The sequence below is a fragment of the Leptidea sinapis genome, chromosome 13 (assembly GCF_905404315.1).
Source record: "Leptidea sinapis chromosome 13, ilLepSina1.1, whole genome shotgun sequence".
NCBI lineage: Eukaryota > Metazoa > Arthropoda > Insecta > Lepidoptera > Pieridae > Leptidea > Leptidea sinapis.
In genome coordinates, this window is record NC_066277.1 from 6,975,599 (window position 1) to 7,045,461 (window position 69,863).

Here is a 69,863-nt window from a genome sequence, read left to right on the forward strand (position 1 = left end):
GTAATTGTCATAGTTGAATATGATGATCAATGGAAGTCCTTAACGACTAAGGTAAAGGTGCGATCTGTGGCAGAATTTCTAACCGTCTGTAATCAAATTGCAAAGCGCTTACGTTCATTACTGCATTGAATAATTTAGTATATCTGCACATATTTAGACAAATTGTAAGTTAGTGTACTTCAAATTTACAAAAAAATAACAAAAATAACAAACGACTTCAAAAACACTATTCCAAAACAATAGATATTGGTATAGGTATTCACGGGCTACTTTCCGCAACTCGACGTCTGCTGTGCGCTTATTTTGCGTCATAGGGTTGGGTTGCTAATCTTGCTATCCCAACTCCTCAATGAAGTTACTCAAACTTCTGATGTCACCCATGACTTCGGGGAGAGTCCTCGGTGACCCCCGGTGTTTGGCCCGGTATGTGGCCACACTACGGCACTCCAGGATAAGATGTGTGGCCGTTTCTTCTGTCTCCATGCAAGCCCTATATTAAACAGATGCTTGTTAAAGGGGCCGTGACCCGTTATTACATGAGTTACCTTACGTAATCTTGATCGTGTGAGTTTCACCAGCATGCGAGAGAGCCTCTGATCTTTTATCTAAGGTAGAGCCTCTTTTGTCTGTCTGCATCCACTCATCTCCGTCCAGTATTTATTATGTAGCTCCTTGGTGTGCTGCCATGCTCCTTGTTATGACTGGTGCAGGCCAACCAGAGGGGAGGGAACCTATTGGTTCCGGTCCAATGGCTATCATATCTGAGCCCCTCCTTGCTAATTGGTCAGCGGCATCATTACCGGTCGTGTCATCAGTCGGTGACATCCAAGATAGATTTGTAACTACATACGGAGGCGAGAGGCGAGAGCGGGACGCGGCGGAAGGACACTGATTCCAAAAATAACAATTATCGTAACTAAAATTAGATTAATTAATTAGCTTGTATAAAAATACGCAATTCTTTTAATACTTTTAAGTGCATGTTATATCTATTGTTTTGGAATAGTGTTTTTGAAGTCGGTTGTTTTTTTTTTATTTTTCAAGGGATTAAAATGCGTGTAATTGTTAGTGCACTTTTTATATAACATACATAATTTTTAGAGGTCCAGGTCCTCCTGAAATCGTGCTTCTGCAAAGATCACGAAATGTCGAGTTAAATAATTAAATTATAAAAAATTTTAACCGTTTTAATCATTATAATAAAATTTGTAACACTCGCGTTAATCAAATAAATCACGTATAAATAAAGAGAAGAAATTTTGAAGAAATATCATAATACTGTAAAAGAAAATATTTTTCAAATTCGTTTTCAAATATTATATGAGATTTTGGATTAAATAGTAGTAAAATATTTTAAAAACGCAAAGCTATTTAGCTCATTGTGAACTTCTTAACACTTGACCTAATTGCTTATTCTAAGTAATGAAGTCTCTTATAGCAAATAGAGATTTCTACCGTTTTTCTCCACACTTTTCTTTCACTTACCATTTACTGTAGCATCGTTGTCACGTAGGTGAATCAAATCAAAATTTACTTTACTCATGTAGTATTAATGACATTTATGAATTTACCTCCACTTCGTAAAGGGTTGAGCTAATGAGAAGAAGTGGCAAGAAACTCTATGCAATTCAAGATTTGTATGTGGCTTTGTCCATTGTGCGAGTACAGGGACTAAAGGTTAACACGCGAGATGAATATGAAAATCGTTTCGTATCTGACTCATTTAAAAAAATACATGATAAAAACAACGCTTTTAGTGAAAAGCGAAGGGTTACCTTTTTAACCATCAAAGGATTTATTATACAACATCGCGGTGTAAAATAATTCTGAGTATCAATCACGGATTTGTCGTTTGATATTTGAAACACGTAAGCGGATTGTGTGTCTCGCCACACAAATGACTTTGAAATTTGGATCAAATATATATTTTTTTGTGTGTCTTTGGTTTTTAGTCTTAAATAGAGATAAAATCTGAAAATAATCTGGGGCTAGAAATTAACAAAAATGAATGTTAAAATATAATTTTCAGATAAATGGCCAGATTATCTCATCCCTCGAATAAAACAATGTAGGTTTGACTTTGCAAAATAGTTGTTTAACTGTAAGGCATCTAACTGAGAGGCCATTAATTGAACTATTAAAGGAAGCTGAGAATCTTTACATCTGCACACACATGCACGTATAATATTTGATTAATTTTCAATAGATGTTACAATTATGAAACAAACCTTTATAAAAGTTATGCCGAAAACAATCCTTTATCATTTGACAACCGTTCTTTAGGTGTGAATAAAAAAAACTTATATTATTTACACGTCTAAATAGACTATGACAGCTGTGAAAACGTAGATAAAAATTTATGTATTTAGAACTAACCTCTATTTTGAGCTATTCACGCACACTAACACAAAGTGTCATACAAATCGGGAGTATAAGACGTAGCTTTTCACGACTTAAATTATCTAAGAACAATGTAAATATGTTATTATTCAAGAAAAAATGTTTTTGTACTGAGGCACAAACAAAAATATTTAACGCTCACCAAAAGTCTGTTAACGGACTGACTTGTGTCTGACTGTTTACGATCAATCAAAATCCATTACAATATCAATACATTCGCTTTCCTTTTCCATCTTGCTGTATCTCCGTTACACATGTTCTCCCCTCCCATGGTTTGTTTGTCCATACGCTAGTATATTGTAAAACTATAGTATCAACCGAGAAGATATTAATGCTTACGAGGGCGGCACTGAAAATTTCGGGAATCAAGGAAGTGACAACATTACTTTTTAAAAATGTATTTATTGCTTTTAGAAGTATTCTCCGCGAAATTTGACAAAATTTTTCCATACGATGGAACCAATCATTGAAGCAACCATTCCATTCGGAAGTTGGGGTCTCCAAAATGGCTGTTTTGTAGGAGTCCACAGCTTTTTCAGGTGATCAAAATCTCTGACCACGCAATTTATTCTTTATTTTAGGGAAAGTATAGAAATCATTAGGGCTTAGGTCGGGGCTGTACGGCGGATGGACGGCATTGTCGTGATGGAGGATGATGCGGCAGTTGCAGTTCTCTTTACGGAGTTCAGAAACGACCTGTGGCAAACAAATGCTAGCATACCATTCTGTATTAAACGTTCTATGTCCCTCAAGAGGAATAGTCGCAATATGGCCGGTTTTGGAGATAAACGTGGCCACCATTTTTATTGCAACACTCCGTGAACGAACAATTTTTGTTGGCTTTAGCTCATTTTCGAACACCCAAACTCGTGACTGGTTTTTTGTTTCGGGTTCGTACGCGTATATCCAGGATTCGTCACCTGATACGATGTTATATAAAGCATTTGAGGATCCTGGGTGGAATCTTTCGAGAGTTCTGACGCACCTAGTAACGCGAGCCACTTTTTGCTCTTCACAGAGCAAATGCCGTATCCATCGGGAAAACAACTTTTTTACACCTAATTGTTCATGCAAGATTATTTGTATTTGACTCATGCCAATGTCTAAAGTTGCCTGAATTTCGCGGTATGTCACTTGTCGATTTTCCTCAATTAGCTTACGCACAGCATCAACGTTTTCTTTGGTGACTGCAGTTTTTGGATGACCTTGACGGGGATCATCACTGAGCTTGGCACGTCATCGTTGAAATTCAGCAAACCAGCGATAAATTGTGGTTTTGGATCGGGCTTCATCACCAAATGCAGTAATCATCCGGTCAACACACTGTTTTTGTCTTAAACCACTTCGAAAGTCATAATAAATCATCGTTCTAGAATTTTCTCGAGTCAATTTCATTTTCTCAACGACTAAACAAGTTTAACAAGACCTTGTGACAAGACCGAGAATGTTTTTTGAAATAAATAAATGATATTCGATTTTTAAAACCAAGGAGTTTTCAATTAAAAAGATTTTAATATGACAGGAACAGTAGAAATATTCCATTCCCGATACTTTTAGTGCAGCCTATGTATTAATGTTAAGGTACATAATAGCCATGATATTGTATTGTTTGCTGATGATACTGCACTTTTTTTAAAGTGAAGCGACGTGCAGATATTGATGACGAGGTAAACAATGCATTCTCAAGGATAGTGCGTTGGTTTGAGACGAATAATTTGCACTTAAACAATAAAAAAAAACAAATTGTTTACTGTTAATTACACCAAACACAACGGAGGTACCAACCAACGTACTTTAAAATGACCAGAGATTGGAACTTGTGGACACTACTGTCTTCTTGTGTATCACGTTAGATAAAAAGCTTCAGTAGGCTCCCCAACTTGCAGATAGACTCAGCTCTGCGCCGTATGAAAACGGCGAATGCCGCAGAGCCGAGCAGATTAAAGAGTACACGAATATTGCGACTGCTAGATTAGTGTACTTCAGTTATTTTCATAGCATCATGACGTACGGTATATTGCTGTGGGGCAAAGACTATGTCAATGTCAGTTTCTGCTGACATTGATAATATAGTGTTTGCTCTGCAAAAGAGTTAAGCTCTGCAAAAGGCTATTCGTGCTATATATCAGCTTGGTAATAGTCAGTGACTCAAAGAAAAATTTAAAGACATAAATATTAAGACTGTTCATTGTCAGTGCATTTATGAAAATTTTATATACGTTCACAAAAATCGGCACCTTTTTGTTCCTAATAGTGATTAACTTTATCATAACACTAGAAATAAAGGATTGCTTAGTTAGGGATATATTATATGTATGTATATGTATTTGAACGAAAGAGAATGTGTCTCTATGTATGTGTTTTTATAACAAGAGCGTGTTAAAAATTACCTACTCATGTCAAATTAGTTACTCGAAGAACAGATTTTGATATTTTCGATAGTAATGATCATTCCAGTTGGCCCTCACAAAAGAATGTTTGTGTCAAAAGTATTTTTATAAGTCCCAAAAGTTAGCGTCATGAAACTTCAATATTGGATTCCTTTTGTCAAAATGACCAATTTTATCTGTAAGCAACGTGCAGGGTTACTCTTTAAGAATGCCGGAACTTCCTTGGATTCTCTTAACTTTGTCTTTTTCAAACAATAATCGAAGATTCTGTACTATGTTATTGGCTTAGGTAAACGTGGACCTTCGTTTCTTAGGATAATTTAGAATATTATAAAGAAGGAACAATTAAGGTTCATTTTTCACATTTTAAATTTAACTAAGCAGGTGTATATATGCTTATAAGTCACAGAAGAATTTAATGTTCTCACTCCAAAGCATTAAGTTAGAAGGATGCGGCCATTATGCACCTATTATAATATTTTCTTTTATTTAAATGAATTTTAATTCAATGTGTACTTAACTTTTTGTGATAATTTGAAAATTGAAAAAGCTTTTAGCCCACCCTGTCTACAAGTACAATAGAAATAGAAATAGAAACACTTTATTAGCATACAAAAAACACTCACACAAAAACACAACAATTTACAATATTAATTAAAATCTTAAAATACTAAACTAAATACCGTAACACTATTATAAAGATTAAAAATAAAGTATTAAAAATAACAGTGTGAGCGTGATTCCCTGCTAAAAGGAGCTGTCTCAGTATATTGTTGGTCAGTGCAGAAGACACCAACACAACACTGGTTTTCAGCAGCCCCTCGTGACATTTGGAGTAGACAGTTGCATTAGTCTTTCCATTGTTATTCATTTGTGAAGGTATCAAAGGGATTAACTAAATATTATATATTCTTTTTCGTGTTTCTTAATTTATAGTGTAATAAAATAAAAATAAATAAATAATTGTAATAATAATAAATATAAAATCATAGTATAATCTGTACGTAACTGTATATAATATAATAAAGATGGCATTAGGTACTTACTATAAATGAGATATATATTACTATATATTGGTGAATATTAAATATACATAATAAAATACAGAATTGTGTTAATTAATAAGATACATTGCATATCAAGGATAATTATTATATAATGATTCTAAAATAGTTTTTTTATATATATGGCGGTAAATTATTCCAGCACTTAGTAGCGCTGTAACGAAAACTGCCCCTGAACGCTGTTGAATGATGCCGGGGTACTACTAATATCTGCGAGGCAGATCTGGTTTTTATGTTATTAGCACTGCGTTGCCCTAGCCATTCAAGTTTATAATACAAGTAAAGAGGTGTTTTAGTATGTATGATACCGAAAAGCAATACAATGTGTAACAACTAAAACTGTAGCTAAGATGTAATATATAACGCTAAGGCGCAAATTATTTATAAATTTGCACATACTAGTTGTGCCTCGCTATGTAAAGCAAGCGATTAAGCGCATATTGTATATAACAATGCACTATTTGTAGTGGATGAGACGTCTACAGGATTTGCCTTGCTATCTTCAGCAACTATTAAATGTGTATTGTATATAACAATGCACTATTTGTAGTGGATGAGACGTCTACAGGATTTGCCTTGCTATCTTCAGCAACTATTAAATGCGTACTGTATATAACTATGCACTATTTGTAGTGGATGAGACGTCTACAGGATTTGTCTTGCTATCTTCAGCAACTATTAAATGTGTATTGGATATAACAATGCACTATTTGTAGTGGATGAGACGTCTACAGGATTTGCCTTGCTATCTTCAGCAACTATTAAATGCGTACTGTATATAACTATGCACTATTTGTAGTGGATGAGACGTCTACAGGATTTGCGTTGCTATCTTCAGCAACTATTAAATGTGTATTGGATATAACAATGCACTATTTGTAGTGGATGAGACGTCTACAGGATTTGCCTTGCTATCTTCAGAAACTATTAAATGCGTACTGTATATAACTATGCACTATTTGTAGTAGATGAGACGTCTACAGGATTTGCCTTGCTATCTTCAGCAACTATTAAATGCGTACTGTATATAACTATGCACTATTTGTAGTGGATGAGACGTCTACAGGATTTGTCTTGCTATCTTCAGCAACTATTAAATGTGTATTGGATATAACAATGCACTATTTGTAGTGGATGAGACGTCTACAGGATTTGCCTTGCTATCTTCAGCAACTATTAAATGCGTACTGTATATAACTATGCACTATTTGTAGTGGATGAGACGTCTACAGGATTTGCGTTGCTATCTTCAGCAACTATTAAATGTGTATTGGATATAACAATGCACTATTTGTAGTGGATGAGACGTCTACAGGATTTGCCTTGCTATCTTCAGAAACTATTAAATGCGTACTGTATATAACTATGCACTATTTGTAGTAGATGAGACGTCTACAGGATTTGCGTTGCTATCTTCAGCAACTATTAAATGTGTATTGGATATAACAATGCACTATTTGTAGTGGATGAGACGTCTACAGGATTTGCCTTGCTATCTTCAGCAACTATTAAATGCGTACTGTATATAACTATGCACTATTTGGAGTGAATGTGACGTCTACAGATTTGTCTTGCTGTCAGTAACAACGATTAGGGTCATTTTGTGTATAATTATACACTATTTTAGTGGATGTAACGCCTACAGGATTTGTCTTACTATTTACAGCAAGTAGTAAAACGCAAGTTACATGTAATTATGTATAAGTTTTGTGGATGTAATGTCATAAAACTGCATATTGACATGATTTTACGGGAATATAAGGATAATGCGATAATATGCTTACATAATTCAACATACAGCATTGTACATTTATCACACAACATTTTTTATAAAACATAATATACCTCTTAGTGAACTGTTAAGATTTCTCGGAAACCTTCTTTAAAACTTTTACTTATTTCCTTATTTTATGAACATTATTATTATTTTTATCTTGACCCATTGAGATATCGATACATCGACAGAACTTACGAATTGACAATCTTTATTAATTATTATTCAAACGACCACAGTCGTCCACCACATTAAATAATGGAAAAGTAGAAGGCAAATCACAGGCAGAAAAACCCCTCACTCAGTTTGAAGACACATAACACATAGCTCTATTGGATTGTAAAAATTTCTCCGCTATTAGTTCACCATTTCTGCTGAAATGTGACGATGACTAAAACGCGAAACCATGATGTTTATTAAATGAACGAGCGAGCAAATCGTTATTCACTTTTTTTTCATGTGATTATTTCCTGAAAATCGATATTTATATGTACTCACTACGTGATACTAATATACGTCTTAAGATATAGTACAGGATTTTTTAAAACCCTATTTAGAATGTTATTTAACATCAATCAAATTAATCATATCAATACGTGTACAATCAATCATTAACTTTATTAAATATATCAAACACAACATATTCATTGTAAATAAAAACAGTTCGATTTCAAAAGACTATCCAGTATATCTCCGTCTCTCGTTAGCAACGCATTCCCACTGATTAATTGTACAAACGTTATTTGTTTTACGATCGAATCCTTTGTAACCGTATTGAGGTTGTTATTGCTGGAAAGTATTGAGCTTTTGCAAAGATAACATTGAGTACAATGCGATAGAAACGATGTTGTTTTCGATGTTTATATCGAAAAAGTATGGGTATATATATATTTGCATCCTTAAAAAAAATAGATAATATGAAATGAGATGGTCTTAAATTGTATGAAGCGTCTGACAGGTACCAGTAGGTACATAAAATAAGAAAATAAGTAAACGTTTTTAAAGATGGTTTCCGAGAAATGTTAACACTTCAATAAGAGGTAAATGTTTTACAAACCCTTAAAATAAACAGTACAAACAAATTTAAAAAGTACAATATGGTGTTATATCCTATACGATACTGTAATTACTATGATATTCTAGATATCTTCATGTTAGAAAAGGATAAATTGAAGCGTGAAATTATTAAATTACACCAGTCTAAAGCAGTGCCTTACTCGTTTGTTTAAAATGTATACATATTATTATCTACTTACCACACACATACGCTTTCACACCCACACACAAACATACACACAGTAAATATGAAACACAAGAGGCAGTTGTACTGTAATATATCTTGTTGTAAAACTATTGTAAAATAATATTGTCAATATGAGTGATCTATAATGGCCTTAAGAATTATGTTATATATTATTGTTTATTAACGTTTACTGTAACGCTGTTGATTACCAATAAATAAATAAATAGAAACCGACCCCACTGGATCGGTTCTTACATTTCTTTTTTCTTGTTATTTCAATATTTCCCAGGGTTCCCCTCCAGGTTTCTAGGTATTTGATTATTCTGAACTGTTAAGTGTATTCAATAAAGCAAACCATTTTTAACTGACTTCAAAAAAGGAGGAGGTTCTCAATTCGCCAGTATGTTTTTTTTATGTTTGTTACCTTACAACTTTCGACTGGGTGAAACGATTTTGATGAATTTTATTTGAAAGCTGATGCATCCCATTGGAATTTGGTCCAGATCTGACAATGGGACATGACATCCATGAGAAAACCATAAAAGTCTTGAATTTGCATATATCTTTGGATGATAAATTTACGAATAACTCAATATTGCGCCAACCGATTTTGTTAATTCTTTTTTTATTGGAAAGCATATACTGCAAAGGTAGTTTGGTGAGAGTTTGGATAAGTTCTGATTACGGAATCAATGAGAAAGTAACGGAACTCTTCAAATCTTAGGAGCAAATTAACGATACTCGGTTGAATCTTTTTTTGGCTTTTAGGATATTGAAGTCATCTACCATAACATAGTTATGGTCAAGTAATTTTCGTAGTCGAATATGATGATCAATGGATACCGATTCCAAAACTAACAATAATCGTAACTAGAATTAGATTAATTAATTAGATAGTATAAATATACACAATTATTTTCTACTTTTTAATGCATATCTATTGTTTTAGAATAGTGAATTTGAAGTCGGTTGTTTTTTTTTTTTGAAAAAAATTGTTTTTCGGATAAGAGGTACCTATTTAGTGATGCTATTTCGGCGTTACCCAAATTTTAGTATATTTTTTGTGAAATTGTCAATTTGGAAACATACTCTTTGCTTGGTGCAAAATAATTAATCCTAACAAAATTTTTTTTTAGGTTAATATTTCGAAAAAGTTTAAATTGGAAAATTACTAAATAATTTACGCTACCTACATCCAATCTATTATGAAATTCAGAAAAAGCAAAACGAGTTTTCAAATACCTCAATGAGTTTCTAGAAACACATGAAAATTGGATATTATTTAGGGATGCTAAAACATTTTTGCATTTTTATATGAACATGTGGGTGCGTAAATTAAAATCATTGTGATAACTCAATCAACTCTGTGTCGGCTACAATAAAGTAAGCTCGTTGTTTTTTCAAGAAAATATACCGGCAACTAAGAGAAATCTTGAAAATAAACTGAAGTGTAGAAGTAGAGAACATTGTTAGTAAGATTAATGTTTGCAGACAGCTTCTTATTACTGACAACTTGAAAGTCACAAACTTTGTATTAAGTGAATCACTGGCTCGAACTAATTTCGTTCTTCTCAAAGTGCACGTAAATTTACAATCAGCGAATAAGTTTAATTCAACAGTTTTGTGCATTTCTTAAAGGTAGCTCAGCGCGGATTTCAAACATTATGAAGCGAAATGTAAATAAAAGGCCTTAAAGCCTTCCTTAAAGGCCGGCAACGCTCCTGTGATTCCTCTGGTGTTGCAAGAGATTGTGGACGGCGGTGATCACTTAACAACAGGTGACCCGTACGCTCGTTTGTCCTCCTATTCCATAACAAAAAAAAAGAAATGTAACCAGCGGGAATCCTATTACCACAGAGTCGTAATAGATACCTACATACTTTCAAAACTATATCTAATATACCTCTGTCCTTGCGTTTGTATATCAGTGGAATGTACCCTATAAATATTAAGAAAGTATGTATAAATAACTGACCCGACACACGTTGTTCTATACATAACTAGCTGACCCGGCAAACGTTGTTTTGCCATATAAAGTATAATTCACGTGACAGTTTTATAAGTAATAAAATATTGCCTATATTACAGCCTGTACATCATTTTGTTCTATTGTCAATAGTTTTTGCAGCGCACGCAAAAATAGGTTTTCGATTTTACACCTTGTGTTACAAAATAGCAATTTTATTACGGATCCCTAATTTTGAAAAAAAAACATAACCTATAGCCTTCCTCGATAAATGGACTACCCAACACTGAAAGAATACAACTTATTAAACTTAAACTTATTAACATAAATACAACACAGTAGTACCAGAGATTAACGCGTTCAAACAAACAAACAAACAAACAAACACTGCAGCTTTATAATATTAGTATAGATAAATAAAATACTGTTATTTATGAATTTGTCAATTTCATAACATCAAGAAGTATTTCGTATAATATGCTTATTGTTGTTATAATTAAATTGTTTCACAGCAGAACTGTCAAACTGTGTGTCAATAAACTCTCTCATAACAAGTATTATGTCCATACAATATACATATTGGAAATAAAATTAATTATGGGTCCCAAATCAAAATTAAAACTGTGCCATCTCTCAAGGTTGACTAAACTACAACTCCATGAAGTAATCCCCATTAAAATTCGTTCATTAGTTTAGGACTTCACTGGATTTATAAATGTATAATGGTATTACAACTGCCATAAGTATCAGCGTATCAGAAAGTTTTTTAGTGTATTATACTACAGTTTTTCAAAAATACCAATAATAATGTATAATAAACTCTTATATTCTCTCATTACTTACCTGCTGTCCAAAGACGTTCAACTTGATAAGTCGTGTACAAGTGCATCATCTGCCTCATGCAGAGACAATTGAGTTAAAATATTACTAGCTTTAACCTGCAACTTCTCTCGCGTGAAATAGGTGTCAAACATCTTTGCTATGAAATAAAATCTCATGAGCGTTTCAGAACTTTCAAACTCCATGTAGTTTAAAATACTGCTTTATTAAATTTTTTGATGGAAATCTTAGATACTTTCAAATTATTAATTATGTATATGAATGAATAATAAAAACATAGAATTTAAATAAAAAAAAACCCAATTCAAAAAAATTATAACGTATTCTTCTACAACTTAATAATCAACTTATTTTAAAGAAAAATATAAGACTACCTAAAAGTGAATCAAATTATTAAGACAATACTATAATGTAGTTACAATTATTGTTATTTTTGAAATAATTACAAAGTAAAAAGGCTGTATCACTTACTTACTATCAAATTAGTTATGCAATACTTTTCTCACTTGAAAACCGAAAATCGCTCTGTAGAACGTCATTGAGCGTAATTAAGAATTGTTTATCTAAATTGCCCCAACATATCAATCGCCCCAGTATATTTAATTTTTCTTTTTCCAGCGTCTCTTTCTGTACCCGCTGACAGATTGTATTACAAATCCTATTATGATCGGTCGAGTAATTTAAATTTTACATTTCGTATCTTTATCAGCAATTCTTATATATAACCTTTTGCTTTTGTATTTCCTTAGATCATTAATACGTCTAAATAGACTAATATAGCTATGAAAACGGCGAAAAAAATATTATATTTTGAGCAATGCACGCACACTAACATAAAGTGACATACAAAATACGAGTGTAAGACGTAACTTGTCACGCACACTAAAGTATTAAACCTGGCCTGTTTTTATCGGTTGTCTATAAGTGTATTTCATTCAATGGTAAAAATGGATAGTCATATCATAAGCCTGGCCCCTTTTTATCGGTTGTCTAACAGCAAGAGACTATCTAGAAAATGGTTAATCATGTGAATCTTTATAATCTAGAATTAGTCTAATGTCTACCTACTTGTAACTGTAAAGCTGACGAAAAATTAAAAAAAAAATCTGAACAATAATAAAATATATAAAAGAGTTGTGTTTAAATAAATAAAAATGTATTGTAAACATTCAAATTTCGTAACCTCCCTTATTTTAAAATAAGGAATCAAATTACGTACATTTTCCGTGATAAATTTACCTATGCGAAGAGGAATTAATTATAAAAGCGTTAATAGCAATTCTCAGAGCACTATTAGCTGAATAGAAGTCACTTTTGTTCCTGGATGCTTCCCATGAATCGCACCCCTTTGTTCCGTATTTTTGTCCCAAGAAAGGGATAATCACAGACAAAAGCTATTCACCTTGTGCCTATTATTATCTTTATAGACTAGAAAAAGTGTCAAAAGATCTTTTTTTTTTCTTAAGGTCAACATCAAAGTCAAATAAACATTATTCAAGTAGGCTTAAACTAAGCGCTTTTGAATCGTCACTACAAATATTTCTTTTAAATTACTGAATTTACCATATGTTCGTAAAAAAGTTGAGCTCGTGAGAAGAACATATAAGAAACTCAACGGTCACTCTTTTCAATCAAATTGAATTTTGCAATGGCTGTAATATACATGAGTTCTACATCCAATATATTATGAGTTGTGTTTAAATAATATAAATTATTTCATAATAAGTAAGAAAGACTAAAATGGATAAATATAAATGATCGTATATTGGATGCATCAACCTTTAGAGCTTCAAGTCATTGTTTGTTCTTACTAGCTAGTTTCAATCCGCAACTTCATCCGCTTTGGGATAAAATATACTACCAAAGGGTATAATTTATTAATATGAATCGAAATAAAACAGTTTTTAGGTATAGATGCAGTAATACGCACATACATGACCAAAGTATCAAAATGAAAAGGTCTTACTAAACAATCACGATTTTGTTTTCAAATTATCTTTGACGTTGCATTAAAAGGTGCTATCTCAAAAAGTTGTAAATAAGTCTAGGGTCAACTTTCGCTAACCAGACTCTACTCTACTCTAGACGTACAAAAGATAATGTTAAATAAGAATATACATAGATAAGCTGGAGAAAAATTAATATCACTAAACTGCATTAAAAAGGAATGTATTGTGTTGCAGTGCAGAACGCCGAGATTCAATTTCTATTCTAAGTCTCCGAACCAACAGCTGACATGATTATTATTTAAAAGCTGTGGCAAACAATAAATTGCGTACAACTATTGTTGCTAGGTCGCGACACCTATTAGTATTACTAGCCGGACAGACTGAGACACAACATTGAGTATGTTGTGTCTCAGATAGTTACCAAATTTTTTTTTTCAATTACCGTAACTGAGAGGCAAACCCTTGCGCGCGTATATTCGTGTGGTGATGACGTCATAAGATGTTGTGTACATGAAATATTAATAAAATTGAATATCAAACCAGTAAATTGAACGCCAAATCAGTATTAAGTACTTTATTATTTATCAGGTAGTAATAATAATCAAGTACCGTTCAGAAGTTTCTCAGTCTAACCAATTGTAGTGAACCTACACTGGTCGGACTCCATTTTTTATATTTATATTGATAATGTTGTTTTTAATTAATATGTTATAATTTTCAATAAAGGAAATAGCATTCAGTTATATTAAAAATAAAATGTTATTTCAGACATTTCCCCATAAATTACAAATCATAATATAAAATTAAAATTATAATATTAGTACCAATATACAGCTTTTGTCAAATTTTAAATGTGGTTAAATCAAAAAAACTTAAATCCTTTAGTGGTGAAATATAAATATGCTTATTTGGTTTGTAAATTTTTTCACATCTCTCTCTTGTTACCAACTGGCGCCAATTCTCTTTAATTATCTCGTGTACGGGAAAGCTGAAAAATATTAGCTTTTACATATTTGCGATGTACCTAAGTATCAATTATCACTAGGTAACCATACTTCCGTGATAATGTATAAATAGCATTAGTATGTAAATGTTCGGTGTCCTCACCACCGCGCCTCCCCGCTCTCGCCTCTCACCTCCTCACGTCCTGTGTGCGACTCAAGCACATCTCACCTATGTATACTATGTTTGCAGTTACAAACCTACATTCGCTGTCACCCACTCCAAAAATAACAATGATTATTACAAGAATTCGTTTTATTAATTTGATTGTATAAAAATACGCAATTATTAATTTATACTTCTTAGTGCACATTATATTTATTGTTTTGGAATAGAGTTTTAGAAGTTGGTTGTTTTTTTGCTAAAGTTTGTTTTATTTTTAGTGAATCTGAACTACTCTAACTAATAATTTGTATAAATTTGTGTAGATCTACTTAATTCTGAATGCAGCGATGAACGTAAGCGCATTGCAATTTTATTACAGACAGTTCTGCCACAGATCGTACCCTTACTATAAGTCGATAAGGAGTTCCATGATCATCATATCAGAAAGTTCTGAGGTAACAAACATAAAAAAAACATACCGACGAATTGAGATCCTCCTCCTTTTTTGAAGTTGGTTAAAAAGGGCGACCCTATTGTTTTTTTGCATATCAATCTTATATAAATAAAATAACCTTACCGATGATAAGTCACACCAACTTATTTTTAAGACGTTAATGTATTATTTAAGAACTTTTGATAGCCCACTTAGGCTTGTTGATTGACACACAGTTGACACACGACTAAGGAGAAAAGTGTGCTTACATTGTCTTTAAGCACACTTTTGCCGTTCCGTTAACAGACTGCGAATGATATGTCCATATTTGTAGAACGTCATTGTTATAGATAAACAAATTTTATGGACATTTTTGAATTAAAGTAAAAAGTCTAACAAAAGTCTGACAAGACGGACACGCAATAAAAAGAGACTTACTATGTACGACTTTGTCCGCGGTGGTATTCACGTAATTTCAAAATCGTTGACGTTAAGTTCCGATCCTATCCACGTTTTACCTGATATCTGACTGAATAAGAGCCGCGCATCAACGATATTTTAACGACAAGTTATAAAGATATAGATTCAAAAATTTTAATCTAATATTTATACTGATGATTCATAAGAGCTTAAGTGCAATCCTAATTGAATAAAGTTTATTTGACTTTGAATAATCAATCAACCGATTAATTCGATTGGATTTTGTCACGGTTTTGTAAAAATAATAATAATATTGACACACTTTTTACACAAATCATCTTGCCCCAAATTAAGCATATATGTATAGCCTGTGCTATGGGTAATAATGGCCTGCTATTCTAACGCGCTGCTGCGAATAATGAGACTACCCAAAATTCAAATTGTAGCCGAGACATATAATACCTACACTAAAAAATGTCTGTCATTTGACACTTACGACTTATGAGAATGATCGTCTATAGACTGTAGCCTGCCCTTAATGGGCGAAATAAAAAAAATATGAGAATGACAATGACAGTAAACAGCTGGCGACACTCGACAGCACATGACAGAACAATAATACTGAATTACTGAATGATTTTAATACATCAACAAGTCAACATTCAACAGTGAAAATAATATTATTGTTACAACTTTTAGGTGGTGGTCAACATATTAAATTAAAATCCCAGCATGCAATTACGTTGACTTCAAAACATTTAAAATAAGAGGACTTGGTGGTTCTGCAAAAAAATTAAATGGCGTTTAATAATCTTCTGGAAGTAGAACCCGAAAAACTGTTTGAAACGTATTCTATTTCTGAAATTGACCAAGTGCAAAAGAAACTTCAATATGAAATTGAAAGAAAGCGAGAGGAATTACGGGCTATGGTCGGGTATGTGAACTCAAAATAATAGTGATTTTATACAGATACAAGCTGCATAAACCCGGCTTTCGCGATTCAACTATAAGTTTACATATTTTTTTTTATGTAAGTGGAGGACTAACGAGCATATATACGGTTAATTTGATGGTATGTGACCACCAACGCCTAAAGTCTCTTAACACCAGAGGAATCAGTGTCTAATAAGTGGTTCAACCTATTCTACCAACCTGTGTTAATGTACATAATATGATATGCAGTTGAAGTATATGTAGCAAGATATATCTATATAAAAAAAAAAAAAACAAAAAGATGGAGTTGGTAATTTTATTCCTTGGCAACCACAATTGTTGAAAAGGTTAAAAAATTAGAAAAGCTTAAAATCATTCGTTTCATCTTCTAGGTCAAAAGCTGTTCAGGTTCAAATACTTCCCATAGACTAACATTCAAAATGTGGTTTCTTCTCTAGAATGTACCACACAAGGGACACATGAAATATTAAAATGTATGAGGCCTATGGTGTGACATAATTATGTAGAAAGTAATAAAACTTAATATTCAACATAATATGTGCTATTGGTAAGCTAAGGACAAGAATATAGCAAATGACATCGGCTGCAAAGGCTATTTAAAGATGTTTGCTAACAAGGCTTCTACGATAATACACTATACATGTCTTACTGTTATCATCACACATATCATTAAAATAATCTTTACAGCGAACGATATAGAGACTTAATACATGCTGCTGATACAATTGAAGAAATGAGAGGGACTACATCAAGTACTTTGAATCACATCAGTGAAATGATTGGCATTTGCAAGAACTTGCACAATACACATCTAATTGGTTTCAAAGTTCAAGAACGGCCTACACCCAGCAGGTACATTATTAAGTTCATTGAAAGTAATATTACTGAAAAATATTTGTTTGATCTTGTCTATGTATGCTTCAAACAACTTAGATCTAATTATATGTAACCTTTAAAATATTACACACACTAGTTCCGCTTCATGCTTCACTGTGGCTCACCTATTTTTATGACAATAAGGGATGAGAGGAGCAGGACATTCAGCTAATGGGAATTGATACACCCAGCCCGTTACAATGTAGTGCCTCTCAGGATATATCACTATTATTACGTACTTTATAAAAATATGCTCCTTTATGAATACAATGTTATATAAAATGTCAAAGCAATTGGTAAAGATTTATAGTACTTGTGATTTTGAACAAACCAACATAAAATTTATGTAACATATAATAAATAAGTTTATATATAGATTTATTCTCCACAATTTTTGTCGTTCAACTCATATCTAGTATCAAAAGAATAGCACCTTTATGCACTTTAATTAGTTGATATATCAATATTTAGCTAACATTGTATCTAAAAGTGACCACTGGCAATACTAAATATTATAAATTTTGAGAAAAACTGAATCCACTACTATAATATGGTTGTATTTTTATGTGTTCTAATTGTTTGCTTCCTCACAATTTCCATATTTAAATATAATAAACACCTTTAAAGGTACCACTACCTGAGAGTCCAACAAGATATACCAAGATTTACAATCAATGTGTCACTTGGATGGTTGACTCATTTGGTAAGAGCCCTCGGACGGAATCCGAGAGGTGAAGAATTGAGTCCAGCAGTATTCATAAATTTTGGTTCCAAATTAAATTTGTATCTTTAAAGGAGTTAACTTCTATTCCTAAAATGTTATCTTAAAATAGAATAAATGAACAGATTTTAGATAAATAGTAAAAGAAGGTACTAAAAGACTACCCATTTAAGTGATTAGAAATGTCAGAAAGAGGCTTAATTTCGAAAAACAGGTGTCCTGTAAAGAATAAAAACAAAAGAAATTTTTTTTCAACACCAATCACTTGGTCCACTTCTTATGGGGCACCTATATACTAATACATAGTTTTATATACAGGGTAGCCCACCCAAACCGGTCAGTATGGGGATTTAAAAATATATAAGAGATAGAAGAATATCTTCTAAGGAACCACAATATCGATTTTAGAGAAAATAAAAACTGCATTCATAGATTTTGTCCCCCGGTCATTTTGAAAAAAAAAAGACATTTTTCTTTTATTGCCATATTGATAGTGTAGGTTGTAAGAAGTGGTTGAAACCTGGTTTGATTCCTGAGTCATATATGTTTTTTTTTGAAAATCTATGAATGCAGTTTTTGTTTTCTCTAAAATCGATGTTGTGGTTCCTTAGAAGATATTCTAATGTCTCTTATATATTCTGAAATCCCCATACTGACCGGTTTGGGTGGGCCACCCTGTATATTTGAAATCATCAAATAACACAGGGAACATTCTACTTTATGCTGCATACAGACTTAAGCATTGTAAAATGATCATTTACATTACTATTATGTTACCTTTCAATAATCAAGCATCTTTTCCAGATATCATAGTCAATCTGTTTACCAATCAGTGTTAATTTAGTTTTCAGCAACCCATAAACCCAACACTCAGCTTATCTATCCAAATAAAGCTGCTTATGGAAATACCGGAACAGATATGGAAGTGTTTAAATAGTGATGACTTTGTGAGTGCTGCCCAATTGTTTATAATGGCAAGACATGTTATTACAGGTAATTTTGTAATTGAATACTCTGACCGCCTTACAAATAAACTTGGCATAAAGTTATACCTGAGAATAAACCAATAATATGCAAAATGTTGACTATATCACTGACAACACTGTCAATACATTGATACTTCTAAAGTTTTCCGAATGTCAAGCAGCCTTGCAAATAAACGCGGGAAACGATTTAAGTCAAAATAAACCAATCATAAGAAAAATGTCTATTTGTAAACATTTTGCATATTCTTTGTTTATGCTAAGGTATAACTTTATGACAATTTTATTTGTAAGGCCTTTAGTATTTTTAGATCACAACAAACCAGTGTTACTAACAGCCGTTTTCAATAATGTTTCTCTATTTAGGAATACATTGCTATCATTGTTTAATGACAAGATCCTATCTATCCATAGTTATGTCCAATCATATAGTTATAGTCCAATGCTATCTGTTGATAGGTTATTGAAATGTTAGTAAGTGTAAAAGGTTAGATTGTGTCTACCAGTCTAGTCTAGTAAGTTAAACTAAGGATAGATAGGTTATAGAAAACGGCCGTAATTCTCTATGGTATTCAGTACATCTGGTTATAAAGTCCCATACTAAAAACAGATATAATAATGTTTTAGACTTTATTTATATATTATTCCTTTAAACTACCTCAAGTCTAATGTAATTCTGTCTAATGTAATTCAGTCTACCACCTTGCATAGATTTTTTAAATATTTCAAGAACTATTTTATGAACTAAAAAAATTTTGAATACAAACATAGTCTTATGGCACACAGATTAGGATATCATTCCTACCATCTGGTTACCGGACGGGGTCCAAGGATCCATTTCTTGTTATGTAACTTTTGATTCACTTGCTAAATAAATATATTCAAAATAGATATCAGTTCACACCATAGCAACTAACTTCACTATCATCATCATCATCTGCAAACATTATACTATTCTTCCTACTGTGGCTTCTGTGGAAGGTATACCACAAGTTTGTCAATGTCACGTTAAAGTGGACCACCAAGCTTAGAGTATTTCTGTATTCTTATTGGAAGTGACCGGTGTTAAAGATTGAAACAAGTTTTATTTTCTTATTTTATAAGTACCTGAAACAAATATACATGCTGTTAGACTTAAACGGACATACACAAATATAATTACATAAATTATTCACACATTATTTAAACTTTAGACATATTATGCGACTAGATTGACTGTGAAAGCTGTGAACATGTCGGAAAAATAGCGCTGCGCTGTCAGCCTCTATTTTCAGTTACGCACGCATAGTAAAACAAGTGACTTACGTATCGCAAGTCTAAGACGTAGCCGTCATGCACAATAAAGAAGTAAACCTGGCCTCTTGTCATATGCTGCCTAACAATAAGAGGCTCTGTCTAAACATACATTGTGACCCACAGGATTGCAACTACAAATGGGCAGCAAGAATGATAAGCCGGAAATACAATCGTTGCAGAGGTTGGTCCAACAGCAATGGAACTCGATGGCAAACTTCAATGAAACCATTATTGACATGTGCAAACAAAAGTTGCAAGATGTGGATATAAGTGTAGAGGTGATTTTTTATACTACTTTTACTAAGTAAAATATGTTTTATAATCGTGTTAGTAAAATAAAAAAATCCTAGTCTTAGTTTACCAGTGGGAGGCTCCTTTGCAACTGATAACGGCTAGATTATGGGTACCACAACGGCGCCTATTACTGCTGTGAAGCAGTAATGTGGAAGCATTATTGTGTTTCGGTCTGAAGGGTGGTAGCTAGTGAATTTACTGGGCAAATGATACTTAACATCTTATGTCGACGGTCAAGGTGACGAGCGGAGTTGTAGTGCCACTCTGAATTTTTGGGTTTTTCAAAAATCCTGAGTGGCACTACTTTGTAATCGATAGGGCGTATCAATTACCATCAGATGTTGATCTCATCCCTTATTGTCATATAACAAATGTATATATACAGATAGTTTCAAAGAGAAACAATTTAGAAAAGGGTTCCAAAAGGACACCACTAGTTTGATAATAGTGGGTTATTCTTTATGGAACAATTTCTCATACTTATCTCAAACTTACTGAATTTCAGACTTTGGAACGAATGGAAAGACTTTGGAAAGGTATTGATATGAGTAAACCAGCTCTGGTGCCCTAGGTTTTTTTATAAAAGTAAATTAGCTATTTACTAATCAAAGTTATTTAGTCTACCCAAAACAACAAATATAATAAATTGTACAAGAATAAAAAAGTTAAACGAGATAAATATTATATTTAAATGAAAACAAAAACAAGCATTCAAAAGATACTGATAAAAAACCTAACATTTACCTTGTATTATTACCTCTTACCTATTACCTGGACAAAGGCCTCCCCCAAAGATTTCCTCGACGATCGGTCCTGCGCTGCCCTCATCCAACGTTTTCCGACGTCTTGACAAGATCGTCGGTCCATCTTGTGGGGACCTACCAACACTGCGTCTTCCGGTACGTGGTCGCCATTCGAGGACTTTACTACCTCAACGGCCATCTGTCCGTTGAACTATGTGCCGTGCCCACTGCCACTTCAATTTCGCTATCATTTGGGCAATCATATGTCGGTGACTTTAGTTCTCCTACAGATCTCCTCATTTCTGATTCGATCTCATATATTATAATTCATCTCAATTATTGCTTCATTAAAAACGAATGTAATAGAAATCATTTCTTTTTATTATAACTTATACAAGGTAATATAGAAGGTGATAGGGTGACTATTTGTGATAATGTTAGCCCGCATATGACCAATGAAAAAGTGAACCATTTTTTGATTTCAAAATCTACCTCAAAGAAATCTTATAAGTAATAACTATTTGATATAAATATATTTATTTTCATGTTTGTGTCATTAAATTTAACGACTTATTTACACCATAAATACAACTTACAAGTATTGTCAAAGAATATGTAATAGTACAAGTACAGAAGACTCGCTCCGCAAAATCAACTAACGAAATAGGACTCTTGCGCACATACAATAAGGTGTAATTCAGTTCACACAGCGCTATTTACCTACATTTTTAGTCACCTAGAAGTTGCCTCTCTTTCTATCGCGTGACTCTTACCTCTTCTGAGAACATTAGGGTTGTCTTATTTACCTTAAACGGTAGGTACCTACCTAGATAAGGGAACTCAGTGCTCTGTGAACGGCTGGATCACTTGGGAACACTTGGGAGTGTTCCGAAGAGCTGTTTAACCTGATTCCTGCCGCCGAATTCCACCTTCGCACGACACGTCACAAGATAGGATATCATCCCCACCATCTGGATGTGTGGCGGTCCTCCACAGTGCGGTTTTCAAGGAGCTTTCTCCCTTGTACTACAAAGCTGTGGAATGAGCTTCCTTGTGCGGTGTTTCCGGCACGATACGACATGGGTACCTTCAAAAAAAGCGCGTACACCTCCCTTAAAGGCCGGCAACGCTCTTGTGATTCCTCTGGTGTTACAAGAGAATGTGGGCGGCGGTGATCACTGAACACCAGGTGACCCGTACGCTCGTTTGTCCTCCTATTCCATAAAAAAAAGGTCACCTCATAAAAATAACTTAGTTTTCTGTAAAATAAATAGGTATGTTATCATAATTTTAAATCAACATTCTTTCGTTGTTAAACCTACATTAGTTGAAGATAGTAATGTATGTGTTGAAAGACCACGACATATTCAATGATCATCATGAACTAGGCATTAGTTCTTTTTCCCTTCAAAAAGTAGGAACTATATAAACCCAAGAAGACCGTAGTCCCCACAAGTTCCAATCTCTGGTCATTTATAAGTATGTTGGTTTGTACCTCCGCTGTGTTTGGTGTAATGAACCGTAAACACTTTGTTTTTTTACTGTTTAAGTGCAGATTATTCGTCTCAAACCAACGCACTATCTTTGAGAGTGCACTGTTTACCTCGTCATCAATATCTGCACGTCGCTTCACTTAAATAAGTGAAGTATCATCAGCAAACAATACAATCTCATGGCTATCATCTACCACAAACGGTAGATCGTTAATATAATTATGAAACAGGAAAGGACCGAGAATTGAACCCTGTGGAACACCTATTCCCACAGGTTTATCCGAAGACCGTTTGCCATTTACATCGACTATGTGAACTCTTTCGCTTAAATATGATTTTAATAGATTTAGGGCTCTATTTTTCACTCCATAATGTATAATATAATGTGTAATGTATGTGTTGAAAGACCACGACATATTCTATGATCATCAAAAAGTAGGAACTATATAAACAGGTAGATACTAGGTAGGTACATACGACCTTGAAAGGAACTACAACGCGGGGTAGACTTGCACACGTCCTTCTAGGTATTGAATTAAAAATAACAAATATTTTTTTTGCTGTCTGCTCTAGATCTATGTACGAACAACGAAACACAACCATTAAACCTACTTAGTTTAGGTAATAAATAGGTAGCTATCATAATAGTTACTTATGTAACTGTTGTGTAATAAGGGGCATTAAAACACGAATGTGGGTTTATCACATGAGTATTATAATACCTAATTATCAACAGTTGCATACAAGACTTTATCCACACCCAGAATATGAATCCTCTATAAGATTCTGAAACAGCTTACTGCTAACATTAAAACAGCCAGCCCTAGTAGTAACCTAATATCATCAGTTACTGATTATATACAAATAAACTAAGTATTAATGAAAGAATTATTAATTTTAGTAGTAATTTACATTTTGTATAGTGCAATTATTAAGTGGAATATTATGTTATTTTGCAGCGTTTAAAATATCCGGCGGTGTGCTGTCATAACTTGAATCGCTCTTTTTTTCAAGAAAAATGGCGGGATTTCAAAAAGCTACTTTTTTTTACGGCGCGCTATGTTCTGGTATTGTGGAACGCGCGTAAACGAAAATGTTCTTTTTTTTAAATTCATACAAATACCACGCATCGAGCAATAAGAATGTGGCTGTTTGTTGAAACTCTTTGTGCATGGAAGGATCGAAAAAAAAAACAAGGAGTGTTGTTATGAAATTCAGTACAACATTACAACACTCGTTTGGATGATGTAATGGTTATTACGACATTGGGTGTTTTAATGTTGGTAATAAGCTAACTGTTTCAGAATCTTTAATATAGGATTTAAAGCATGGGTGTAGATAAATGGTTATATCATAATTATAATGATCACTTTAAATTAGATTATTTCAAAAAAAATTGGATCACAATGACCTTTAGAATGCTTTGCTTTATGTTTGTCCATTTTAAAAATATCGGTCGGATCTGTGAAGTAGGTGACAACAAAGCTAGCGCGTGCGTCATTGCTCGCTGGTGAGACCCTACTGGCTGGCCTACTGTGTAGAGGCCGCCGCACATACTAACGATTTCGATACCTACACGGGGAGTGAGACCTGCGGGCCTACCGCGAACTCTTATTGCCATTCAATTGACAACCTAAAATAAACTGCTTTGCTATTTCGTACCACGACGTGATTAGAGCTATCTAATTTAGGTTGACGTTAAATCAACTGATTAAATCGCAATTGAATGTCAAAAATGATATCAACTGAATCGCAAACTGATTTAGTTCGTTCATTCATTCGTACCATTAGGTGTTATTTCAACCTAAACTGGATAGCTTATTAGTCAAAGTGACCTATTCGAAAAAAGTTGCTACTTCCTTAGAGGAAAGTGAATCGTGTTGTTAGTAACTTTAAAAAAATAGTGAAAACATAAACAAAAGAAAAATTTTATTGATTAAAGATGAGATAAGAATACTTTATTGGACTTTTTTGTAAAGCAAAATACTGAAAATAAATACCAAAAATGAAAATACTACAGACGAGGCAGTAAGGGCCCGGGCTATAGCCTGTTCGCAAAACGAATTAAAAAAAATGTATTCTGTGGTCTTGTCAAATCAAACATGGAGGTGCGTTCATAACTCGTTATTTTTACGAAAACACATAAGCAAACATTTAATTTGTAATTCAAAGAACTATATTTATTTATATTACTATTATTTAATAAGTATAAAAAAGGGCGTATAATTTGACGCAATTGCGCAATTTTAAAATGTTTTTTTTAATATTTTCTACGCAAAAAAACCGCTAAAATCATATCATTTTAGGTTTCGAAACGCAATTTTTTTTCGTTCATTCTTCATAAGCGATCCAAACGCCATTCAGTAAAAGGCACTTCATGGTTCGAATTTTAGTGATTTAGTTTAGGTACCTAAACTGAACTGCATCGGATTCGCATCGCTTATTAAAAGTTGATGGTAGGCCCTCTGGTACTGTAGACTAACAAATTCTAGCGGAATTAACACTTAAGGTAACTCATAACATATATTTTTAAGTGCTTTTAAAATTTTCAGGTCGCTAGTTCTTGTCTGGTATGCCTCTATCTCCTCAACTCGAAATCAATGGAAGAACTTCTTAACACACTTATTCTTCTGCACAGCAACACATGCTTACAATCGACACTGGGATTTGACTTGGCAAAAATTTTGGAAGGTGATGTCAAGGCACAGATTAAAAATAAAATTGTCAATGGTGTTAAAATTGTTATAAGGACTGTGGGATTGATATTTGCCTGTTTTGTAGGTAAGATAATTTAAAATAATATTTTTTATATTTAAATAATGTTTTATTTTAATCTTAAGGTGGACTGACTTGTACCGTTTATTTGTAATGTACTATTCGAGACCAATTCGGTGACACAGATTGACATGTAACGTTTGTTTGTAATGTATAAAAAAAGAATGCTGGGAGAGTTTCTTGCGCCGCTTCTCAGAGCGCCATTTGTTTCCGAAGCGGTAGTAGTGTCTAGTATATTAGAAATGACATCAAAAAGAATTCTAAAGGAATCAATTTTGAGAAAATAAATGCCTTTTATGCCTTTATCATTCGAGCTCTTGGCTCAAGTGTGCTCGATTCCTTCTCATAATGTCAGACATAGAGGTTGTGCGTTCTTTATTAATTTTACTAAGTTATTGTTTTAATATGTCGATAAATAAAAGGTTTCTTTCGTTGTCCCACTGCATTTTACTTATTGACAATCTTTTTTTTTTTCGGAGAAGAGGAAAATACATTTAAGGATTGAAGACCCCGAAATGGGCTCGGGTGTAACCCCCTACCGACTTAAAACCTCTGTGCTGATAGCCCTAAAGGCTTTTACAGCGAAGCCGAGCGGGAGCATTGGAGGCATTGGAGGGCGTCGCGACTATGACATATTGAAACTCATGAGTGAAATAACGAGATGTATTGCGCTTGCGACTTGCTCTCGCGATGACGCGACGTGCACTGACTGATTTGTAATAACTAACTGAAAGGGATTCGCTAAAAAACCGACAGTCGAGTGGTGCACGCGGTGCTCGCTGCGAATGATACATTACAAACTAACGTTACAAGCCAGTCTTTGGTTTCTTTTACAAAAAATCTGATGATAGCTGATAATTCATTTGATGATAGGTGATAATTCTAGCTCTTTTCATCATAAATACGCCCGAATGAACGAGTTAATTGAGTATTTGTATTCGCAATTCAAGGCGCTACCTCCACGAGAGAGTGCATCGCGACGAGTTAAGAATAATAATTACGTTTTCTTTTCCAAATAATATAATATTATGTAATAGTACAAGAATAAAATATGTTTCTAAATTATATTATTTAAAAACAGGAACCAAAGACAGCTAAAGTAGTATGAGCTGTGTTTCAGCTGTCAGTGAGTTATCCTCGATATCAGACAAAATTTCATAGTCACATTAAATTCTTTAAATTAAATATAATAAAAATACTGTCTAATTCCAAAAGTGAAATAAAACGATATATTCCAGTTGGTAGTGTTAAGATTTGTATGTAAACTGTATTAAGAGGATTAACTGTATCAAATTCTCGATCTCATTCAAATTCAGCCCATGCAGCCAGTTTTTGGTATATAATCGCGTATCGCCACGACGACTCATCCTTTGATAAGAATTATTTGGGAATAAAGAGGTCACATGCCCTATCACTGCATGTAACGAGAGACGCTCGTCTATACGTTGACGTTTTGCTCTTAATTCAGGTACTCATCGTATCACCGTGCGGCGGCACGTCGATGTTAACTATAACTCGCTCGTGGAGGTGGCGCCCTAGCTGTAATGTACAATCCACACTTTGCCACTCGCATTTGTAAGTGGTTGTTAGTTGGCTCGTCCAAATGAATTATCCGAATTATTTATTTCTATATCTGTTTCTTAAACCTACCATCCAAAACATACTCAAAGAACAAAACATCCAACCAGATTCAACCTGCCAAACAAATACTATATATTTAGCCTGCACGCGTTACATAATTTTATCTATGTACTTATTAAATATGTATTTTATTCAATAATTAGTTACTCTGCACAAAGATGCAGTTTTGTTGACGTTAGTATAATATAGTTCACATGTACGTTTCATACTATGTAGAAAATAATGGCGGGAAGGTGTTGGCAAGATTAGAGGATTTATACCGAAGCGATTCAGTACCTTTGGTGCAGCTGGTAAAGTTCAGTAATCCTAATGCAATGCATCTTCTGCCCTCTGTTATATCAAATTATAGGTAAGTAATACATTTTACACTACACTGTATCAGAAGGTGCTAGCCGGAAGACGACCACTGCTGGATAAAGGCCTCCCCCAAAGATTTCCACGACGATCGTACCTGCAACGGCGATCTTGACCAAATCATCGGTCCATCTTGTGGGGGGCATTCGAAGACTTTACTGCCCCAACGACCATCTGTCCTTTTTTGTCATACAATTCATGTCATATTTTTTGATATATAACATGTGAATGTGTAATATATTAAACGACTTCTACAAAAAATGATAGCATCAGATTACTTAATTTGAAGCGTGCGATATGGTTGACCGTTCGTGGCAAACTGAGGACTGGAGGCTCCGTTCTCGTGCCTCACCAGAGGCACTAGTTATGTGCCGTATCGCATAACATAACCACCGAGATGCCAGTCAGACGTCTGCGGTCTGCTATCACTACCGTTGAGTGCCAACCAGACGTCCGTCGTACGTCTGCTTGGCACACAACGGTAGCAGATATTTTTTCGTTAAATATACACAGAGTAAGACAAGCTACACGATATACCACAAGAAAGGTAATTTAACAGACTATAAAAGTAAGAATATACAATTTTAAAACTTTATCTGTGTAAAATACGACAAGCCGTCAAAATGCTGTCAGCCGTAAAAATTATCTGTAGCAGTCGATTTAAAAATTCTTTTTTGTATTATCTATGATGTTTTAGTAACTATTCTATGACTAATTAGTAACTTTGAAGTATGTTTTAGTTATAAAAAATTACTAAATCTAAAAAAATCACAAAAAATACATGGCAGCCCTACTTTAAACGAAATTTGTTTAAATTACGCAGTATCCATTGTTTATGTAATCTAACAAAGCGCTAGCTTGTTTAATAATAAAAGAATTGACGTTCGTTTTTATAAACAAGCCGAAACACTTCAAAAGCAATAAATTTTATTGTGTAACCCGAGCCCGTTGACTTGGCGTCGGTAACGCGCGGCGGCATAAGACTGGCCATCGACTCACGCGTTTTGTGGCACATTAGCCACCCGACCAGTTAAAGGGCCAGGAAAAGAGACTCCAGAATAAGATAGGTTGTTTAGAAGATTTGATGCGAGTGGAACCAGCCCGCACACTACCTATTCCAATACTGTCGTAAATATATTAGATCTTTCCCTCCCTCTCTGGGAAACAAGCGTGCGATGATCACGATAGTGAGTTGCAATTTTTACAGGCTATCAACAAATAAAAAAATTGAAGCTTTAAACAAAAAGGAAATAACATCGTGCGTGCAACACTGGAGCGAGTGGGTGAAAACATTTATCGACAAAAATGTAGAGGTGCTACTCCGTAATGTTACCAGGGTGCGGATACTGCACGAAATAAGGGAAGAGGCCTTTAAAGTGGGTAAGTAAATGATAATATTTTGCAGTGATCAACGTGTGAGAACAGCTTCCACGTACAGAAAAATCTCTGTACTCCAAACACCTCTTAAATCCCAACACCTCTGTAATCTGAACAACTCTTTATACAAAAACCTCTGTAATCTGAACATCTCTGTAGTCAGAACACCTCTGTAAGCAGAACACCTCTTTAATCTGGACGCTTCACTAATAACATGCCTTGAATGGGCTGACTAAGTAGATATTCCTTGTCAGAAAACAATCTTTTACGTAAATTGCGTGACAAAACTTTTTATTTCTCATTAAATACCTCCCGACAAACTAAAATATTGAATTTCTTTAAGTTTAAATGTTACGTTTATAAATGAATTATAGTATACATTTAAAATTGCACAACACTATTTGTCTACACGCCAGTACATTCATTTAACATTAATTATCTTTATGTCAATAACAACCGGAAACACCAGTGAAACACCAGGCTCCTTTGCACAGGTTGCCGGCTAGATTATGGGTACCTCAACGGCGCCTATTTCTGCCGTGAAGCAGTAATGTGTTAGCATTACTGTGTTTCTGTCTGAAGGGCGCCGTAGCTAGTGAAATTACTGGGCAAATGAGACTAAACATCTTATGTCTCAAGGTGACGAGCGCAATTGTAGTGCCGCTCAGAATTTTTGAGTTTTTCAAGAATCCTGAGCGGCACTGCATTGTAATGGGCAGGGCGTATCAATTACCATCAGATGAACGTCCTGCTCGTCTCGTCCCTTATTATCATAAAAAAACATAACCTGTAAAATGGTGCTAAAATCATTAAAATCGATACATATTTTTGGATTTTGGTTTTCTACAAAAAACCCCTTTGATAAATATATAGAGTTCAATTCAACACAACTTTTCTAGAAATACCACAAAACTGGTCGGAAATCTGCACCGCACTGAACATTCCTGCCATGAACATTTGGCGCGACTTCTTCCAGCCGTTGATGACGTCACGCGTGAAAGCGATCATAGACAATAGGTGGATGAGGATCTATGACACGTTCAAGACTCAATTACTTATTGACCTGACAAAGGTTAGTTATAATATTTAAGCTAATTTAGATTATACTATGTTTTTTGGTACATACACCTACATACCAATAACTCAAATGATTCTGTAGAAGTTACTCGAAGTAAATCGAAAGGTTGCAGATCAACTTCATTTGATTATGTTGATTGGCAGAATGTAGAAGTCAGGAGTGAGGCAAACTGAAGTCCTCTGCCTCCCTCGTCAGGTAGACAGTCATCATCATCATCAGCCGGAAAACGTCCACAGCTGGACAAAGGCCTCCCTCAAATATTTCCACGACGATCGGTCCTGCGCTGCCCTCATCCAACGTATTCTGGCGATCTTGACCAGATCGTCGGTCCATCTTGTGGGGGGCCTGCCAACACTGCGTCTTCCGGTACGTGGTCGCCATTCGAGGACTTTACTGCCCCAACGGCCATCTGTCCGGCGAACTATGTGCCCTGCCCACTGCCACTTCAGTTACGCAATCGGTTGGACTATGTCGGTTACTTTGGTTCTCCTACGGATCTCCTCATTTCTGATTCGATCTCGCAGGTAAACAGCAATAATATATGTGTAAACAGTTTATAAATCATTTAATTACGAAAAGCTACTTACAGTCAAAAGATCATATTATCTGAATTTTAATGTATGACCTGCTAGCATAATATAATTATAACAAGGATTATATATTATTTATGCTTATTTCGGAAGTTAAACAATCATACCAAACCTGGTAAGCGGTAAAGGGCTATTCCTTTTTTGACCTATGGTCTCTACACATTGCAGCCGCTTAGGCTATCAGCATCTGTCCGCCCGGCGGCTTCATAACTGTTGAAATCGAATCTATTAAGAAATAGAAACCGAAGCAATAGTAAGTCAGTCGGGTACGCCATCACGTGAAAAAGCCGGCGGGCAACTTAGCCTTGGAGTGGAGTTCAAAAAGCGGCATCGGCAGCCGCCGGCATCCACGTGCATATCTTATTCCAACCACGACCGTTTTTAAATGTCTTAAAACTATTAGCGGTTACACTTAGAAGGTTAAAGCGTTGCAGGCGTAATCTATAGAGGTTTGGACGCGAATTAGGCTTTGACCATAAAATTTTGTACTAATAAAAAAGTAATAACTACTTACTTCTTTTTATAATTTTAATAATAAAAGCCTTACATAATTTATACGTCTGTATAGAGCCTCTTGCTGCTAGACAACCGATAGAAACAGGCTAGCACCGTTCTATGCTAAAAAGCGGCTTCTCTACTCCGCCAAATACGAGGCAGCAGTAACAGTTATCTGAAGGCGATAGCCGACAACAGGGACTGTCCGTATTCTGGCCATATTACTAACACAATTAGATTATACTTTACTAACAATAATAATAATAATATTGACATACTCTTACACGAATTATCTTGCCCCAAACTAGACATAGCCTGTACTTTGGGTACAAGACAGCGATATATTTAATAATTTATTTACAAACATACAATATCCGGACGAGCGAGCAAGGATTTTTATGAATAAACAAAAAAAAACTAATCGGACATCTGGATTCGATATGGGTTGCAAGACAAAGATACATTTAATACGATGTACATGCGTAAACATACATAAATACAAATAAACATCCACGACTCGAAAACAGACATTCATATTCATCATATAATTGCACCTACTGGGATTCGAACCCGGGACCTCTAGCTCAGTAGGCAGGGTCACTAACAACTGGGCTATAGGGGTCGTCAATGGATCATAGTTATCTGAAAATAAACGTGTGATTTATTGTTATTTAATTTATTTTTTTACACTACATAGGTGTCTTCTGACAGTGAACTAGAAAAGGAGGCAAATATAAACTGGTTCGTGTGGCGAGACTTGATCGGTGATACACTTATAGAGTCCAGGACTGAGGTGGTTGCTGTTATGAACTCATTGATGAAGGGTAACTATATTTTTTTATCACATAAAGTATTTGTTTGAGGTTAATTTGTGCGTTTATCTACCTTTCAACCAGTATAAGAAACACAAATGACAGCTCTAGAAAGCGCAATCATGAAGAAGCAAGAGCTAACTCATGTTGCTGGCGATCAAATAGTCTGTGAACGGCTCGATTGGTTGCAGTTGTGTAGTGACGTCACTTCTCCGAGTCTGCTGCATTCATGACAGGGAGTGTTCAAAGCATTTGGCCTTATTCTTCTCTCCAAGTTTAATCATCTTACCACACGTCATAAACCTTTATTTTCACCATGTGGATGTATGATGTATCTCCCCAGTACAGCTTTTAAGGAACTTTTTTCCCATACTGTGGAATGCATCGGGAGAGAAACGCGTATACTGGTTGGGTCTCACATAAAAAAACTATCGCTCTTCAGTTTTTTATAAACTTATCACATTTGTTCTTAGGAATGTCGCGCCAAGACCGTGGATTTACTCCCAACTTGGAGAAACTCTGCAAAAGTCTTGAAGACGAACTGCAGAAACTCCTTGATGATTTGACGGAGTACTTAAACATCGGTAGCAAGAGAGATAGACTTATGGCTTACGATGATGACGAAAGAGATGAACTGATGTACGTGGATAGCGGCCAAGTTCAATCGTATTTGTGCGACGTTACTGATCGCAATGTTGAAAGGTCAGTGTTTGATTATTTAGTGATAGTCACTTTTATCTGAGCAATTAATATCCAATCCGTTATTAAAAACAGTCATCCTTATTGTATTGTCTCGCGTTTGAACACAAAATAAATGTTGTTCGGTAAGTACAGTGCTAACTGTGCGGTGACGTCCGCTTACAATTAATGACCGGTAAGAACTGGCTCCCGCTTTTTTTACCTCCTCACAAAGTGAAAAGGCTACCCTCCGGGAAAACAGCCTAAGTCTGCGTTGGTTATGCGGGACTCACGTAATACCTAAGTGCCTACCACCACCTGATGGCTTTGGGCAAGTGCCCCCTTAGCCTTCATCGAAGGCGACCTTCTCTTCGGGGATAAAGAGGAGTATCCGCTGGGATGACTCCCGCTCTACTTAGTATTCCGAATATAGCACTGTCGATCTCATAGCAGTGACAGTGATTGTTAACACATTAATTCAGACTAGATGTGACACTTATCATAGTCGTTTTGGGATCTTTGAAGGGTTGACATGTTGGAATATTATGGTATGTTTTGGCCAAAAATGTGTGTGCAGTGCGCTAAAAGAAGTAATCACTTAAAAAAATGAACCTGTTTTGTAATTTTCCCTTTCCTTCTTAATCTATTTCTATAAAATGTTGTATTATAACTTACAGTATTCTTGCATACATCAAAGCCTGTTTTGAAGAACCGACACTTCAGTCAACAGAATTGCAAAAGAAAACAACTGCAATATACACGGCGCGATTCCTTCAAGCAATACCGATACTAATGCCTAACATGCGCAAATGCTATATTCCGGAAAATGTTATATCGTACGAGAATGGCGCGAAACGCTGGGCAAATGTTTGCGAGGCCCTGAAGAACGATTGCCACTATTGCTGGGGGAAATGGGTCGAGTTGGTAATGGAGAAAGTTGAGGGTTTGACCAAAAGTTTGCCTCAAGGCTTTACTTTGGAAGAAAATATTGATTATTTAATGATGGTAAGTGTGTGTAATCTTTCTGTAAAATGCTTGTATTAACAGAGTCCAAATTCCAGTGGGCAGATTTGAAAATTTTACTTTTACCGTTTGTTTGTAGGCAGCCAGTAATATAGACCGATCCCTTGTCCTTTTTTTATGACAATAAGGGACAAGACGAGCAGGACGTTCAGCTGATGGTAATTGATACGCCCATTACAATGCAGTGCCGCTCAGGATTCTTGAATAGCACAAAAATTCTGAGCGGCACTACAATTGCACCTCGTCATCTTGAGACATAAGATGTCAAGTCTCATTTGATTCCCAGTAATTTCACTAGAAAACAAAATTGCTTACACATTACTGCTTCACGGCGTAAATAGGCGTCGTTGTGGTACCCATAAGCTAGCCGGCATCCTGTGCAAAAGCTTCCACTGGTAAAGTCCTTGTCGATTCTATACAATTCGTTTTGCGACTCGCTCCCACACAGCTTTCGTGACTCGTAATGCAGAAAGCAGTCAGCACTAAGTAAATAACCGGAATCATTTGTTTTTTAAAATAAATTTACAGATAAGTAATTGTTTAAGCTAATGTAGATATTAGAACAAGTTGACCTCAGGGTAATTTACAGATCTGAGATGTAAAAAGCCATCTCTTTAATACGACGAGTGGAAGAAGCTAAACTGAAGGCGTAATGGTACTATGTATATGTATAAAGATCCGTCGTGGCGCTCCTTCATTGCCACAATGCGTTTTTAACGGTAGAACAAAAACTTATATAAAGTTCTCTATGTACTAAAAGGTTAAATTTTTTCGGTTTCTTTCTTGCCTGTATGCTCTACATGCCTTTATCGTACGTTAAATATCTATATAGTAAATGTATTTCAAATGGATTTTATATGAGAAAATAGCCAATATTCTTTGAGCAGTCCAATATAATCACCAGTGGGAGGCTCCTTTGCACAAGATGCCGGCTAGATTATAAAGTACCACAACGGCGGCTATTTCTGCCGTGAAGCAATAATGTGTAAGCATTACTATGTTTCGGTCTGAAGGGTGCCGTAGCAAGCGAAATTATTGGGCAAATAATAAAGCGGCACTGCATTGTAATGGACAGGGCGTATCAATTACCATCAGTTGAACGTCCCGCTCATCTCGTCCCTTATTTTCATAAGAAAAATCTGAATGTATTCTCTATTCACGACCAAACCACCTTAAAATTCCCCTTTCATTAACTGTTAAGTTACTAAATCATCTTCGACTATAATTTTTATACAAATGATTTAAGTTTTCTTTAGTGTTAATTCCGCCAATATTTATTTTTAAAACAATTCGACACGTGTTTCGCCTCTACACGAGGCATCCTCAGGACTTGTTGTCTCGCCAAAATCTGGCACGAGACTGAATCAAATGAACCGGAAGCCGCTCTTTTATACCCTCGTCCCATGAAATGACGCGCTGTGATTGGTTGGCTGTTGTGACGTATTACCCCCGGAAGAGACACGTAACAAAGGTGATGGGACTAAATTTGTTTGTTCATTCAAAATGAACAAACAAAAAAATGAAATAGATTTTGGCGAGACAACAAGTCCTGAGGATGCCTCGTATAGAGGCGAAACACGCGTTGAATTGTTTTAAAAACAAATATTGGCGGAATTAACACTAAAGAAAACTTAAATCATTTGTATAATTATGGATTTCCGCAAAGTAACGCCTAATTCAATAAATTTTCTTATAATTTTTATATCTTTATGATTACAGCAATGGGACATCATAAAAATAGAGGAAAAAGATGAAGAAGGCAACCCAATAGAATCAACGATAAAAGTACCGGCTGGTCCTTCGTTGAAACTGCAGCAGTATTTGTACACAATTAGCCGGTTATTAGACGAAATCGTGCCCCACACACTGCCTTCGCAAATCCACGCCTCATTCATAGACAACGTTACATCCATCTCGCTTGTCCACTATGAAACAGTGATAAAACAGAAAGAGAAAGATATAAATCAAAGGTGCGCGCTTCAATTGCTAATGGATGTTAGATATTTGACATTGCTGCTAGTGCCAAGGGAGAACAAGAAATATATGGAGACTTCTCAAGAGATTTGCGAGTTTTTAAGGCAAAAGATTGATCCGTTTGATTATGATGTGTTCTATCCGTATATACAGACAAATTTAAAGAGATCCGTACAGCGAGTAAAGGTAAGACTATGATATGATTATTAAGAACCATTCATTGGAAAAGATGTTACAGATTCAAAATTAATTACATTAAATTAGTTTCGTTTTGGCAGACATGCAAACATTTTAATATTCGCTTTTAAAAAAAATAATATATGTTACATAAAATTAATTAATAATTGTCCGAATTAAATTAGTTATCCTCAAGCTAGCAATTTTAAACCTTATATACCTGTAAATATTTGAAATGAATACAATATTCTAATAAATAATTATAAAAAATGACAGTCAGTGCCTGAAGTTTCCACTTCATTTGATATTTTTATTATATTTTTTAATATAGTAGAAAACAATTTTACTAGACTTAATAACGCGGCGTTATAACCTTATAACCGCACGAGACAAGTGTACCAGTCTACTTTCTTTAGTCTTTGATTGTTAAACCTCATCTCAACTATCGAATATTAACCGGTTAATAAGGTTTATAAATCTATGAAATAATAGATACAAACTGTTAAATTTAAAACAATTCCAAGCCTAGAATTATCCGATCCAAGCTATTTGATGCCGAATTATAATAGTATCACATGCTACTCCGTACAAGACACTCTAAGATTTTCTTCACGTTCTTTCTAATCGTTTTCTTTACAGCCTCTCGCCGAACTCGATATCATATTGTTTTTTTTTTTTTTCGGACACCATTTAGTATCACATGATCGTTGCCAACTTTTAGAGTTGTATGCTTTTTTTTGAGGGTATCCAAGTCGTATCACCCGGAAAACATCGCAAGCTGTGCTTGGAAGAAAGTTCTATGAAACTCCCTATGAAAGAGCGCCACGTATCCACATGTTGAATGTTTGGCCCTAGAAAACTTAATGCCAAGTTCATCTCCAGAACATTCTTCCCTGTCGACTTATAAACCACTCGCGAACGTCGATAATTAAATTTTTTTTACATGAAAAGATGCAAACGGTATTGGATTCGTTACCGGCCTTCAAATTGAGAACATTCTATTTGCTTGTAGACTCTGCTGGGCAGTTTAATTCTGGAACACGGGCAGCTGACTGGTATTATCGGATCGAAGCCGGTAAGCTCGGGAGGCTCCGGAGACAAGGAGACCAATATCCTGGCTTCTGCAGATTCGCACTGGTTCTCCGTCCTGCCTGTCGCGACACCGGCGCACTTACACAAGAAACAAGAGAAACCGGTAAGTTGACCTCTGTACTGTACTGTAATTCTACTTGCTTCTTACTACTTCTTACGACCTAGCGTCGCTCGATGACGTCACATCGTCGCTTAGTTACGGTGTGCAAAACAATCATCACTAGGATGTTATTATCAATAACTAAACTACGATTTTTTCTTTTGAAGTTATTGATTGATGTAGAGGTGTTGTGAAAAAACAATGAAAGATTCTGTTTTAAGTACGGAAAGTATTTCTTATTTTAATATATATATTATTAGGACTATTATAGCGACAAGGAAGAAGTATTCACATATTAAGTGCAAACGTAACAATGAAAACTCCAAAAACAAAGCAGTGATAGCACAAAAATATCGCGACATGTAACCGTAATGAAACTGCAAACGGTACTGACGCAACAAGACGAAACTCCGAGCATAGCTCTCTCCATTGCCCTCTGAGCGACCACGAGCTTTCTCATAAGGCCCATAGTTAGCGACCCGTCTGCGTACCACCACGTTTAATATATTGTTTGAACGAATTCCCGCCCGTGACCTCACCGGTCTGTGGATAAATATTAACGTGGTCATCAGTGCATATGATAGAATTTTTCATATTTTTTGAATTTGTATGATGATATTCATCATACAAATGCAATGTGTGTTTGTTTCCGAGTCATGGATGTACACCAGCTGACCCGACAGGCATAGTTCTGTAAATAATAAATAAAATTCTGTTTTTTTATGAATTTGACAATAATATTTCATAACATCAAGAATTAATTCGTAAAATATGCTCTCTGTTGTTGTAATGAAATTGTTTCACAGCAGAACTGTCAAATCATGCGTCAATAAATTCTCTCATAGATAATAATATATCAAATATACAAAACAAATATTGGAATAAAAATAAGTATCGAAATAAAATCTATCATATCTCTCAAGTTGGACTAAATTGCACTCCATGAAGTAATCCCCATTAAAATCCGTTAATTCGTTTAGGAGTTCACTGGAAACAAACATCAGGACATTCTCCCTCCCTCCCCCCCCCCCCTCTCTCTCTCTCTCGTCGTTCCTACATATCATCAACACGTAGTCCAAACTTGGAGTGAACTATTTGTTTCCATCGGCGTCTGTCCATTGCGGCCCTGACGACGGAGCTAAACTTCGGGGATCTGGAGTCTTTGATTTGGTCGGTCGATCTGGTAGGAGATCGGCCGCGGGCTCGCTTGCCATTTGTGTTCCCAACTACGATCAAATTCTCCAGGCTCTCATTACCCCTTCGCATTATGTGGCCGAAATACGAAAGAATTCGTTGGTGGCATATCGTGGACAGACGGGTTTTTATCTTGAGCTGTGAGAGGATCGACATATTTGTTCACTTGGCCGTCCAAGGTATCCTCAAAATACGCCTCCAGTCTACATCTCTAAGGCATCAATCCTCTGCCTCTCTCGAGCCTGTATCGTCCACGACTCCACGCTATACAGATAAATGGGGAATATCAGGACACTGGAGTTATATATATTAAGATGTGTGTTTGAGGGAAGCTTCTCTTTACAAAATGCCGGCTAGGTGTGTTTTCACCGTACCGGCGCTCAGGAGCAGTAATGAGCAATCATTATTGTGTTTCGGTTTTTGTAATTGTAACGCCGCACATAATTTTGGATTCAATGAAGAATCTTGAGCGGCACTGCATTGTAATGGGCATAGCGTATCACTTACCATCAGTCACGTCTTGTCACTTTTGTTATAATAAAAAATGCAGCACGCGCAATATTATTTCATACCGCGTTGTTTGTCCGCGATTATTTCCTAAACAATTTGATCCAAATCGAGGGATTGGACTTTTCGTGAACCTTAATATACTAATAATTTTATGAGATACATTTTTGATTTCGACATTGTGACGCACGCTTTGACAGTTCTGCTGTGACATTATCAATTAATTACAGAAACAGAGAAAAACGAAATAATTTTGCCAACGATTGACTTTCGTTATTAACAAAAACGATTTTAAATTGTGATATGAAATTTTATGCATTTGTAAGCGCGTACCTTCATTAAAGGTTGGCAACGCTCCTGTGATTCCTCTGGTATAGCAAGAGAATTTGGGCGGCGGTGATCACTTAACACCAGGTGACCCGTACGCTCGTTTGTCCTCCTTTTCCATAAAATGTTGTTAAGGTGAAACAAAGCGCACCCGTCTCCATCTAGTAGTGTACAAAGTGTAATAACATAATTTATCTACTTAAATCCTCAATTCAAGATTATAATACAGTTAGCTTATAGCCAACATTAAAACACCCAATGTCCTAATAACCATTACTTCATCCAAACGAGTGTTGTAATAAAATTCAGTGCAACATTATATCATCCGTTTTCATAAAAACACTCCCTTGGATATTATGGTTACTAGGACTGGCTTTTTTAATGTTAGCAGTATGCTAACTGTTTTAGAATCTTTTATAGAGGATTCATATTATGGGTGTAGATAAAGTCTTGTAGACAACTGTTGATAATTAGGTATTATAACACTCATGTGATACTATTATCATATATAAACCCACATTCGTGTTTTAATACTCCTTATTACACAACAGTTGCATAAATAACTATTACAATCCGACCTCTATGATGAATTCTCTATGTGTGATTTGATGCATCTCAATTTCTCGATTCTAACAAAAAGAAAAATTGTTTCAGATGAAAAAGAAGCAGGCGCCTTCACCCAGTTCTAGTAAATCCCGTTCGGAAATATCAGAGCTGATGTCGAGCTCGTTACCTATCAACTTCGCGAACGCGCGCTCCGGTGCCGCATCGTTCTTCAACTCAATGACCTCCGACTGGTTTAGTGGTTAAATAACACTTTTCCACTGGATCATATACCAGTGGGATGCTCATTTGCACAGGATGCCGGCTATATGGGTACCACAATGGCACCTATTTCGGCCGTGAAGCAGTAATGTGTAAGCATTATTGTGTATTGGTCTAAAGGGCACCGTAGCTAGTGAAATTACTGGGCAAATGAGAACATCTTATGTCTCAAGGAATCGAAGACGAGCGCAATTGTAGTTCCGCTCAGACTTTTTGAGTTTTTCAGGAATCCTAAGCGCCACTGCATTGTAATGGACAGGGCGTATCAATTACCATCTGCTGACGTCCTGCTCGTCTCTATACTCATCAAAATATTTTAAAGAATATTTACTGCCCGCACTAAGTTTTAGAATTGGCATAGAAGCATTTTAAAGCTCATGTATTATAACAATAATTTGAATATTTTTTGCCAACACATCATAAAAAACCTGTCTCACTAGACTTATCCTACGTACTCTTAACGTCAACCCTTTATGCCTCGTTCGCGTCGCTTGCAAGATCGCAACGCTCCTGTGATTTCTCTGATGTTGCAAGAGAATGTGCGTAGCTGTGATCACTTAACACCAGGCGACCCGTACGCTCGTTTCTCCTTCTCTTCCATAAAGTATGTGAACAATTTTATTTGTCATGTCGTCTATACGCTAGTAGGTATCGGCCTAGCGAAACTCTAAGAAAAAGCGATTGTATGGAACGTGCATTCATTGATAGATTGACAATTGACGGCTATAATCTTGTAAAAAACAGAGATAGCCGAAATCCACTACGTTTCATGCAACTGTTCGCTTTCAAACTTAGCCGAATTATACTTAGTCGCCATATTGTAATTACTATATCAAACTTATGTCAAATTTTACTTAGGCAGTGCCGCCTCTTACTACGTAGTATTTACATCCTCTTTGGTAGGTATATTTGAGGTCTGCGGTACTAATTTGTGTATATAATGATGCTAGTTAATCAAAACCCTCGATAATGTTCAAAGAATGCAGATTTTCGTTCCATATTTTTTGCATGAATCCCATAATTTTATTGCATTATTTATAATTTTCGTGTTTGTAATGTTTGGCCCGATATATTGTATATTTTGTTAATGCTAACAATATTTTTCGGATTTGCTGTTTTGTTGTAAAGAAAAAATATTCTATATTTAAAAAAATATATATTGTATTACATTATGTGTTTTTTTTCTTTTAGTTCAAATGATAAATAAGTATAAGTTTTCTCGTATAGACAACTGGTTTCTGTGAACAGCCCTGCTACATTGCATTTCTATGGGTCTATCATATTTATTTTCGGTTTTAATTATGTAAAAATGAAAATAGAATACTTTTAGAATCGCCATCTAAAGTGCCTTCTAGCGTCCTGCAAGCCTACCATGAACTCTTATTGCGATTCAATTGACAACCTAAAATAAACTGCTTTGCTATTTCGTACCACGACGTGATTAGAGCTATCTAATTTAGGTTGACGTCAAATCAACTGATTAAATCGCAATGATGTCAATTGAATGTCAAAAATGATATCAACTGAATCCCAAATTGATTTAGTTCGTTCATTCATTCGTATCACGATACTATTAAAAAATGAAATGAAATATTAAATATATTTCAAGCTAAAATGGATAGCTTATGTGTCAAAGTGAGCGATTCGAAAAAAGTTCCTACTTCCTTAGAGGAAAATGAATCGTGTTGTTAATAACTTTTAAAAATAGTGAAAATATACAGAAAAGGAAAACGTTATTGATGAAAGATGAGGTGAGAATACTTTATCGGACTTTTTTGTAAAACAAAATACTGAAAATAAATACCAAAAATGAAAATACTAAAGACGAGGCAATAAGTGACTGGACTATAGCCTGTTCGCAAGAACGAATTAAAAAAAATGTACTCTGTGGTCCTGTCAAATCAAACAATGGAGGTGCGTTCATAATTCGTTATTTTTACGGAAACACCGAAGCAAACATTTAATTTGTAATTCAAAGAACTATATTTATTTATATTATTTAATAAGCAGCAGTAATGTATAAGCATTATTGCGTTTCAGCCTGAAGGGCGTCATAGCTAGGCTAATCTCAGGATAATTAAAACAAAATGTTCAATAAAATAATTTACTTAACATATTATGTACACAAAAATTGACAATTACTTTAAATTGCCTACACAGTACATTACATTACTCTAGGTAAATATTAAGTAATTACATAAAAGCGTGTCAACTGTAATATTTTAAACAATTTGAATATTTTTTCAGTTAATATACTCGACAACCTTAAGTACATACTAAGTAAGTATAGTTTTATTGTTATCGTATATCATTGAGTGACTAAAACTGGGTATTTACGACCGCTCCAATCCCAAAAAGTCGAATGGAGTAGCGCCGCACATAAATCGACCCATGAATGATGAAACTGTAGTGTATAGCGGGGCTTGTTGCGGCAAACACATTGAAAGCCAACGCACCATTTGAAATTAGGTACCAGGGCTATCGTAATCCTAAAATAAGTATTTCGACATAACACCATAGCAAGAGCAGCCAAAATTATTCAAACAAAAATAATTAAAACACTGTCGTTTAGGTCAGTTTTTAAAGTGAAACTTTTATTACATGGTCTCAAACTTTTTCGTCTGTGTGTTGCATGTCGCGTGACGGTCGGGCGGCGCCTAAAGTTCGCAGCAGCTGACCGTGTAGTGTATAGACTCTCTCTCATTTGTGCCAGTGCTCCACCCTGTTTTGTTTGTTTTTATTATTTCCTATTATCATTCCAGATTGCCAAGTATAAAATTAAGATTGATAAAGCGATTTTTATACCGTTAATGGAATATTATTCCAAAAATTTTTAGTTAAATGTCTATAATGTGAAAAAAAAGTTTCACTTTTTGTATAAGTTATTTTTCTTTAAAGACTGTGACATGACGATACGTGGGCTCGTTATTGTAAGCCTATGAATACGTTTATAAATAGATACTTTTATCATTTGTGACATTGAAGGACACGCTAAAAAGTGCCAAGTTCCAACAAAAGAGTTCAGAAATATAATATTAAAAATCTATATGTATAAAAATGAATTGCTGTTCGTTAGTCTCGCTAAAACTCGAGAACGGCTGGACCGATTTGGCAAATTTTGGTCTTGAATTATTTGTGAAAGTCCAGAGAAGGTTCAAAAGGTGAATAAATAGGAAATTGCTCGGAATTAACAACAAATTTGTTTTTCCTTTGATGTGTCCATACATAATTTCTATGAGAGAATTTATTGACGCACGGTTTGACAGTTCTTCTGTGAAACAATTTCATTACGACAGCAGACAAATTCATAAAAAAAACATTATTTTATTTGTTATGTACAGAACAGCGTCTGTCGGGTAAGCTAGTATTGTATAATTTATATTATGACTATTTCACTTGTCACTCTTCTAAATGCTGTTTCCGGCTGGTTCTGTACTTAAAGATGTGAGATTTTTTAGTCTATATTAAAACTTGCTGTAAGCATATAGATGACATGCTTTCGTCGCTTAAAATTTAATTGTCTTTCTTCTCTTCGACTTTCCTTGAAAGCCTTACGTTATCGTAACCGTCGCCGTAACCACTAAAGTAGTTCCCACTGTAACTCGGCTTATATCCCGAATATTGGTTGCCCTGGCTATATCCTGGGCGGTTGTAGTCTTGGTATCCAATATTATTGTAACCGGGTCTGTTAGGACGGTAACCTGGGGAAATAATAATAATAAATTATTTATTTCAGGCATTTTACCCATAGAACTACAAACAATCAATGACTAAAATAACATTAGATAATTGAGTTTAATTAAATTACAAATAAAAATTAAATATGTCATAATTACAATTAAAAAGAAAATAATTAAATTATATATATAAAATAATGAGATGGGACTAGTTATCGCTGCTGGCTATTACATGTGTCCCTAAAAGTTTAAAAATTTATTATTTTTTATGAAAGACCAAATGAGTGGGTCATCTGAATTAAAGTGATCACTGCCGCCCACATTCTGCAACTCCAGATCAACCACGGGAGCGTTGCCGGCCTTTTTGAAAGGTGTTTGTTTGTCTGGTGTATTTATATAACAAGCGGGCTTCCGTGCTAAGCCGCGTCATCGACAACTTGTCATTCCGACGGATAAATTTGAATTTGTTATGTAAAAGGTTTTTTATTGAAGAGATGTTATCAGCGCACACTAGAGGACAAATATCTAAATAGAAAACATGTACTGGTTGGTGTCTTCTGCACTGACCAGCAATGTACTGAGTCAGCTCCTTTTACCAGGGAATCACGCGCCGTGCATTTCAGTATTTTTTTTGTTTATATTTTAATAATTTTTGTTACATTTCATTTTATTTATTATTTTAAGATTTCTACTGTAAATTGAAAGTGTGTGTTTTTATTGCTAATAATGTGTTTCTATTCTATTTTAAGTATAAAAATCCATTTCTAACAGGCTCTTCGTACTATTTATACTTAATAATGTTTGTTTGTTTGAAGTTAAAGTACTGTTCTACTACTGAATTGTGCCAGTATAGTATCAGTGTTTGTACAAACCTCCGAATCCAGTATTGTATCCATTGTTGTATCCGCCAGCACCCGCATTATACCCTCCGTAGTTGCCTTAAATAATAGTGCCTTAATTAAATTAAATATATTAATACATATTTAAATAACCAACGCTTTTTCAAAGATAATTAAAAAATAATTTTAAGATATTTGCAAATTACTGTGGCATATAATGTGAAATGTTAAAATTGAATTGATAATCCTCATTTGACATTATCTCTGGACCTAATACGGAAATACACGCAGAGAAGTCGCGGGCACAAGCTAGTAGAGAAAAAACCATTACATTGATACGAAAGCCATTAATTAGGAACAACAAAGCATAACATTAAATAAAAATAAAAGGCAGCCTACAATGGCAGCATTCGCCAGGAACATGATACTCAAAGCATTACAAAATGCCATACATTTTGATATGTCACAATGTGCGTTAGCAAGTTCAATATATTAAATTGTAAGGTACTGATTTCAAGCCCGGGAGACTGTTTACGCCTTGTCATTCAATATCGGTTACAGTAGCAAATTATTCTTATATAAATAAAAATGGCCGGATATGGCCTAGTCCTGCAAATAAATATCTTGTAGATATTACGAATTAAAATATTATTGATTCATCATTGTCAGGCAAGATGGCGGAAAACGAAGAATATATGGAATATTTATTATTTGTTTTATGCGAAGAATAGCACTGTTCTTTAGTGATCATTTCGAAATTAACATTTAGGTACTTTGAAGCGTAAATAAAAAATTAAAAGCCACAAGTACAGATGTGTGTTTTATTCAACACGCGTAAATTTTTGATGATAGATTGTATGACTTCGATTTCATTTATGTCTATTCAGATAGTCGCTACGATTAAGCACTTTATATTTTATAAACTAAAATCGAATAGTGTGATCCTGTCCTTAGAGAATGCGAGTCAATTATTTAAATCGTCTTTGGCACTACGAACACTCAATCAATTAATATTATTTTGAAATCTCAATATGCAAACTAAAGTATTTCTAACATCTCCATAAGTACACAGCAGACCTATAAACAGCTAATGTTTTAAGAACAATAAAACTTATGAATTGCAAATGCTAGAATATCAATCGCTTACGTGACCAGCGTGCAATCATCGTGAATCGAAGAGCTATTGCTGTCTGTAAACAATATTTTTTGTTCTTATTTTATTTGAAAACAAAAGACTACAACGTGTTGGGAATAGCTGGATTTTATAAAACGAATTACTATACCGGCTCGAGTCGACTGGGATCGATCAGTGACACCAACATTTACCAGACTTATTTATACGATATTATAATTTTTTGTGAACGTATATTAAATTTTCATAAATGACAATGAACAGTCACATATACATACTGGCAAACAGAGGTCTAGTATACAAATTCGACAACAAATCCGACACAAGCTATTTCCTTCGGATTTAGTTTTAAAGTTTTGGTACAATTGTTAAATTTTTTGAAGATACAATTGCCGAGAAAGAAGCCCTGAGCTTTGAATTTTTAACTCACGATCTTAAGTCAGTTGTTATCTTTAAATCTGAAAGAGGCCTCTGGTAATGTTTGATCTTAACTTCATCTTGACGAAGTTTTCACTTCTGTTCTGTTGTTTGAGTCATTGTTACTAAGTAATATAGGTAACTACCAGATGCTCCACCTACTGTTAAAGCGTCAACATTTAACAACCTAAGACGTAGCTTAATACAAAGCACGATTCAACCCCGATGACGTCAAATTCAAATATTTTATTCAAAATAGGATATGATATGACTTATTAAAAGTCAAAAACTACCTACTACCCATTCGAAAATTAATGTCTCAGACCTGAGAAGAACGGGCGCAAGAAACTCAGCGGACTCCTTTTTTTTAAATAAAATTTCGATACAATCAATTTAAATTTAAATAGCCTGATGGCGGTCGCTCCATTCCCAGTCTGGTATCATTAAGAAAGTCATTTATGTTAATGTAAGCTTTACCCAGTTCACGACATAAACGTCTTTTAAAAATTCTTTTGGATTTCGTTATACGTGTAATGTTGGAATGGATGTAGGTGATCTCCTGCTATCGCGTAGGCGTTGTTCTTCTATTGATGGCTGTCATGAAAAACAAATACCTATCTAAATATTTTTCTTACCTCCATAGCCTTGTCCTTGGTAACCATTTCCATATCCCGGATATCCACCTAAACTGGAATACCCATTGTATCCAGAATAACCATTATAACTGTTCCCGCTATATCCACTAAAACCATTGTATCCCGGAGAACCCGTGCTGTACCCGTTGTACCCCGTATTGTATCCCGGTGTTCCTGAATTATATCCCCCGAAGCCCGAATTATAACCAGTATAGCCAGTATTTCCGGGTCTCAATAGTCCGTAGCCACCAGTGTTCCGCCTCTGACCGTACACATCATACTGTTGACCCCAACTCAAGGTCGCCAAACACGAGACTAACAATAGCTTCTGAAAATAAAATAATCACACAATCTACATAATTGATAATTACTTGACATAAGCATTCAATTCGTTTGAAATAATTGGGTAATAATAATATCTTTTATTACTCACTAAGAGGAAGGTAACATTAACAGGACTTATTGTTCTATATTTTTGTGTAATTTTTTTTCTTCTTTTTTGATATTTTTAGAATACTAATTATAATATTGACACACTCTTATTATCTTGCCCCAAATTAGCCTGTGCTATGGGTTGCAAGACAGCGATATATTTAATACGATATAATTACTTAAACATACATAAATACGTATAAACATCCCTGATTCGGAGACGAACATCCATATACATCATATAAATGTTTGCATCTACCGGGATTCGCACCCGGAATTTCTAGCTTAGTAGGTGGGGCACTAACCACCCGGCTATGTAGTCGTCGTTATGTTAATAATTTTTAAATATTAATATATTTTTTAGCTTAGAATACGTGAGCTCGCTATTCCTCACATTAAACTCACTTAAGTTTCATGGGGATGGCTTAAATTGTTATGTAGTTTGTTTCTTGTATATTTTGAACGATGAATTAAAAAAAATCTCGACATTATCTCCTTGGGTCTTAACCCTACATCAATTGGACGTAGTTCCTGAAATACATTCCAAGCCACAAACATAATATTTTAAGAAATTCTTGCTTAAAGTTTAATAAATATTGTATTCGTTTAATAGCGTATTCCATACATGTGGGTTGGGCTACTAAGTCTTGATGTCACAGTAGGGCTGCTATTTTTTGTCAGTCGTTAATATTGACCAGTTTTGTGTTCGTAGCTCAATTTCGACATGATTGTAGTTTGGAACGTTTTTCTGGAATTACGTCCAATTGTTTTATCAAAAATCATCATTATTTGTATTGTTTTGCTTTTACTGATGTTTTTGTTTTTATAAGTGCTAGATTACTTCAAACAGTAAAACGACAAAGAGGCTGCAAACAGAATTAGCTACAAATCCGATAATAATTAGCGGAAAATTAAAACACAGAACATTACACATTACGATCGGTATAGTTTTAAATGGGGTAATAATAGTCGAGAACAAAACATCGGTTTTTGAGTTTTTACTCGGGAATTTCGGTTCGAGCTAAAGTTGTCCTTATCGCGCTAACTGTTGTCTCGCACGCGTTAGCGCGATACATTTTTTTTTTTATGAAAATAAGGGAGGAGACGAGCAGGACGTTCAGCTGATGGTAATTGATACGCCCTACCCATTACAATGCAGTGCGGCTCAGGATTCTTGAAAGACCCTAAAATCCTGTGCGGCACTACAATTGCATTCGTCACCTTGAGACATAAGATGTTAAGTCTCATTTGCCCAGTAAGTTCACTAGCTACGGCGCCCTTCAGATCGAAACACAGTTATGATAGTACATTACTGCTTCAGGGAAGAAAAAGGCGCCGTTCTGGTACCTTGTGCAATTTGCACAGACAAAGGAGCCTTCCGCTGGTAAAATTTATTTAGAACTCTTAAATCTGAGAAGTTCTCAGTTAATGTTACCTTATTATTACTTATTCTATAGAAGACTTTTAAATGATAATAATATTGTATATTTATATTAAATACTGTCATTTATTTAAACCGTGAATCATATACCCGGTATCAACGCCGCCAAATACGCAGTTTGTGCAAGAATAACTTAAACAAGCAAGTTTCGTAAATCTAAAAAAACGGGGGTGTGAAGGTTTTTACTCCTCTGATTTTCACCCGTTTATTTTAAATTAATTAAGACGGACTAAAACGTAAGCATACCTAAAAAATGAATTTTGCTTTATTCCCATATAATATCATCCTAAAAGATAAGTATTTACTAAGTTATGTTAATGGGGCAATGTTAATTTTTGCGCTAGCAACAACATAACGATTACACGAACTCATTGTCCAAAACTTTTAACATTTAAGTAACACAAAACTCAAATCACCGCAAACCTCCCAGTTTTAAATTTTATTCTAATATTCTATGGAAAGTAGAGACAAACTTCAATGAAATAGAGCCTAAAATAACGTGTACAACATATCATAATTATCAAAAGATAAAAAAACTAATTGTAAGTACACATCAAATATTATGCTTAAGAAAATCCATAAGCGTATTAATAATGAGAATGAAATACAGCCTTTGAGTCCTTTAAAACTTGCGATTATCTTAAAACATCGAGAAACTAAGATAAGTGTATGAAAAATGCGCACAATCGCGACAGTAATTTGTTTTAAATGATTATATATGACACGATATGAAATAATATAATGACACAAAATTGAGGTTTATACTATAGTACAATCTAATTAGCTTCATTTTTTATTGAAAATATATAAAATGTAGAAAATAATCGCAAGGTTTTTGAAATATCAAAAAAAAATTATATATATACAATACCGTTGTATTTCCAAACAAATTTTACAAATAATAATATCTATGCCTGGAGTTAATTTTCTATTTCTAGGCTTTCATAAGTTTTATTAATAGAATTCTCACTTAATACTTACAATAAACATTTTTCCAGTAAATATTATTAATACAAAAGTTAACTGCTCCGCACTAGTGTTGAACTGAATTTGCGATCGAACATAAGATCGCTGAGTTTATATCTTGTTTCTGTGAAGTGGTTTTTACGTTGAGTGTCATGGCCTGTAGGCACTGGGCACTGGGCACTCGTAAATTGTAATTGATCATTGTTTAACATTTTCGTCATTGGACGACATTAATACCCTAAACACATGGTCGGATTTGGTACGCCCGGACCATCGGACGACCCGATGGGTGTCTCGCACCAATTGGTCCGACGTCGCACTCAATACGGTCCGGACAGACATAATAATTATCTGCGATGGACATTGAGACATATCATCGAATAGAGCCCGCTACCATACCGCGTCCGATAGTTCGGTCGTACCAAATCCGATCATGTGTTTGGGCTATAGCGTGTGTTAATTTTAAGTTGAAGACGTGCAAGTCAAACCAACAAGAACATTGCAAAGCTGGCAATATTAACGCAACCTTCAATAGGCCGCTTGTAAAATCTATCTTTTCAATACTTATAACATTATAGGTACAAAATTCAACAATATAACATAATAGCTTAAAGGGTAAATGTATACACTTCGCTCAGGCTTTATATTCATAGCTGAATATCTAAGTGATCGGACAGCCTGGGACTAGATTATGATTATTTTATAGCAATAATAATGACAGTACGTTATTGTATATTTTATTAAAAAGAGCGCAAAAAAAGAATGCTGGAAGTGTTTATTGCGCCTCTTCTTCTATCTCAGAGTTTCATTTATTTCCGAAGCGGTAGTAGTATTAGAAATGATATCAAAAATATCACTAAAGGAATCAATTTTGAGAAATGAAATGCCTTTATTATTGTAATAAATAGACCCGAATATAGAAATATCCTAGCTAATATTATATATACGTATGTTTGTTTCTTTGTTTGTTTTTCTTGATGCTTTCACGCCCTGCACTTTAACATCACGGATTTGCATACACATACAAACACAACGTAGTGACGAAATAGTTTAGTAGGTTTTGTGTATTTTATATTATTTCAATTTATTCGTATTTGGGTTTTTGATTTTATTTTTTAAGTTAGCTCTAATTGTGTATTATTTGTTCATTGTACTAGAACCAGCTAGTTGACTGTTACAGCTTGTTGGATCTTATAATATCTTGTCCCTCTTATTTTTCTTCTGCTTCTAAATACAGGGTGGACCAAAAGTCCGTTTATAATTTGAATGATGATTAAAAAAAACTAATTACAGTAGATCAAAATTGTTTATTGTTTTCGATAGTAAACAAAAGGGGTATTAATTTCTTAAAAATCACATCATCCATATGCAATCCTTCATTATTCTGGCATTGCTGCAATCTAGAGCGGAAATTTTCGATGACAGCTTTAGATGTTTCTGTTGAGATGTTTTGGATTTCTGTGCGAATACGATCCTTTAATTCGTCAAGAGTTACTGGGTTGGTTGGCTGGAATGCAGGGGTATTTGATCACCATGACATAGTGTCACTCCGATAACGACAATTTTGTCTATTAACATGCCCATTTAGGTGGAAGTGTGCCTTGTTGAGAAAAAAATGTTTGTAAAACTGGTGAATCGCTCTACCATTTCGTTCGCAAACTGCAACCTAGTGGCATGGTCCTGAGGCCTTAATTCCTACACCATTTGGATTTTATAGGAATGTAGACTTAAATCTTTCTTGAGAATGCGGTTTAATACATCATTATCTTGGCACGTTAAGGACAGCAGACCGCTTTCAAGTTGATAGTCCAGGTTGGTCACGAACAGACGATTTTACTCGCTCCACGTTTTCGGGGTCCCTTGACGTTCTAGGCCGGCCAGATCGACGTGAATACATTGTTGAACTCGTCTCCTCAAACTTGAGCACCTATTTTTTAATTAACACACCTGATGGAGCTTGATTTTTGTGTCGTATCTTGTAATGATTGCAAAACTTTCGTTGAGCTAAGGTCGCAGAATCGTTGTTTCGATAGTACTCGCGTACACAAAATGCACGTTGACTACCGCTAAACGACGCCATGGTACTAAATTCCCATTGGCCGCTCTTGCAATGCGTAACCCTTTCACCCCCCTCCGCCGCCACTGCTAGACGCGGCAACCGATTCAAATGTAAACGGACTTTTGGTCCACCCTGTAGTATCTCTTTTGCAAGCTGTGGCAATCTCTAAGTGGGTCTACAACTTAACAATAATATGTAAGTACTTCATTTTGTTTAGTTTAATAATGAGTAGTTGTAACCCGTTGATTGTCCTTATTAAATAAATAAAATACACATTGTCAGGCATGTATGCCTATACAGAAAAAGATAGGGGGTAAATTTTTAAGTGATCCTGAGGAAGCGCGTTACAAATTCAATACAATAGAAGTATTGGCCAAAGCTGTTTTCATAATATTTTTTTTAATGATGAAATGTAGGTACTGTGTATTGTTTTAAAAATTAGTTTCTTGCAAAAATTTCTTTCAGGACCTCAGATTTTCCGATGTGTTGCGATATGGCAATATGTTTGACCAATTTATAAAGCTATTTTATTGGATTTACTTGGTTAATTCATCAACTTTAACATCCATGTGATGACACTACAGGGGTGTTGATAATAGCGAATTCTTTCATTCATCCAGAGTATATTTTAATGAGCTTAATAATAATCTATTTATATAGATTTATTTATTTATATATATATATATATATATATACATATATATAAGAGATTTCCACCAATATATTGCTCATCACGATATCTCTGGAACCATAAGGCGTAGAAACTTGAAATTTGTATAAAATTAATATGTAAGTATATCTAATATGTAAAATTCTCATGTCGCGGTGTTTGTAGTTAAACTCCTTCGAAACGGCTTGATAGATTCTCATGAAATTTTTAGTGCATATTGGGTAGGTCTGAGAATCGGACAAACAAAATCTATTTTTCATCCCCCTGAATGTTAAAGGTGGTCCACGCCAAATTTTTTGATATTTTTTTTTTAATTTGTTTGATTATGAGTCAGCATTAAAAAATACATACAACTTAAAATTTTCACCCATCTACGATCAACAGTTACTTTTGTATCGCGATTCTAATATCGGCAATACAACGTTTGCTGGGTCAGCTAGTATGTATATAATATATATAATCTTGTGAATTGTATTAAAGTTTGTCCTTGGTCGTTCTTTGCGATTTGCTTCGTTGTTTAACTGTAAGAGTGTACTATGAGTCAGAGGTAATATACATACACCAAACGCGGCAAGGATAATTATCTACGCAAGGGCAACTGTTATTATTATTGTCATTGGTAATAACAAATAAAACATAATGGGATAATAGGCAATACGTTGCATAGACGTGCGTATCGATATTGTAAAACACAGTCGAATGAAGTCGATGTTTGGTAATGCAGAAAAAATCCTTACCGTGTACCCATCGCTAATCGACCACGAAGGCTCTAACACGTTTGGTGCGGCTACAATACATGATAGCTCATCCAACATCATGTGCGGAAGTGAAGAGCAGTAAGAAACTGGTGTGCTCAGGCATACACACTCCGGTATAACTATAATAAAATATATCCTATCATAACCTATTGCACCACAATGATATACCATGAACATATATAGCGATTACATCCATATTAATTTCACTTCTGTCCATACTGTTCGTAAATTATTTGTATGTAAGTTTAGTGAATAAAATGTAGTCATAATAATTATATTTCTTAGTTTTATAATATATACTAGCTGACCCGGCAAACGTTGTGTTGCCATATAAAGTATAATTCACGCGATAGTTTTATAAGTAATAAAATATTGCCCATATTATAGCCTGTACATCATTTTGTTCTATTGTCAATAGTTTTTGCAGCGCACGCAAAAATAGGGTTTCGATTTTACACCTTGTGTTACAAAATAGCAATTTTATTACAAATCCCTAATTTTGAAATAAAACAAACATAGCCTATAGCCTTCCTCGATAAATGGACTACCCAACACTGAAAGAATCATTCAAATCGGACCAGTAGTACCAGAGATTAGCGCGTTCAAACTAACAAACAAACACTGCAGCTTTATAATATTAGTATAGATTACATCCATATTAATTTCACTTCTGTCCATACAGTTCGTAAATTGTTTGTATGTAAGTTTAGTGAATAAAATGTAGTCATAATAATTATGTTTCTTAGTTTTATAATATATATATAATAATCTTAAATAATGATAGTTTAAAACCAAATCATTTAACCATTATTACTTGTTAGCATATAAGTTTTTTTTTCCTCTTAAACTAATATTTACTTTGTAAAAATTATTAAAGCATGTGGTGGATACCTGTAATTGTTTGTTACATTAAGTACATTATATTTAGTCTATATCTTATATCTTTAAACGAGCAATTATTGTATATATATATATATATATATATATATATATATATATATAATCTGAATCTCGGAAACGGCTCCAACGATTTTCATAAAATTAAGTATGCAGGGGATTTCGGGGGTGATAAATCGATCTAGCTAGGTTTCAATTTAAAAAAAATGGTTTTATCCATGTTTGAATGAGAAACAGCTACAATAACATTAGAATACAAAGGTAAATTTCGCCACTATATACAAGACTATTATAGCTCAGATGGGACATTGGGTGATCCGGAAAGCAGAAGACCCCGGTTCGAATCCAGATGTCCTATTAGTTTTTTTTTTGTTCAAATTTTGTACATTCTTATAAATCCGAGCAAGGCTCGGTCGTCCGGATATTTATAATTATATAACGCATCAATGTAAACAAATGTTGGTATTTCTAAATAAATAAGTAAAAATAAATGATACTTGATCTATTTAACCATAAATATTGAATTGGTCATAAATTGAAAGCTAGAAATAACTTCTGACCGGAATGTTCGTTTGTTCTCCTAAGTCATAACGATATATTGTTTTTAAGTTGACACTCGGATTAAGTTAGTAAGAGCGCTGGGGCGTAAGCCAAGTTGCGCGGGTTCATGGCCCGGATTGTCCAACACTGACAACATCGCATCAAATCCAGTTCATTACAAAATAAATTCCTATCAAAGTTCAACACTCGAAAACCAGTAGGTATGTATTTACTAGTGGAAAGCTCCAAGATCCATCGAACGGAGCCTATTACTGCCGTTAAGCAGTAATGTGTAAACATTACTGTTTGTCGGTCTAAAGGGCGCCGTAGCTAGTGAAATAACTAGGCAAATGAGACTTAACATCTTATGTATCAAGGTGACGACCGCAACTGTAGTGCCGCTCAGAATTTATGGGTTTTTCAAAAATCCTGAGTGGCACTGTATTGTAATGGACAGCGCGTATCAATTACCATCAGCTGAACGTTCTATTTGTCTCTTCTCTTATTTTCATAAAAAAGAAATGTATCTACTACCCTACTAAGTGAGCCGTGACGTCGGTGAATGAATACATATAATAAGAAATATTTAAATATTCCCAAGTTACCTAATACGTCAGCTGGGCCTTTGTACCGATGTTCTCTCCATGTTCAGCTAAATGGATTTTCTCGTTCTTACGACAAACCGCTTACAAGCAAAATTGAGCAACCTTCAATATTCGTCACAAATATATACTTAACAGAATTCCTAATTGATAAAGTTTTCATCTTTTAAGTCAATATAATTACATTTTACTATGTAGCTGCAAAAGTTGAACTTAAATGCTAAAAAAGAAGAAGCAACGCAGCTATGAAAGTGGATTGTCTGCACAAATTCAATGAAGTAATTAATATCAATATTTTTTTTGAAAAAGGTTGACGTACGCGTACATTCAACTATCATTAGTAATTATTTTAGGCTATGTATATGTTTTTACAACTTGATCCCAGAAAATGAAGAATTGTTAAAAAGCCTTTATGTGGTAAAGATTAATAGACCGTTACGAGTAATGATACCACAGATTGAATTTGGATCAACCGCTTTCAAGCTATTCAAAAAATTATTGTACGAATTTAAATGTGACGAAGTTTTATTGAAAATAAGAAGAAGCCCGCTGAGTTACTTGCCCCCGTTTTTCTTTATTTAGGCTTTAGTCTCGAATGGGCGATAGTTAAATAAGTTGAGTTAATATGAGACAGAGAGAAAAGTTCAGTTGTGTTAATTTTGCATTTGCGGGGCCAGACACCAGGTTAAAGGTAACTAATGACAAGAAAGCATGACGTATGAGAGGTTTGATGCTAGTGGACGAGTTAGGCAACTGGAACAAATCAACGACGACGACGAGATGTCCTCTCATGTGAGGGGGGCGGAAGGTGGGCTTTTTTTTCGTTTTCGGGGTCTTGTGGGATTATTGTACCCCTCTTCAGTAATGCAGTCCCTAGAAAACGCCTTCATTTTACGTTTATCTTCTTCGTCCGGGGGTCTTAGATGTAGTGGGTCAATTCCCACTAGGTGTGGAACCATCTGCTCGCCGGAACATGTTTGTGGTAAGTCTTCTTATGAATGCGTCTATGTTTTCATACTTCAGGTCCTTGGCGATTGTTTTTTTTAATGAAAATAAGGGAAGCTTATGGAAATTGATACGCCTTGCCCATTACAATGTAGTGCCGGTCAGGATTCTAGAAAAAACCAAAAATTCCTAGCGGCACTACAGTTGCGCTCGTCACCTTGAGAAATAAGATCTTAAGTCTCATTTGCCCAGTAATTTCAGTAGCTATGGTGCCCTTCAGACCAAAACAGCAATGTTAACACATTACTGCTTCACGGTAGAAGCCACACAAGACACAAGTCACGGCCGTTGTGGTAGCCATAAGCAAGCTGGCATACAGGATACTCCGGCACAGTGGAGCCTCCCACTGGTGGCATTGTGATATTTCTAACATATCGCGGTGCCCTTACAATGGTATCTTGCCCTTGAATAACTTATAATAACTTCGATGCTTTCTACGAAATAGTTCTCCAAGTGCATCGACCTAAAACTTTCCAAGAATCTTCTAAAAGTAAACATAAGTTCTATATGAATTATATAAATACAATTGATCTTATATAATTCTGAGCATGTAATTTATATTGTGGCCATCGATCAAGTGATTTATAAATTTAATTTAATAATTCGACACATTAAAACATTTAAGCAATCACAAGTAACCCGAATTTAACATAAAGGTGAATCGTGGCGTAAAAACTTTCACGTTTTGGAGAATAACGTAACGAAAGTAGTTGTGAAGACCAAACATGGCGGGTTCAAGGTTACTCGCGTTACATAAGACATTTCGTCAATAAATCTTAACATTAACCTTTTAGGTGGACACAGTGACTGATTTTCAATACAAAATTGTTAAAACGTGTCTCAGAAACAAGGTCGTTATATAAATACATCCGAATGTTATAGTTTTTTCGTACTTCATTTAGTGTGTAAGATTTTTTTTTATGAAATACCACGGTAAGTGAACTTGATCGTAAGACATAATGACGATAATTATTGGTCTAAATTTGAAATAATATTGGACCTACATGCAGATGTAAAATGGCTTTTGAAAAAGTTTACGCGTATTCGAAGGTCACATACGTCATATCCCCAAAACATCCCAACGAATATGCGCGTAATAAGTAGTTATTATGCAATAATATTATGTATATAATAAAATATTATATAATCTGGCTATGCTGAGAGTTCCTGCGAGTACGAATCAGAAATGAGGAGATCCGTAGGAGAACCAAAGTTACCAACATAGCCCAAATTATTGCGAAACTGAAGTGGCAGTGGGCAGGGCACATAGTTCGACGGACAGATGGCCGTTGGGGCAGTAAAGTCCTCGAATGGCGACCTCGTACCGGAAGACGCAGTGTTGGCAGGCCCTCCATAAGATGGACCGACGATCTGGTCAAGATCGCTGGAATACGTTAGATGAGGGCAGCGCAGGACCGATCGTCGTGGAAACCTTGGTGCTAGGCCTTTGTCCAGCAGTGGACGTCTTCCAGCTGATGACGATGATGATGCAATGATAAAATCGTCAGCTGCTGCCTTTATGGCTACAATCTCTAAAGGTAAAACATTTCTTCGGATCAGACAAAAACTTACAATGTCTACGCGTCTCTTAAGGATCTGTTGATGAATAAAAAATGCTGTGTCTTTTTTCCCATACAATTAAATTATCTATTATAATAAACATAAGCAATTATCTTTTTTTTATGACAGTACGACGAACGAGACGAGCAGTACGTTGATGGTAATTGATAAGCCCTGCCCATTACAATGTAGAGCCCCCCAGGGTTCTTGAAAATGCCAAAAGAACTGAGCGGCACTACAATTGCGCTCGTCACCTTGAGACATAAGATGTTACGGGCAATTTAGCCCAGTAATTTCACTAGCTAAAGCGCCCTTCAGGCCGAAACACAATAATCCTTACACATTAAGGCGCCGTTGTTATAAATCTATTATATAATAATGACTTTATTACTTTACTATGCCAAATTTTTAAACAAGAATCCACCTAACGATACCTATTAATACATTATAATTTTCCAATGCCAGTTTAAAAAAACATTGTATATTTTGCATAAAATAATGTATAAAATAGGGTCGGATATAAAAAAGAATCTTGTAATATTCAAATATCAATTAGTTTTAGAATTGAGCGTCTCGTATCAATCGTCGATTGCGTAGGCAGGGTATTTGCGCTGGGGGTGTTGAAAATATCGTACAGTTACCTACCCTATAATGACCCTCTACGACCGATCTGTCTACATTGACCAGGTTTTAAATTATACTTGTATTTATTATAATTGTACACGCAAAAAATTTGGCATTGTTGTTGCGTGAGAAAATTCTATATATGAATAGGTACGACGAACCAAGAAGCGTTGTGGGAAAATAGATGTAAAATATAATACATTTAATATATGTATATAAGCACCAATAATACTTTGCCTACATCTAACGTAATATAGCCTGTATGGTGTCCCGACTCCATAACCTCCATAAACTTTGGGTCAACAAAAAAACTCCAGGCTACTCTGAAGGCATTCATAAAAGTTTGATAAAAATCTATCCCCGTAGTTCCTCAAGACGGATTTCTGAAGTGAAGGCTTCTTTAGCCGCGTTGGGTACTTTTTGGTACAGGAAAATCTTATGGGTTCGCGTCACCGACATGCTCATGAGAGGCGCACGCGATAATAATTAAAATATAATTTAAAAATATTATCTATGTACCTATAGTTAGACAATATAGGTTGAAATCTCGTGAGTTCGCACTACCAAAATGCTTATAGCAGTATATCTGTAGCTATAAAGATGCAATGATGCAAACGTATTGTGCAACATTAGCTGTGTATATCTTATAAGTGAAATTGAATGGATTTAGTGAAAAGTTCAATGTGTGGATAATAAATACCGTGCATTGTTGATATAGTGTTTTTGTTTGATTAATATATCTATTATTGAAAATTAGGTTTTAAAATTAAATTGAAATTAATAATTTGATAGTTTTTAAACATTATCAAAATTTAAAATCTTAATGAAAAAAGTTCTAACATAGTATACTAACATAGTTCACTTCTATCGGCAGTCTCTACAACTCCCATTTTTTTTCTTAAATTTATGTAATGATGTAATAAATTAGTGTAATATTTATCACCTTCAATCGGTTTTTGAAAAAAATATCCAACACATGACTCTAGTTTTATTATAGTATACATAATATATATTTTTTATGAAAATAAGGGACGAGACGAGCAGGACCCTGCCCATTACAATGCAGTACCGCTCAGGATTCTTGAAAAACCCCAAAAATTCCGAGCGCCACTAAAACTGCGCTCGTCACCTTGAGACATAAGATGTTAAGTCTCATTTTCCCACTAATTTCACTAGCTACGGCGCCCTTCAGTCCGAAACACGGTAAGGTTTACAAATTATTGCTTCACGGCAGAAATAGGCGTCATTGTGGTACCCATAATCTAGCCGGCATCCTGTGCAAAGGAGCCTCCTACTTGCGAATATATATTGTGAATAACATAATAGAAATATGTAAACGTTATCATAGATATTGTAATGGGCAAGACGTATCATCAGCTGAACGTCCTGCTCGTCTCGTCCCTTACTTTTATAAAAAAAAATGTTAATAATATATACCTGGCTGGTTTTGTAATAATTATGAAGAGAACAAGTTTAGGTGTCTCGTGAGTCACGTGACTTTCACTTGTCTTCATAATAAGTAACTTGTGTGTAGTTCGCCAAGACCTTAATTCAAAACAGGCCCCATTAATTGCTGCATCCTTGGGGAATACCCAGTCGGTTATGATACTGGCTATTTAATGAATATATAGACGTAAGGTCACACCGAACCTCATAGCATTGTAAGATTTTAGTAGGAAATTTACTAAATACCCAAATAAGAGCGAATAATTCAAACAGCTGTGACCTCAAAATTCAGACGCGGTTCCATATAAGATTTTTTGCAATGTCTTTGTTTACTTCCTCGTATCGTAAATCACAGGCCTTTATTTATTCATAAAATTCTTAATATAATTCTTATTTTTTGTAAAAATTATTTTGCGGTCGATTCACCCAAGCAGTTAGCTAAACTTTTGGAATTTCTTCTGCAGAAGAATTCGCACTATTATTTTTTAGGTCCTAAAGGATCATTTAGGGTAAAATTTAAACAAATAAACATTTTAACTGTTTCTTCTCAATAAATTCTTGAAAATTTTATGTATGCACAGAGGCACTTAAACGATTTTACTAGAAACTGTGATAATCATAATGTTTTCACCAGGAATAAGCAGAAACCTGCTATGCCTACTACTCGGTTCAGTCGAGTTAGTAAGTCTTTTGTTGTGCGATGTATATGTTTTTATCACAAGATCCCTGAAAATGTTCATAATCAAATGTAGATTATTACGACATTCAAAATAAATGTTAAAAGGCGTTTATGTGGTAAAAGTTACTATAACATAAAATTACTTTCTCAATGACACCACAGATTGCGAATAGAGAGACCGTCGTAAAGTTATTCAAATTGTACTTACTTTTAATTGTAACGAAGTTTTATAGACAACGAAGAGGCCCGTTTCATGCGCCCGTTCTTCTCAGGAATGACCATCTGACGCAAAGGAGGTTTTTGATGTTCAGTAAGTGATTTCATTGATTGTTGATTATTTTGAGTAAAAATATTTGAATTTAAATTTGAAATAACCTGCTTGTTGTATTATTGTGGTTTATATTATAATTATGATAGCAAGTGGCAACAGAAATGACATTTACTTACCCGATTATGAGTTACTAGCAATGCCCCGCGGTTTCACTCGAGTAGATATCGATCTCGTGGTAGTGGAAGGTCAGTGGTAGTAAGTCGGACTATAGATTTGTTTTTGTTAACATTAAAGTTTTATTTCACTTATTATTTTATTATCGCTTTATTTTCTTTATATTGACATTTTTAAATTCGTTATATCATTTGAAGGGAATGTCCGATTTTAATGATTTAAAAAGTAATTTTACATTATTGACGGTATTGAAACTGTCTTTAATATCATTTATTTTTATGGAATAGGAAGATAAACGAGCGTACGGGTCACCTGGTGTTAAGTGATCACCTTCGCCCATATTCTCTTGCAACACCAGAGGAATCACAAGAGCGTTGCCGGCCTTTAAGGAAGGTGTACGTGCTTTTTTTGAAGGTACCCATGTTGTATCGTCCCGGAAACACCGCACAAGGAAGCTCATTCCACAGCTTAGTAGTACGAGGAAGAAAGCTCCTTGAAAACCGCACTGTGGAGGATATCATCCCCACCATCTGGATGTGTGGCACATCCAGATGGTGGGGATGATATCCTAATTTGTGGCGTGTCGTGCGACGGTGGAATTCGGCGGCAGGAATTAGGTTAAACAGCTCTTAGGAACACTCTCCGTGATAAATGCGGTAGAAGACACACAATGAAGCGACATTTCTACGCAACGCCAAGTGATCCAGCCGTTCACTGGGACCCCGACAATTCGAGATGCTCTGCGTTGCACGCGGTCAAATGGATCGAGCAGATACTGGGGTGCGCCAGACCAGAGAGGACAGCAATACTCCATGTGTGGCCGGACCTGCGCTTTGTAGAGTGCTAGAATGTGGGCCGGCTTGAAGTATTGCCGTGCTCTATTAATGACCCCCAGCTTGTTCAAAGCTAATTTGGCTTTGCTCTCCAGATGGCCACGGAATTGGCAATCGCTCGAGATTTCGAGACCCAATATTCCGATACTAGGCGAGGCTTTAAGGGAAGTGTTGCCGAAGAGCGGTGATACGGCAAATGGGGTTTTTTTAGTGGTAAACGCGCAAACTTGAGTCTTCTGGGGGTTAAATTAGACAAGGTTCAATTTACCGCATTCCGCGACCTTCTCGAGAGAGGACTGGCTAGACGACACAAGTTTCTCCCGGCACTGGTCGACGATTTCCCGAGAGAGACCTGCATGGCCCGTGTATACGGCATCACCAGTGCTGTCGTCTGCATAGCAATGAATGTTGGAGGTGTCCAACATATCATTGATATGCAGAAGAAACAGCGTGGGAGATAGCACACAGCCTTGGGGCACACCAGCGTTCACGGGCTTTGGAATCGAGCAAAAACCGTCGACAACGACCTGTATGCTGCGCCCAGTGAGGAAGCTGGAGGAAGCTCTCGGGAAGCCCAAATGATGGAAGTTGAGAGGAGCGCCTTGTGCCATATACGATCAAAGGCCTTCGCTATATCCAGGCTGACTGCCAGGCCTTCCCCCTTGCTTTCAATAGCCGCCGCCCATCTATGTGTTAGGTATACCAGAAGATCGCCAGCCGACCGACCATGGCGAAAGCCTTACTGCCGGTCGTTGATCAACTGGTGACCCTCTAGGTATACCGAGAGCTGGCGGTTAATTATGCTCTCCATGATTTTGGAAAGCAGGGAAGTAATCGCTGTAGGCCTGTAGTTTGCCGGATCCGAACTGTCTCCTTTTTTTGGATCGGATGGACAAGGGCTGACTTCCTTGAGTCTACGCCTATTGAATAAGAGTGAATTCATACGGATTACTACAGAGGTACGAATAATATGAATGATAATTTGATTATTGTCGAAAATTTTATCAACTTTTAAAATCTAAAAAAATTGTTATAGTGGCATAACCGTAGTAATGTAGTAGTGGGTACTACTGTATCTACACATGGTATTGCGGACTTTTTTTTAGAAATTGATATGTTCTAAAATACTGTAGATCAGTTTTTTATTCTATCATCAAGAGTTTCCGCAGCGCACGCGGTTACAGATTGTTTATGACTAATTTTTTCACACCTAAGGTTATACTGTTGCATTTTTATTAGGAATCCCAATTTTTTGAAGAGCTATTATAGCTTATGTCACTCAGTGAAGATGCAGCTTTCTAATGGTGAAGGAATTTTTAAAATTGGTCTAGTTTCGGTAGTGTTTTTGTGTGAAAAGATTACAAACATACATACTAAAACACAAATGTTTCTTCTTTATAATATTAGATAGATACGCCCTGCTTGCATCAAATAATAATAAGCTTAGTAACTATTAATTTTTAAGGACACTTTAAAACTAGATACGGTTCACAATAAATTTTCTATTAGCGAGCGGATACAGTGTCATCATGAGATATAATTTTGATAGACACATAAAAGAATATACCATCACATACGTTGCGCTCGCATATACCTAATTATATTAATTTTACTAGACCTTGCTTTGTTATCTGTTATGGAACAAGGAAAATAAGAAGTATTAAATAATTTAACATATATATCTGTATATTACCAAAACCGAATATCTTGCTAAGATTAAAAATTCGGTTTCGGAGCGTCATACGTCGCTCTGAGAAAGGAGACAGCGCTATCGATTGCCTATTGAGAAGATAAAATTTTATTTTAACATTGTAAGACTAATATTATTATATAGAGGACAAACGCGCCTATGGGTCTCCTGATGTTAAGTGATCACCGCCACACACATGCTCTTGCAATGCCAGAGTAATCACAGGAGTGTTGCCGGCCTTTAAGGAACGTGTACGCACTTTTTTTAGGTACCCATATCGTAACATAATCTATATATATATCTATATATATAAAAATGAATTGCTGTTCGTTAGTCTCGTTAAAACTCGAGAATGGCTGGACCGATTTGGCTAATTTTGGTCTTGAATTATTTGTGGAAGTCCAGAGAAGGTTTAAAAGGTGAATAAATATGAGAATGTTCGGAATTAAAAAAAAAACATACACATTTTGTTTTTCCTTTGATGTGTCCCCCGTCATTCAGAAATCAAAGTGAAAGAATAGTTTAAAATAAATAACTAATTAGAATCTTTGTATAGGTCTAAATTTCTCAGGAGGTAAAAAGAAACTTAATTTTAGCTACCTACAGTTGGTAGATTAACTTCAGTTGTTATCTATGATGGCATACAACGTTTGCTGGGTCAGCTAGTATATAATAAAAATGAAATGCTGTTCGTTAGTCTCGCTAAAACTCGAGAACGGCTGGACCGATTTGGCTAATTTTGGTCTTGAATTATTTGTGGAAGCCTAGCGAAGGTTTAAAAGGTCAATAAATAATAATAATGTTTTTTCTTTGATGTGTCCCCCGTTGTTCAGAAATAAAATTGAAAGAATAGTTTAAAATGAAGAACATTGTTATTCTAAGATTCTAATTATATCCATCTTTCTCAGGAGTTAAGAAATAAACTTACTTTTAGCTAAACTTATTTTTATGTAGATGGATAAATCTTAAGTTTTAATTTTAGGTCGTCATCTATTTCTCATATTACCCGAAAATTTTTAAATATTGTTTTATTTTCTTATTACTTTATATGGCAATACAACGATTGCTGGGTCAGCTAGTAATATATATTTCATAATATAAAGCCATACCACACCCTCTCTCTCTGTCTCTTCATGTGCCTCTTCACGTCTAGATGCTGTACATCAATCCAGCGCACATACTCCTGTTTGGTGAAGACTAAAACAGATCTTCCACTTTATTCATGTTCGTTCATGTTTCGGGTCCATGGTTTCTTTCTTCGAACAGCGCTTTGGTTGCTTGTATTTTATTTTATTTTGACCGGTATTTTGACGAAATTTAAACTTGTTTGTACGTCTGGTCAATACTTAATACAAAACAAACATAAACTCGCAATTCCATCTACTAGGCTCCGTAATATTGCTAAATCTTATAAAGTGGATAATAAACTCCCAAATTATATTAAAATATTACCTATTAAAGAATTTAAATGTATCGTAAAAAATAAATTAACATCTAAGGCCTATTATAATGTGAAACATTATTTGAATGATAAAGATAGTTGGAATTAATGTTTCTAAATATTGTTATACTCATTTGAATATTATTGTAACTTTTGTACTTCATTCTGACTTGCACTAAATAACTTATAAAGTTTTACAGTGAATAAAGATTTTTTTGAACTTGAATTTGGATTTTGGTACGCTCCAGTATCATCTCAAACCATTAGACCGCATCCAACGCGAAAAATTCGGCATTTGTCGCGGTGTTAGATCATACGTGTAGATAGACAGTGACAGCTGTGAAAACGTCAAAAACAATTGAATTTGATAGTTAACCTCTATTTTGAGCAATATGAAACAAAGTAACACACAAACCGCAAGTGTAAGACGTAGCTTGTCACGCACACCAAAGCAAAGGGCTCTGTCTAGATGTATAAATTATCTAAGGTCGCGGTACTCTATCACCCACATCCTTCAAACAGATACACAACAGTGGTAGGTGACAATACAGCCCTGGACGAGCATTCTATAATATACAGTTTAACTGCTACATACTATAGCCACCTACATATATAGGAGCTATTTTAATAAAGAAGGCTGTTGTGGCTACCGTGGCGTTGTAGTGCTTCTGGAATATTTGCTCATGCATCTGTGGATGGTTTCCATGCCATAATGCGCAAAAATCGGTCTCTATGTTGCAGTGACAGCATCCTAACGATGATTGCTGCCAGAGCTGACTGTTCCTTCCAGAAACACTGGATACAGTAAGCTCTAGGTTTATAAATATATTTGTCTAATAATACTAATATAGTTCACTAGCTGACCCGGCAAACGTTGTTTTGCCTATATTGCCTATATTATAGCCTGTACATCATTTTGTTCTATTGTCAATAGTTTTCAGCGCACGCAAAAATAGGTTTTCGATTTTACACCTTGTGTCCTTGTGGATCCCTAATTTTGAAAAAAAAATCATAGCCTATAGCCTTCCTCGATAAATGGACTACCCAACACTGAAAGAATCATTCAAATCGGACCAGTATTACCAGAGATTAGCGCGTTCAAACAAACAAACAAACACTGCAGCTTTATAATATTAGTATAGATAGGAAATATTGTTGCTAATCTAAATCTACTAATATATATGGAGATCTCTGAGTTAAATAAATAAATAATAAAGACACGGGTAGAGTAACTTTAATCATTAACATATAACTAAAAATAAGAGTAATAATTTGAAATTTTGTACATTTCAAAGAAACAAATTATATATTTAGGAAACAAAATTTAAGCTCCTTTATATATGGTCGCACAAGTAGGTGTCAGTGTGTAGGTGTGTAGGCTACGCTAGGGCGGCTACTAGATTACTTACAGGGCGTTCCGAAATTATATTATGGAAAATTGACTTATTTTGGTGAATTACGCATTTTAATTTTATTATGATTTCGGTTGAGTATTTTTATTTAATATCTCCATTATAGCACTACATATTTAGGCATTTTTATCTTGAATATAACAATTAGACAGACCTTTCTGCACGTTTTTAGGATTGAAACTTAATAAAATTAGCGCACAATTAGTACACTAACATGGAGTCTAATCTAAAAGGAGTGTTAATGTGTTTATACATAATTCATTACGGCAATGATTTTATAAGTACTCATAGAGAACGCTAAAATTCTCTTTTTACATATAATGACAGGTTGGCTCATGCCAGCGATACTCATAAACATACCACAGAAAAGACAATTAATTTACTGAGTTAAATGTTCTGGTCAGTGTAACCCAAACCAATCGCAATCGCAATTGGTCAGGTCCAAATCATAATATAAATGTGACAAGTTACTTTTTAATGATTCCACAGATTGGGAATGGAGCGACCGCCCTCAGGCTATTAAATAATAAGTTTAATTCCATTAATACTTTGTAAACATATGTTTTGATGGAAAAAAAGCCCGCTGAGTTTGTTGCGCCCATAAATCTCAGGTCTGAGGCATTCGTTTTGAATAACAATATTTGAATTTGAATATTTGAATTTGAATATGAATCTGTATGTATATATTATTTATCCTCTTTGAGATCAAACATACTTTATTTATTCCAGAATAAGTTTGCAGCAGTATTTACAAGCCTAGATGTATCGCCCTTTGTTTCCATCAGTCGTTTTTCATAGCACAATTAAAAATTTCTCCGTTAAGGTATTGGTATCCACAGAAAGTAAAATTATATTAATAGTTATATATATTATATTAAGTTGAATAAGCTTAGATGCATAGATAAAATAAATATGTTTCAAAAAAAATATATTTATTTCTTCCTTGGAATGCATAACCAAAAAAAAGCTTCATATAACAAAACTTCAACAATGACCAGTTTCTACAATAATTGGATTACATATCCAATTATTTCCCACTAATTGTGATTTGTGATTGCACTAATTTTTTCGATAAGATACATCAAGTACAATATGTTATTTGTTTTGATAAGATTGCATCCGGAAGTTCTTAAATGCTTCTAGTATTAAGATTTTCAATATCTGTTACCTGCGTAGTAAGCTCTAAGAACATGATCGTCGATAATTAATTATCAAATTAAAAAAAGTATTCAAATAAAACACTTTTAAAAGATTAAAACGCGTGTAATTGTTAATGTTTTTACATTAGATTTTTGCGTAAAAGTTACATTTTTATTTTAGCTAACCTGACGTTTCATGACCTTTCCAGTTCTCGTTTTCAGGGTGACTGCAGATGAAATGAGTCAAAGATAGTATTTTAATATAAAAACAGTTACAATTACACGCGTTTTAATTAAATCAGCGTTAATCAAAGAAAATAAAAGAATGTATTTTGTACTATATCTTTGTATGTATAATAATAGAGTTATAGCGGTAGGTCTAAATTAAACCGGGGTAACTAGGCTACTTCATATACATTAAAATGCGTATAAATACAACTGACTTAGCTACTTAACAGCCGACAGATGTCCACTGCTGGGCTTCCCCAGAGATCTCCACGACGATCGGTCCTGTGCTGCCCTCATCCAACCTGTTCCCGCGATCTTGACTAGATCATCAGTCCATTTAGTTGGGTGGCGTCCAACACTACGTCTTCCAGTACGTGGTCGCTATTTGAGGTCTCTACTGCCCCAACGGCTATCTGTCCTTTAAGCTATGTGCCAATTTTTATGGGCTATTTTGATTTCTATCTCTGACCGACCATAATCTTTCTCATAAGGCCTATAGTTAATACAACTGTATACGAAAATAAATTATTTGGTTATAGGTAAATTAATAATAAAGTTGTTGTGACCCATAAGCGACCAATACTCTCTAATGAGAAGAAGTGCATTACTGAAAAGTATTGAAACGTATTTTTTTTTTTCAATAACTTGAGTCGCATGTCCTCAAATGTCTAGAAATGTTTTAACAAACAAGAATTCGTGCACGAAGACGAATTTTTGTGTGTCCATCACCTCCAAAATATAAAAAACGCTTACAAAAACGCACAAAGATCTTCGTAAAGAGGTGCAAAATTGTTTATGAGCTTCTATATCTTGTTCCTCGCAGTTTATCCAGTGTCATTCACAAGCACCCAATTATTAAAATACTAGTTGATAAGTAGGCAATCTTCGAACAAATGTGTGGGTGTGTTTGGATGAAGTTCGGTGCTAAAAGGAGAAAGGGGACTTCTTCTCATGCTACCATCAACACCATATGGATGTAAGACGTTCCTCCACCGTACGGTTTTAAAGGAACTTTCTTCCAAGTCCAACCAAACTATCAAATGATCTTCATGCGAGGTATTTATAGTAAGATATATAACATTATCTTGAAATATACAGATATCTCGTGTTAACTGAGTTAGTTTAGTGCTAGTGAATTAGAGTTAAACTGTTTAAAAATAGTGATACTATTATAAAAGACACATGAACAAAGTGATTTATCCTTAATAGATACATTAAGAGAAACGTTAATGGACACATATTAAGTTTAGTTTAAGAAGCAGTTTAAGTTAAAGTAGAAGTACTTATTTATATAGGCAAATGCCTAAGTAAAGGCTACATTATAATGCAGGTGAAGACATTATTATAATCATAATATTATGTTCCTTGAGGAAAATATCTTTTATCAGCTGATGGTAATTGATACGCCCTGCACATTACAATACATATATATATATATATATATATATATATATATATATACATTCAGGATTCTTGAAAAACCCAAAAATTGTGAGCAGCACTACATTTTCGCTCGTCGCCTTGTGACATAAGATGTTGAGTATCATTTGCCCAGTAATTCACTAGCTCCGGCGCCCTTCAGTCCGAAACACAATTATGCTTAGGTACACATTTCTTCACGGCAGAAATAGGCGCCGTTGTGGTACCCATAATCTAGCCGGCATCCTGTGCAAAGGAGCCTCCCACTGTTCTCTATCTTATCACGTGTGATTCCTCTATCGTGATCACATACCATCAGGTGATACGGTACGAGATACACTCGAATGTCCTCCTGTTCCAAAAAAATCGACATTAACTAAATGCCCAAACCACCTCAGCTCCAACCTTGACACAACCTATGGTTCACACACGCCAAAACCTGTTATTCTTTGGACACCATTAATTAACTAAATACATATATATAAAAACACTATAAAGTATGTTTGTTAAGCATAAAGAAAATAAAAATACTCTACATATTAAAAATATATTTAATGTATAACAAGTAAATAATATCAACTAAAATTACTTTAGCTCTCGACCCTTTCTAAAGATATTTATTTACTTAGATCATTTATACGTCTAGATAGACTATGACAGCTGTGAAGACGTCGAAAAATATTGAGTTTAGAATTAACCTCTATTTCACTAACACAAAGTGTCATACAAATCGCGAGTGTAAGACGTAGCTTGTAACGCACTCTAAAGTATTAAAGCTGGCCTGTTTTTATCGGTTGTCTAACAGCAAAAGACTCTATTTAGACGTATAAATTATCTAAGTTTATTTACCTTGTAATTAATTGTTAATAATAATTAAACTGCTAATATTAACTAAAGCTATTATTATTTTGA

The 69,863-nt window shown here is 34.9% G+C and overlaps 1 protein-coding gene and 1 long non-coding RNA gene across 3 annotated transcripts; one reads left to right on the forward strand and one right to left on the reverse strand.

Annotated features, from left to right (window-relative positions):
• Positions 1-16,206: 16,206 nt before the first annotated feature.
• On the forward strand, positions 16,207-41,137 carry LOC126967527 (conserved oligomeric Golgi complex subunit 1). Of its 2 annotated transcripts, XR_007730020.1 has the most exons (15): positions 16,207-16,520; positions 17,228-17,392; positions 18,982-19,130; positions 20,540-20,694; positions 25,499-25,727; positions 27,579-27,711; positions 28,924-29,096; positions 29,993-30,165; positions 31,954-32,080; positions 32,542-32,770; positions 33,424-33,751; positions 35,489-35,929; positions 36,933-37,115; positions 39,795-40,057; positions 40,121-41,137. XR_007730020.1 is itself a non-coding variant. In XM_050812036.1 (14 exons), exons 1-14 carry the CDS (start codon positions 16,384-16,386, stop codon positions 39,948-39,950), a joined length of 2,778 nt encoding a protein of 925 aa, XP_050667993.1. In that variant the 5' UTR covers positions 16,207-16,383; the 3' UTR covers positions 39,951-41,137. The 2 variants fall into 2 exon arrangements, 1 of the variants encoding a protein (XP_050667993.1); XM_050812036.1 differs by having other exon boundaries at positions 39,795-41,137.
• Positions 41,138-42,055: 918 nt separating this feature from the next.
• LOC126967603 (uncharacterized) lies at positions 42,056-49,679 on the reverse strand. Its single transcript, XR_007730042.1, has 4 exons — positions 49,520-49,679; positions 46,666-46,993; positions 44,515-44,580; positions 42,056-43,666 (listed from the first exon to the last, which is right to left on the reverse strand). It is a non-coding gene; the product is annotated as an uncharacterized LOC126967603 (long non-coding RNA).
• Between the last annotated feature and the right edge of the window lie 20,184 nt (positions 49,680-69,863).

Bases quoted from the DNA above. Each gene is read 5' to 3' on its own strand.
- LOC126967527 (XM_050812036.1), top strand. From the start codon at position 16,384: ATGGCGTTTAATAATCTTCTGGAAGTAGAACCCGAAAAACTGTTTGAA. The intron at 30,166-31,953 runs GTTAGTTATAAT...TACACTACATAG, and splicing joins TACTTATTGACCTGACAAAG to GTGTCTTCTGACAGTGAACT. The intron at 35,930-36,932 runs GTAAGACTATGA...ATTTGCTTGTAG, and splicing joins GATCCGTACAGCGAGTAAAG to ACTCTGCTGGGCAGTTTAAT.